General features: G+C 55.5%; 1 protein-coding gene across 1 annotated transcript; it reads right to left on the bottom strand.

Annotated features, from left to right (window-relative positions):
* Positions 1-39,061: 39,061 nt before the first annotated feature.
* Positions 39,062-62,517, bottom strand: TMEM132E (transmembrane protein 132E). Its single transcript, XM_086762975.1, has 9 exons — positions 62,433-62,517; positions 49,703-50,600; positions 48,880-49,020; positions 46,234-46,426; positions 45,880-46,023; positions 41,775-41,980; positions 40,904-41,183; positions 40,630-40,821; positions 39,062-40,090 (listed from the first exon to the last, which is right to left on the bottom strand). The coding sequence occupies exons 1-9, from the start codon at positions 62,503-62,505 to the stop codon at positions 39,062-39,064; spliced, it is 3,156 nt and encodes a 1,051-aa protein (XP_086619101.1). The 5' UTR covers positions 62,506-62,517.
* Positions 62,518-69,959: the final 7,442 nt, after the last annotated feature.

Genomic DNA, 69,959 nt, shown 5'->3' with positions numbered 1-69,959 from the left:
CACGCTTTCTGTTCCCCTGTTAACCATGGCCATTTTTCTTCTCTTCACCCTCGTTTCCTTTCTGCGGAGTTTTTCCAAGGAGGCAGCTGGGGGCAAGACCGTCGCTGAAGAGAGGCTGTGAATCTCAGATAACGGCCTTAGAAAATGTCCTGTGCTATTTTGTTCTCGTTTCTTTGTGCCACCTTGATATTTGTGCTAGGTTTTGGGGAGTTTTATCTCTTTTTCTCTTAATTCCCGTGACTGTTGGGCAGGTGTCTGCTCCCAGCTGTTTGCAGGACCCCCAAGAGCTGTTGCCTCAACATCAGCCGCTAATTCAGGGCCAATTATCCCTCCTTTCCCGCTGCGTTTCGCTGTGTCCTTTACAGAACTACATCTGCGGACGTGGGGCTTCGTTCCTTTTTCCTCCTTCCCAGTCGCTTTGCTTCCCACAGGCTCCTCCAAAACTCCCTTTGCTGCTTTTACTCACTGCTGGAAGTAATTTGAGGAGCACCAGCAAACCTGCGGTGAAGGTGTGCGGCTGCCATCCTCTCCCAAGACCTGCGTCGCATCCTGTTGATGCTCCTCCTCTTCTCTGGGAGCAGACCAGTTCTCCCAGTAGCTGGGGAGTTGCTGGAGGGATCCCGGCGTGTGACTCTCCTGCGTACAGGAATAATTTGCAATTACCCAGAGCCCAGGCTGCCTGCCCAGCCCGGCCGGCATCCAAGCAATCAATTCCCATTCAGCGCGGTGGCCTCCCTTCCCGCTCTCACAAACAATGACAAATGGAGCACCGCATCGACTTGGATGGAGCAGCAAGCGTCGGCAGGAGGAATAATTACCCATTTGCCAGATGAGATAAGATGCGTGGTCTTCCTGCGCCGCTTTCCCGGGAGCTGGGCAGCTCATGGTGGTTCAGTGCAGAGGCAGGGAGAGGGTCCTCACCGCAGCTGCAGAGCAGATCCTGGTGGAGATGGATTGGCGAGCAACGCTCTGGGCGTCCCCAAGGCTGGCACGTCTCCAGTGTGGCCGGGGAAAGGCTCCCCAGGCAGCAGTGGGCACAAAGTAGCATTGCTGGGGTCCAGATAGTGGCTGCGCTCTCTCTTCTGCTTCCAGCAGTGGGATGAGCTTCTACAAAGCTCTCCAGGTGTTGGCCGTGGACCAGGTGGGCCTGAGGTCTTCTCCATGGTCTCTGTGGGGGAAGAGCCACATCTGCAGCAGGTTTTGCACCATCCATGGTTTTGCACCTTCTCCATGTGAATTCACGCTCAGAGCCTGTCTCTCCTGGAGTTAAAATTGACTCCCTGGCTCGCTTTGACCAAGGCACAGAAGAGCTCCTTGCCATGGATGAGGAGGTGGGACGATGAGCTCTCCAAACTGGGGTTACTCCAGCAGAGAAAATGTCCCCATGCTGGTCCCAGCCCCTTCCCCAATTGCTGGAAGAGAGATAAACTGCTTCAGGAAAATCCTGTCTGTGCCAAGAGCTGGAATGATGCCTGCATGTCGCTACAGCTTTCCTCTTTTCTTCCTTTAATTAAAAAGAAAATGTCTCCCTCCGAAGTCATTAATTACTAATGACACAATTAGAACCAGTAAAGAGGGATAGGAAGAATAAGATGAAAAAGGAAAATAAAGGGAAAAAATGGCAAAACAAAAGCAGAACAAAAAAAAAACCCCTCTGGCAATTAGAGACTTTTGAAGCTTGAGAGAAGTTAAGGAAATAATTACTTGATTTAAACTTTATTCTCATTCCTGCTGGGCCCACACAGGGTGGGCAGTGTGTGGATGGAAACCACCTTTCCAGTGCCCTCCCTTCCGTCAGAGGAAGGAGACAAGTCTCTCTGTCTCATGTAGTCTGATTTTCCTGCTTGGAGGCAGACCCCGAGGCTGCGTTTCACATGGGCTCCTTTTCTGCACTCTGCCAACTTTCTGGGCAAGAAACCTGGATTTAGCACCGTAATTTCCCATAGCCACATTCTTCCACATCCACCTTGCCAGCACGGCCATCTCTTGTGGCCTCACCCCTGCTTCTGTCTCTCCAGCCATCTCATCTCACCAGACAAGAAATCACAGCTCCTCCCTCCTGCCCTGTCCCCTACTCTGCTGGCAACCAGGGATGGGGCAGAGCTGCGAGCTGAGGACAAGCAGGGACAACTCTCCATATCCAAGTTTAAAGCTCCTTGGCTTTGAAAGGCCGGCTTAAACTGCTTGAAGACTCTCTGAAAAATAGATGAAGGGTGTGGGAAGAGGGAAGCCCAGCAGAGCTGCTGGCTGCCTGCTGAGTGCTTATTATTTCTGTCAGCTGAGCGTTTTAACTCGATAATCTCGGATTGAAATGGGTTTTGGGAGGGGAAGGAACAGCGGGAGGCGAGGCAACTGCTCCCACGGGAGTCTGGATTAGGCAAAGAGTGAGTTTCAGCCTTTCTTCTGATTGTGAAAAGCAATCTCTGACCTGGAGGTGGGACGGGGCCACAGCCCTGGGTTTGGCAGAGGAACAAGTGAAGCAGGTCACCTCGTGATGGGTCTCCAGGCTCCCCACCCTCTTCTCCATCCTGGCCATCCCTGATCCTCAGGAGGTGAAAGTACCCAAAGCCGGGCTTTGTTTCCACTAGTAGGCATGAGGACCATGGCAGTGCTGTTCCTCTGGGGCCTGTGAGGGATGATGGAATTTCTGTAGGTTCTGTGCTAAATCCACTGGCAGTGGTGGTTTAAGCTGTGTCCCAGGGGAGGCTTTTCTGCTTGCTAGGGCCTCTGGCAAACAGGCCTGTGTGGTCTCAAAGGTGGTTGTTTTTCCTGATGGATACACGAGACGGTGTGACCCCACTCCTCCATGCACAGTGAGAGACTGTCCTGACACCAGGCCAGTTTTTCTGTTCCCGTTTCAGTGCCGAGCAGTTTCTAGGCAGGACATGCTGGAAAACATCCCGGAGGGAGGACTGGGACACGTTCACCTTGCCTACAACTCTGACCTCTTAGCAAGAGGAACATGGAGGGGGAGATGGATCCCACCCACACGCTGTGTCTCTGTCTCACCACCTCTCGCACACTGAGACTTCACCGCCCCAACGCCCAAGTGATGGGCTGCCTGGTGATGAAGGAGGAAGGGTCATCCTTGCTGTTCTCCAGGTGACCTATCTTGCAGGCCACAAAACTGGTGGGCAACCATACTGTCTCTCATCAAGAGGCTGCAAAGGTGTCACGCTGGTCTTGCTCCAGTTTGCAGCAGTCTTAGGGCAAAGCCAAGCCCTTTTCTCCATGCAACGTGGCCCTCAGACAGCAAACCTTAAATATTTGGTCAGCATTTGTTGTGGAGGTGCCAGTGAAGGTCTCTGTGCCCAGCCAAAGGCCGGCTGCTCTTCTACTAGGATATGCTCTCATCCCCAATTCTCACTGACATTCTTCTTCTGGCTCTATAAGGGGTGTGCAAAAAAAAAAAAAGCAGGAAAAGATGAAAAATGGGAAGGAAAATCCGAGTTCTTATTGACTGCTTGGTCCCTCCAGAGGCCATGGCAAGCAGGGATGGGGAGGGAGAAGAGCTACTAATACATCGTTTTTGTCTTCAAGCAATTATGTGAAAATGAGTTAATCACGGGGTCACAGAAGCCATAACCATTAATTAATCCCCAGCATGAGGCGAAAAGATGAATTTCCTGCAGTAAACAAACGTGAGTAACAGCGTGGCAAGGAACCAACCTCCTGCTGGATTATCACAGCTCGCACCGGCAGCTCGGCCACGGCTCCGTGGAACAGTCGCTTGCATCCCTGCCAAGGCCGGACCCTTGAGGGTGAAAGCTTTCCTGCCCAGTCGCTGCCTTAGGGTGGTCAGGAGTGGGGGAGCAGGGGAACTGCCACCAATACAGATGTTCGGTCACTCCTGCAAATGGCAGAAGGCAAGGGTAGGAAACTGGACAGGCAATGAAGCGGAATGCGGGAGGGGGGCGAATCCTTGCTGTCCCTAATCCAGGTGGCGTAAGCTTGGCTGTAAACCGATGGAACTCTCCGCTGGATCATCTCAGCAGCTTCCAGATGGGAAAAGCCATGAAGGTGTCACCTGCGGCCGGTGGGTCTCTGCCCTCCCACGCCACCCCGACGGAGCGCGTTGCTCCTGCGCTGTTATGGGAGGTGGGAAAGAGGGCACGGAGGGATGGATGGGAGGATCTGCCTTATCTATTTCATACCTATTTTCACATTATTGCCATTTTAATAGCTATCTGCTCTTGTATTATGAACCATTTTAGAAAGAACCTGTTAAATTCCAGATACAGATAGATCCAGCACATCTCCTTGAAAACTGGCCTTTTTTCTTTTTTTCTTCTTTTTTTTTTTTTTTTTTTTGGTACTTCTCCTCATCTCCCCACGTGAAGCAGTTAGTCACTGGCCCTTTTGGAAAAGGTAGGAAACCCTCTGAAAATTCATCTTGTAGCAAACTCTCCCTCAAAACTCAAACCACCCCAGTTCAATAAAAATTGTGATTTGCTTTAGGCTGTGCAAGTTGGCTGCGTGCACACGATTAAATTAGTTTAAACCCAGCCTCTATTTATTTAGCTAAATGGAATAGGAGTAATGCTAAAACCAAACTGAAATCATCCCAATTCCTCCTGGGCTGTCAGAGATTGTTCAGGGCAGGGATGAAACTCTCCGCGCTGTGTCTCACCACCTCTCCACTTTGCTTTTCTTTATTAAGCCCCAGCTCTCCCCAGCGTTGTGGTCTGCTCATCCCAAGAGAGACAGACCCTCAAAGCCTGATGGTGAGTAGACCCACGGCATCGTGACGGCAATTCCAATAAAGCAATTGAAGGAAACTGGGAAGGATGTTCCCTTCCAGAGCACTGGAAAGGCTTCGCGTGCACTGGGATCTTTACCCAAACCTTGCAGGGTAGCACCAGCTGCTGGAGATGCTCCTCTTTGGGATGTTGCACTCAAACGTGGTTTCTGGTCCAGGTGACATCCAACTGCTGCCCCGTCCCAGGCTGGATCACCAGGACAAGGTCTGATTCTGGTCCCTGGTACCCATGGCCACTTCTTGCTGCAGACCCTCCGGCTTTGTTCTCCTTTTATCCTCGCCTCCTCTCTTTGGGTTGGTGGAGGAGGAAAGCTATGCTCAGCTGATTTGTGGTATTTGGCTGGTGTCAACCCAAAAGAGCAGTTCTTTTGGAGTGTGGGGTGTCTGGGAATATGTGAAAGGAAAAAAAAAAATCATAGAATCACAGACTGGTTTGGGTGGGAATGGATCGTTAAAGCCCACCCAGCCCAACCCCCCTGCAAGGAGCAGGGACATCTCCAACCACATCAGGTTGCTCAGAGCCCCGTCCAACCTGGCCTGGAATGTTCCCAGGGATGGGGCATCCACCACCTCTCTGGGCGACTATCAAACCATCAAACCAGCAAAATACATCACTGCAGATCAGTGGGAAGCATTTTTTTTACACACACTCCTCCCCAGTGAACACATTTTAGGGCCTATCTATTTTTTTTTCCTTTAAAATCAGACTATTCTTTTTTTTTTTTTAAATCCATTAAAAAGAAGTCAAAACATTTCACTTAAAAATGATCCAAAGGGAGCTGAGTGTCCTGAAGTGAAATATCTTATTTTGAAAGAATCAGAATGAAATATTTCAGCTCCTTCCAGACACGTTTCTGGGAGTCTCCAGCCAGACCTGCTCACCCAAGCTGAGCTCCCCTGGTTGTCCATTTGCTGGGCATCCACCAGTTAATGCCGTTCAATACTGGGATAAGCGACTCTGCCGTTGACACAAGGGTTTGCGCTGATTTAACTGTCCCTGTTTAAATCGTTGCTGCTGTTGTGGCCTCCTGAATGAGCTGTGCAGGAACAAACGTGAAGCCCGTACGACGAGGCCTGGCTGTTGGCAGAGCCCAAGACCCAAGGTGCACACTCAAACCCCGCTGGTGTTCGCATTCAGAGCGAAAATTAACTCCAGACACCGACAGACATAAGATCAGGGAGCCCATTACAGCATACATCAAACCTTGTGCTCAATCAGACATTTCCAAGAGGCAGGGGCATTCTGCTGAAATTTCTCATCTCGTTTATTTGATAACTGACCTTTACGGAATTTGCCAAACCTCGCCTGGCCCGAGTATCACTTGGCCGTGTTTATCCTCCCGCAGCCGGCTCCCTTGTCCTAACGATCAGTCTCTTCACAGCCGCGCTAACCTTTGACAAGAGCACTTCACGAGCCTTATTAACTGCTGGGAAGTTGTATGACGGCCCTGTGAGTAAACGGAGCCATCGGAATGAGAAACCTCCCTGGGAAACGGTGTTTTGCATAAGAGCCGGCTGTGGCGATGGCTCCGATGGGTAGAGCTGGGCTGGAAGGAGCAGGGGAGGGTGGCCGGGCTGGGGAAGGCGCTGCTGGCCAGTGGATTTTTGGTGACTCACGTGCAGGGGGTTAAATGAACCTCAGGCCAGGTGAAATCACATCCCAAACCCCATCAGCCCAAGCAGAGAGCAAAGGCTGGTGGTGCCACAGGGAACAAAACAGCTCCTTCGCTTGGGTGAGGGGTGAGGACAGGGATGCTAAAGTGGATGTATGGGGATGTCTCTCCCCCAGGACTGTTGGGAAGATGCGTGGGGTAATTCTGGGGAGCGATGGATGTCCACCTCAGAGCTCATGGGAAGGTCTGCACACCCCATTCTGCTCCGAGCACGCCTGGGAATCAGCCCTGGTTCACCCGTGCTGAGACCCCAGCAAGAGCCCAAAAACCCACAGAGGCTCAAGGATGGCTCCAGGTCTGCTGGAGCACCCGGGAGGAGCAGGGTGGTGAAGTCCTCAGGCCACGGGGACACGGTGAGGCTGTCGGGCAAGAGGGGATCAACCAAACAAGGTGCCAGTCCCGCACTGAGCAATAATCCCCTGCTGAAAGGCGGGCAACATCCATGGCTGTGTCTGGGGAAAAGGCTGGGATGTACAAACAGTGCCGGCAGGAGAGCAGAAGGGAAGCCAGACAGCTCCCAGCTTTAAAAGGAAGAGAGAGAGAAAATGAGCCTTTGCAATATCCTCACCCATTTACACACATAAAACTTTCTAAATGCTAAGCCAAATAAAGTCGTCTTATCGGCGTATTACCACTTAAGGCTCTTTCAAGCAGATTTAGAATGAATTAGTGCTTTTTTTAACTACAAATAGGAGCAAAGTGAAATTTCTTACTCCATCACCGCACGCGGTTCCTGCCTTAACCCTTGGAGGGGAGAGCAGCTGCCCAGGGTGGGCGAGGACCATGCTGGGTCCCGGCTCGGCCAAGGGCTCCTGGTACCCAGGTCTGGTGTGGAAGCCACTGCGTCCCATGGACGCTGGAGCTGCTGGGCCACATTTGTTAAGGTGAATCAGCCACTTGGTCGGGACGGTGCGGCTGCTGTGCCCATCGCTGCCCGTGCCCAGGGGCAGCGTGGTCCCTCCAGCTGCGTCTCAGGGGGTGACCTGGGGACTCGGAGCAGATCCAGGTCCTGCTGTCCTCCTTTGCCACCCGAGCAGGGATTGGGACACAGCGCTGATGAGCACAGTCAGCACACACCGGTGTCGTTCTTTGCATGAAGACGAAGAGTTGTGATTAACTCAAACGTGGTGCCTCTCTCCTGGTCACAGCCTGGACAAGAGGAATGAGGGAGCTGGGCACAGGCAGCAGCAGTAAGTGGCTGGGAGGTGGTGGCGTGATGCATCCCCTCTCCTCATTCTCTTGCCACAGTGATAATTAGCAGCTCCATGCACACGGGCACGGGTGGCTTGGTTGCCATGTATTTATGGGTGTTTTGTGTCCTCTCTGGTTTGGGAACTCAAGGGCTCAAGCTTGGGTCTGACCTCCGGAAAGCCAGAGCACGTGGGCTGTGCCTGCACAGGATTGATGCGGTCGGGTGTCCCAGTGACACCCCCACTGACTCCTCAGATGATCCCTGAGGCAGAGCCAGGGGCTTTCCCAGTCCCGGTCGTACCAGTCGTGCTCCCACGTAGGGAGAAAATCCCAGGGCTGAATCAGGCCCCTCCAGAGGAGCCACCCAGCCCCATCTGCCTGCAGCGGGGCCAGCTTGCCCGCCAGACAGCTTTCTGGCCACGCTCCTCCTGCGCACAGGGCCCCCGCCATCCATCAGAGATACACCACTTGTTAGCAATTAGTTACCTGACTTAATTGCTCTCCAGTCCTCTGGTCTCGGTCAGGCTGTTCTGCTGTTTCAGGAACGCTAATGTTTTACAAAGCTTTTCATTTTTTTTTTTTTTTTTTGCAAGGAGTGGGGGAAACAGCCGTTGGAGGCTTCATGGCTGAAATTATTTATAGAGATTAATGGCTGTGGCTTTTGGTTGCCTCCAGGAACAGAGTCACCATATGCTAGCACTTCTCAGCAAGATACACATTCTCCACGCGCGCGCACACCTACGCACGGCTCTGCTCCTCACGCAGGCGGTTTGGGGTGGTTGGTGAGGGCCCGGTGTGGCTGAGCGAGGAGGTGGGGGGCACGGGGCCTCCAGGGGTGACCCCACCACATGAGGAAGCCTCCGAGAAGAAAGGGGCTCCCACCAGGCTGCTCCAACTGCTGTGGCTTCCTGGGGACATGACTCTACCCTGGTCCAGGCTGGTAGGACCAGTACCTGCTCCAGGGATGCTCTTACATCTCACCCTGTCTGCCAGGGCCAGATTGTAGGAGGGGTGACTGAGTCCCTGGTGTTGGTCCAGCCACCCTTCCTTCCCCCTCTGCCCCACCTGGCAGTCCTGTGAGGCTTGGGAATGTCACTTTCTTACCGTGAGTGATGTGGGATGGTGGTGTGGAAGGAGAAGACACCAAGATGGTACTCCTGTTGGAGGCCAGCCCTCTTCAGGCTGGCTCTAGTTTCTGTAGGATGTTGGCACCCAGGATATATGAGGCCCAGAAGGGCTGGGAAATGGCACAACTGGTGGCCATTAACTGCCAGCAGTTCAGCACACATCTAACGATGCCGCCCAAACCATTGCTGCTGGTGGTGGAGATGATTTGGGCTGTTTGCGACGGTGAAGATCTGAAGCCAAACCCACCCCTGAAAGATTCAACTTCAAGAGGGACATCACTGGTGCCCTTCCAGTGTCCTGCTATTAATAAGGAGTCATTAGCAGAGCAGCTGTTGGAAAGCACCTCCTGGGACCCAGCGTGCAAGAGCCATATGGTGCAGGAGGGATGGGTGGAAGAACGATGTCAGAAGCCTGTTGGCGTCTGCCAAGCTGGGGCGATCTGGGAGGCATCTTCTGCCACATGCCATGTGACAAATGCTGCTAGGAGCAAGGCTGACATCTCCATTTACTCCTTTTCATTGCATAGCTCTTGGAAATCTTCATGCATTGGGTTGGGGCCATGAGTCTCTCCCACGTGCGTGCGTTTTAGTGTCTCATGGAGCCAGTAGGAAATTTGCCATGAAGCATGCAGGGAGGAAAGATTGCTTTGATTTGGGATTTTCAGGTTGCTCGTTTGCACTCTCAAGCAGACTCCAGTTCCCCATGCTGACTGAAAGGAGAATTTTCCCCTTGGTGAGGAATCAGCTTCTTCCCGATTCCTTTTCAGTACCTGCCAGGATGAGAGGAAAAATCAAAATATGCCAGATCTCCAGCTGGGTTTGAAAGACCCTCTTTGGCCCTTCGCAACCCACTCTGCAGTCTGTTAACACCAACTCCAGTATCTTACTCTTATTATTTTTGAGAGCTCCTGGGTCATCTTACAAAATTTAGAAGCTGGCCAGGTCTCTTTTTTTTTTTTTTTTTTTTTAAAAAAAAAAAAAAAAGCTTACTTCTTCCCAAGGCAAAAGCAGATTCTTCGAGCGTGTCCTTTTCACACAAGGCAAATGGAGCTCGCTTTGAAAAAAACCACAAAGGCAGGAGTGAATTCCACAGCCCTTGGTCCCAGCCTTCCTCAGCTGCACTGAAGCAGATTAAAAGCAGTTTTCAAGTCCTCGTTCGCAACAGTCCAACGGTGGGAAAGTACGAGGGCTGGGTTTAGATTCAGGAAAGGGCGTGTGGCTTCTGTTCCTCTTCAGCCTCTGTTTAAATGAGCGAAGCACTGGACGTGAGCTACTGCTGGTGGAAGTCCATCAGAAATAAGAAAGCAGCAATGGCAGGAGACCGGTTGGAAGCCTTTTTGTGCCTGTCAGATGTAGATCGGGGTGTCTTAGCATCACCTTCATCTCGTTGTCCTTTCCTATGGCCCCTCACAGCATCATGCCCATCTCCAGTGCTTGGAGAGCATGAGCCGTTCTCCATCCAGAGCCTTAGCTCTGAGCTGGGACACGACTGTTGTAACTGTCCCAAACCACCCAGTGACACACGAGCTCACAGGAAAAACAAACTCCAAAAGAAATTTTGTGCAATACAATAATCTTCTTTTCCTGCTCCTAATTACAGCCACAAATTTGGCTTTTATTGGTGAGTTTGGGGAGGCTTTCTGTGGAGAAGGTGTGAATGTAGACCTTTACTTGCCTCCCACTTCCATCCCTATTTTTCTGACTTTAAAAAAAAAAAAGTCTAGTCTCCATGAAAACCTCATCCTACCTAACGACATCGCATTGCTGCTAACGAGAGAATTCAGCTATTGTCATTTTGCCCTGGGACGGCTTCCCTGGGCTCAATGTGACATCGCAGGCGAGGAGCAGAGAGGCTCACGGGAAATGAGAGGTGTGCGGAGGATGGAGAGAAGACTAAATTAAGCAAACATCCAACTCTGCTCAGTCCCTCCCCAGCAGCTTGGACCATCTCGGGGGCGGCAGTGCTCTCCCACTGGTGCTTCAAGGTGGGGCTGGACCTGCCTTCTCCAGAGCTGGTGTTCCAAGGAGATGCGGTCTCTGAGATAACATCATTAGGCACATCCCTTGAGTGTGCAAACGAAGGGTGTAATCAGGTGCATCAATCATTATTGCAACCCAAAGAGACTTGGGCTGTGGCTGGCTGTCTCCCTCCATAGGCATGGGACGTAGCTTTGTTCAGATTCCCAAACAGCCCAAACTCTGGAGGTCACTTAGCGTCTGGGCAATGGGTCCGGCTCCCAGACTCTCTGGGTGACCTTGTGCCTTGTCCTAATGCTCCAGATGGTCTGCACCCAGGCTCTGCAGTGTCCCAGCTCCCAGTTCCCTTTGAGATGGCTACCAGCAAAGGTCTCAGCTGCTCTCTGCTCTCCCACCCCAAGCCAGCTCCAGCCCCACCACAGCCCCGGGAGAGTGTGCTCCAGGGGACTCTCGCCACCTCACAGTGACCCTTTCTCCATCGATCACCATCACATTTCCTGCTCCCCTTTTCACCCCTCCCCACATCTGAGCCATCAAAACAATTTCTCTGCACTTTCTTTGCAGCCCTGGAAGGCAAAATGTATTAAAACCCATGACTGTACATCTGAACTGTTGTGTTTCTTGCTCTTGTTTGAGGAAAAAGGGCTGGAGCTGGTAATTGTGATGAGTAAGGAGCAGTGAAAGAACCAAGTTAATAAATATGAGCAGAAAGAGGATCTAAGGGAGGTGATGGATCAAGGCTTTGCCTTGTTTGACTGCTCACACAAACTCTCCGACACTTACTGTGTGCCATGGCATTGCAGGAGTTGTGACTTTATTGCCCAAACCTCTGGCAGAGCCAGCTTTTCTTGGAAAAAAAATCCTTTTTGCACAGCTCAGAGAGAAAACAGTAGATATACATCACTGTAACCTACTGCTTTTTTTTCCCATCTCCGGTACATTATTTCTTCTGAAAAGTCGTCATTTTTCCACTTGATCCACCAAGCTCTTTGTACGGTATTACGAGGTGATGGCACATCCAAGCCCCATTTACAACATCACTTCTGACAGCATGGGTAGTGGAGCTCCGTGTTTAGGAAGCTTTCCGTAGCTGAAAGCCTGTTCTGGTTGGATGGCTTCTGTCAACAGAAACCGGTTATCTTGGTCTTTCACAATCGTATCTTCCAAGGCACGTCTAGCATGTGAACACGCAAGACCTTTACCTGGGATGAGGTGATGCACCTCTTGCCTTGAACAAAACCCAAGCCAAGAACTGGCTGACCCTCTGTTTTGCCTGCACAGGTGGTGTGGCTGAAATGGCAAAGACCATCCACCCATCCCGGTGCATGGAGCAGGCCGAGTTCTCCATCTGTGTCTGTTCAAGACCAATTGAGAAGGTTGGGCAGGCAAGATTTCGATTTCTGACTCTATAGCCCACTGAGTTTTCCCCCCAAAGCACCACACTGAAGCTGCTACCTGTAGCCATGTGCCAGAAGCCAGCCCTCTTTATGGTCAACTGCCCAAGTTTAGGTAGAAAGCACCTTTGAATGTCAACCCTTCAGCTCAGCATCTCCATCTCTTGTGCTGAGACAGGGCTCTCCCCTTGACACACAAAGACTCTTCCACACCAACCCTAATATTACATCCTCTGATCAGTCACTCACAATGCCAACTTTTTTCTTGTCGAGTCCCTTAATGTTTGCTTTTTAGCCAGTATCTCCTGTTCGACTCGAACGTATAATTTTTAGCTCAGGGAGCAATGGCATTTGATACCAGACACCAATCTGTGCTTGCATGGCTCATGGCCAGCAGCTCTCTTGCTTGCCAAGGGCTGCATCTGCATCAAAGGAATCACACCCCCGGATGATGGCTTGGGATCCTCTTTGCTTCATGTAGTCTTGCACAGCATAGAGATCGGTGCTGGGAACAAGGTGTGATGGGAACAGTCGCCCACCCACCAGTTGTTCTGGGAGATGTGGTGGCCTTATTTTTCTCTTTGCATCAAACTTGTAGCTGCACATGGGCCCAGCTCAGACAACTGATAGACTCACAGCTTCATACCAGAGCTAATGCGAGCCCGGTACCTGACCTTCCTGAATAGCCCAGAAAATTTCCCCCTCAAAGTTTTTGCATTACTAGAGCGGATACAACCCAGGCTGTCTTTGCTGGGTCACCATTCATGTCTTCTCATGGTCCTAATTCTGTATCCTCACGTGACACAGAGGTGATCTCTTCCTCTGTACAGATCACTGAATGCCTGGGAGGCAGAGCTGGTGGGAGATCAACAGTTTTCTGCCCAACCACTCCCCCCCCCGCCATTGCTTTTTGCAGGAACGAGCCTCAGATCACCACCCCCCTGGACTTTGTGCCTGGTGCCATAGCAGAAGACCTGCCCTGACTGCCGGCAGACTGGGACCTCGGCAGGAACGTTGGGAGCCAGCTCAGCTGGGGAAGGCTGACCCTGGGCTCCTGTGGCTGAAATCAGAGTCTTCCTCTGCTTCTCCCCTCTGCGCATCCCTGGGGACCGTCTTGGCTTGGCTGGCCTTGGAAAAGGACTAGCAGAAATTGGCACAGAGCAGTGTCTTGCGACAGCCCAGGGCAAGGGAGTGAGCCCACCGCAGTGGGAGAGGGTGGGTGAAGCACTCGGGGGTGGACTCGGAAGCCTTTTTCCCTTTTCTTTGCCCTAAAACCCAGGCTGGGTCATCGCAAGATTTAGTAAAGATCCCAGTGACCTCCTCCACCTTTTTGGGTCACGGCTGGGCCTGAGGAGATAGGTGGTCACTGGAGCGGATGCTCTGGAGTTGGGGATATTTTTGTCTCATCTCCATTGGTTGGGAAGCCCTGCAGAAACCCATACCCTGATTTATTGCCCCACTGTCACTGCTTGTCTCCACTCCTCCAGGAGGAGACCAGAGGCTGAAGCCAGAGACCATCGGTTCCTCCGCGAGCGGGGCTTCGTTTTCCCAAAACCGAGGAGGGTTTCTCATCTCCCCAAGCCCAGTGCAAAGCCACAAGGTGCCATAACTTAAAGGAAAGAAAAAAAAAAGAACCAAATTGGTTGTTCAAATCACCACAATCTAGAAGAAATTTGGTCCTTTAAGTGTGAGGCTGGGTGGAGCCTCACCTGCAGCCCCCCAGGTGATGCAGGGGCAGAATCAGGCTCTCCTGGCTGGGAGCTCTCTATAAAAGGGGTCCCTGGGCTCTTAGGGAGGGTTTTGACTCCTGGGTGGTGGTGAGTACTTTTGGTACTGTGGTAGCAGAGACCTATTTTTGTCAGCCTTCTGGTGCTGTGAGGGGGACAGGCTTTTTTTGGGGATGCTGGTGATGCTTCGCTCTCATTTTGGATGAAGGGGGGGCTGCCAATTGCGTGACTCAGGGTGGTTTAAGGAGAAGTGCGATGAAAATACGCGGGTGCTAGCTCCCACCTCCTGTCTCTCCTGCTGCCAGGGTTCATGCAGCTGTTTCCTTTAGCTTAAAACTTGGTGCTAAAAATACTTCTGAAAACTCGGGGGTGCTAGCATCCCAAATTGCCTTGTTTTGAGCTTTTTTCTTGCTTTTTTATTTCCCTTGGTTGCTTTCTCCCTGTGCAAAGAGGCTGCCAGGTGCTTCCCTGCTCTGTAACAAGGGGTTTCCAGCAGCAGAGTTTGGAATGTGCTGCTTGCTCCCTGTGGGAGGTGTGGAGATGAGGATGGGGCTGGTGGGGAGAGTGGTGATGAGCAGAGCCCAGCTGAGTCAGAGCTGGGGATGTGACCCCTGGGAGCGGCCGGATTTACACCAGCCCCAGGCTGTTCTTGGTCTGGCGGAGAAATCCTCCTCTTCTCCCACCCTCTGCCTCCTCTCAGCTGGCCGTGACGCAGGAGCTGTCTTGTTCTTCAGCCTGGAGCTGCCCATGAGAGGACGTTTGCCCCGGGCAGCTGGGGCATCCCCTGTCCTGGTCCCTAAGGTGCGGATCCTGGAAGGTGGGGAGAGATGCTAGGGGGGTGGCACAATGCTCTCCTGCTGTATTTATCCTCTTCGCCGCTGAGCACGGTCAGAAGCTGAGTTTAGGGAAAAGCTGGAGCTTGGGTTGACCTGTTAGAGCAGTTTTGTTTCACTGGCCTGTACAGAGCAATAGGAAAGAGAAGTAGGATTGTGGTGGCCTCTCCTCTGTGTTGTCTGTGGGGGAAACTGAGGCAGCAGACAGATGCCCTGTGTGATTGCATGCATCACGTCTCTCAGGGTCCCAAATTTCCTGCTCCCTGTTGCTTCCCATCCTGAAAAGAGAAGATCCAGGTGGCTGTAATGCAGAGAAAAACCACCAGGAAAATCCACCCTGCCTGGCGATTTTGTTCTTTTTTACCCCTTGTTCTCCCCCATCTCTGGGGCCCTTCTCTGTGGCATGGTGGGCTCCGAGCTGCCCTCGGACAGCGCGTGGCTGCTGTTTCCGCTCCTCAGAGCAGCCCCGGCACTGATTGAAATGCTTTCTGGGTGCTGAAAGATCGAGGCGCTATCGGACTTTATCTGCAATCGCCCTCCAGGACACGGATCCCCAGCTGAGCAGAGAATTACTCTGAGCAACATTTCCTTTTGATATTCAATTTTAACTTCCCCTTCCTTAATTTAACTCCATCGTTCCTCCATTTTTCCCCCCGGGAAACGATATCATATCCTGATATCCAGGATGTGCTTTGCCATCTTTAAATTGGCTCTGCAATTAAAAGGTGAAGAGGATGCCATGCTCCAATTTGGCGTGATCTTTGTCAGCCTCTCTAGTTTCATCCCTCTTCTGTGCTTCCCCAAAGCCCCAGGTCCATGCTGGTGGCAGAATTAGGAGCTCCTGGTGCTGTGCCAGAGGAGGGCAGGATGTGTTCCCATGCACTGGTCCCAGTCCATCCCGCCTGGTCCCCAGCACTCGTTAATCCCTTAATGCGCTCTGCCACAGCACTGCTGCCACGCTCCCATTTCCCTGACTGTTTTTCTTCCCCCCAGAGCTATTTTTATGAGGCCTTTGTTACTTCCTAATTGTCCAAACCACTTTTCCACATTTCTCTTGATAAAGGCAGATTTTAAAAGCCGTTCAGCATCTCAGCCATTTCAGAGTCATCAGCTGCTTCATCCCTTTTATTGTTTAGCAAATGGCCTACTTTTGCGTGAACATTTTTATTCCCCCTCCACCCCGAGAGAGGGTTGCTTTTTTTCCCCCCTTTTTTTAACAGCTTTCTTCTACCTCTTAAATAATTCCTCTTACGTTGTCTGTTCCTGCCTTTATTTCATTATTTCACTCCCACCCATTCCTCTGCTGGGCCAATGTCGGCAGGCTCTGCCTCTCTCCCAGCGCTGGGACTTAACTTTATTTATTTTATTTCCTTTTCCTTGCAAACCTCTTGGGTTTAGGGGTTTGTTGCATTTATTGAAGAAGGGGAGGCACCAGTGCTGGGTTTCATCCACCCATGGCGATGAGCTGGGGAGCACAGGGGGTGGTTGGTGGCCATACAAAGCAGAGTTTGGGGTTTTTTTTACTTTTCCAGCCTTTCTTTTAGCCAAAAATGTCACATACCTACTATTCATGCACAGCTTCAGCCCTTCTCTGATGTTTTCTGAAGAAACTAGTTGTTGGAGGAAAATCCCAACCTCCCACCAGTTCTTTACTTGAGTAAAGGGGGAATTTGGCCCCAGAATGGAGCCTTCGGAGCTGCCTGGGGACTGCTGTTGATCTCAGCGTGTTATTTCCTAACAGAGGGAAGGAAATTGAAAGGAGACAAAAATGCATCACTGCAAAACAGTTTTGTTTCAAAAAAATTGAAATAAGGGGCATAACGGGAAAGAGAACTTTTAATCTTGGAGACGGGCAAACACTTTCCCTCCAGCTGATGCAGGTGAGATTGCAGGAGGCAGGTAGCAGATAGCACAATTTGTTACTGGTTTTAATTGCTTTTTAACACCTCAGCAGCCTGGTTTAGGTTATAAGGATACACAGACCCCAAAAAAAAAAAAAATAATAATCCCTCTGGGAGATGATGCTGAATCCCTCCCTGGGCCAGCTGAGCCCTGGACCGATGGTGTGTGGGGAACCTGCTTTGCTATAAACTTGACAGAAACATGAGCTCTTGCATTTGCTGTTTAAGACAATTTTTTTATAAGGGAAAAAAATGTCAGGAAGATTAAAGTTTATGTTTGAAGGAAGCCTTTGTATTAAACCTCCTGAGGATTCAAATTTGTGTTTCCATCACAAGGTTTGAGCAAAGTCCTCAGCTGCAGTAGCAACGTTCAGTTGGATTCCGGGTGTAACAAGTGATATTTTAAGATTAAAGTTATGTGCAGCGCATCCCTGTGCCTGCGCAGATCTAAGTAGAAATGGCAGGACAAGCACGTCAGTCCTCCAAGCACGCATAGACAGTCTCGGTGCTGGGGAAATGTAGGGCAGCACGTACTGCGATGCCCTTATGGGGGGAAGGATCCGGCTGGTGAGGACTGTGCATGCCCACGGGCTCCCAGTGTCTGGCTGAAGCTGCTTCTTCCTCCCAGTGCCACAGCCTTGAGCATGGGACAGGAAGCGAGCGACTGGGCCAGAAGGCTGCCAAGTAGCACAACCATGTAGTAGACACCAGAGAATCCACACAGGAGAGCAATGGTGCGATGTCCCAAATGGGGAAAAGCTTTCTCTGCCAGACTTGCCCCAGCAGACCCCAGAGTACCTGCTGCCAGCTGGGGTTTCCCAGCAAACGCTGACCAAGGCTTTTCCCCTGGGGACTGATCTTAATTGCCTGTAGATTCTCTGATGTCTAATGAGGAAAAACACTCACAACGTGTCCTTTTCCTCAGTGGGGCCATTAATTATGTTTTTCACTCCTCTGCCAGGCTGCAGATCCTCACTGAGCTTGTTGGAACATAATTCTCTCCAGATTCCTATTATTACTGTCAAATTTGGTTCAAATTGCCTCATAAGGTATAAAATAACAAGGGAAGGCGCGCCGGCTGTCTCAGGCACAGGGAGTGCAATTGCATAAACCTCTTCTCCTCAGGAAACCAGGCTTATGGAAAACAAAATACCCTTTTTTTTTTTAATTTCTCCAGAGCTCAGCCCATTCAGCCTGGCATCACAGAGACAGCAGGGTCGCAGCCGCCGCAGCAGCATCCAGGGACATGCCCTCCAGGGATGCTCGCCCGTGGCCTTGGAGCCTCAGAGCGCTGCCGAAAACCCCTCCCAGCAGAAGCCCATGATGAGTGACCTGCTCTTGAGTTGTGGGAAAAGCTCTTGAGCAAACCCAGCCCTGAATTTTTCATTGAGCTGGAAGCACATGGTGAGCGATGGGGTGGGAGATGCCTCTGCCTCAGGATTTCACAGTGGGGGATTAAATGGGTTTTTAGCTACAGGATAATTTCTTTTTCTTTTTTTCTTTTTTTTTTTTTGTCCCCCCCCCTCCGTATAACCTCTGTGGGGTGCAGAGCTCAGTGGTTTCAGGAACCAGGAGTAGCTCTGTTTTGAGGGCTCACACACCAGTCAATGGGGTATCTCCATCCCTTGCTGGGATGCACTGATCTCCTTGGCTTGTGTGCAGTCTGGCACTGGCCATCTGCAGCAAAACCAAGAAAAATTGCTTTATAAGATTAACCACAGGGGAATGGTGCCCATCCTTTATCACCCTCCCATCTCTGTAAGTGAGCACTGGGAAGGGTGGGAGCGGCCGGCCAGGGCCAGAGGAGGGATCCTGAGCGGCCGGATCCATCTCAACTCTCCAACTAGAATAAAAGATTAAATGTTTTCTCTCCCTTTTTAGCATACCTTATGCCTTATTTATGACTCTCATTGAAGGCAGGGAGCAAGTGCAGGGACGTGGGCAGAATAATGCACTGGCTAAAGGTAAGGGAGAGGAATTATGGGCAAGAAGAACTTCTGCTGCGATGCCAGAGCTGTGGTGGCAGGAGTGGTGCGGAAACAGGGACTTGCCCTAGGTGGGGAGCATCCAGGCTGCGGGTTGAAGCATGGCTCAGGAGTTATAATATAAAAGGCTTGAGGAGAAAACATGAATCTGGTGGTGGATGGGGGCTGTGAGCAGGGAGGTAGGACAGGACCCCGGGGGCAGAGCCCCACAGACAGAATGACCTTGGTCAGGCTGTGTCTGGGCACAAAAGCAGGAGCTGGAGCATCCTATCACGGCACCTCAATGGGAAGGTGAAGGATGAGGATCCACATGTGCTTACCTGCCTGGGAAGACACCTCATATGGGTTGCTTGGCCCCTGTGGAGGGACTGACAAAGCAACTGCAAGGAAAACTCTCTCTGAGCAGTTAGAGGCTTCACTTTTCTCAGCCTGTCCTCTGGGTTGCAAGGCTGGAGTGGAGTGAACAGAGAAGGGAAGCGGTTGGGATGCGGGTGCTGAGCTCCCCTCTGCTGCCTGAGGATCTGTCCCTGAGCCCTGTGCAGCTAGCCTGAAGTGCAGGAACCATTTCGGGGGAAAAAAAACAGAAATCTCTCTTCATTTCAGAGCACTTCACAGCTTGCGGAAGTTTTGTGCTGCTTCCCCCGGACAAGGAAAGGCGTGCGTGCAAACACGAGCCCTCACTTCCTCCGGTGTAAAGAATTTCCCTCTCCCAGGAAGGAAAGCAATGAAATTAAATCATCATCCTCCACGAAACACCAGAATGCCAAAAGCAGCCAAGATCCAACTCAAGAATAGATCATGGGGGTGTTAAGCAGGTTGGTGTCGCAGCGCGTGTGTGGCTGTAAGTGCAGGAAGGCATGGCGCTGTGGTTTTGTGTGAGAGTGGGTGCCCCTGGTAGCTGTGGGTGAGTGCTGGGCTCACCGTAAACCCAAGGTAAGGGACCACTCATCCCTTTAACGTGCCAAGAGGCTGCAAATCCAGACATGCTGGAAGCTGGGCTATGAAGGTGCTGCTCACACAGCTGCTCTGCACAGAAGCCTTGCAGGCTGAGCTGGATGCCTCTGAGCAGATGTTGCTCATCCCACTATACCAGCGCTCACCTGCCTCACAGATGTCCCTGCTTAATGAGCAGCTACTGCGTATTTTTTTTTCCTCTTTTGCCGTGAGTCATCTCGGGTCTGAGTGCTTCAAAAATATTCATGAACCGTGCAGCCCAGCACAAGTCGAAGGGTTTTGCTGTGCCATTGTGGCATTGGGAAGCTCTGGTCCAGTCATTGACTGGGAGGTGGGTTTGGGAGTCTTTTAATGTCCCTCTTAAACCCTGGATGAAGCAGCAGGGTTGATGCATGGTATATTCCTCATTTTTTCTCCAGCAAACTCCATCTTGGGGCTTTGGATGCTGCAGCCACAAGATTCACCTACCATGGTGGAGGATCCATGCAGGAGATGGTCTGAGAGCCCTCAAACTCGTTGCACGCAGGATGCTTCACTACCAACAGCTGGTCTTTTTCAGATGTGGGACTTTGGAAGCAAATGAGCATCCTACCTGTGACATCTCCACTGAGCCGTATTATTAGTTTTGGCGATTGAATAGAAAGCCGTTTGCAGGTGACAATACTGTACAAATAAGCAGGTACCAGAGCCGACATCATGAAAATAAGGCAGGGGAACAGAGCTCAGGCAGCATACATAATCCGTGGGGAAATAAGTGTGTGAATAATGAACGTGCACTGGAAAAATAAAATACATTATTGTGGTAAAGATAAGTCTATTAAAGTCTTGCTGCAGGCCTGCGCTGGGATGCATGACAGATTACAGGGTTCTCCGCCTCCGGGTGCAGCTCTCTGCTTGGCCACATGCCCCTGCCTGAGCATCCACCCAGCGTGGGCTCACCGGACACCCCCGGCCCACCTGAGACAGACGCCTCTGACCTTCCCGGCCCCTCTTCCTGCTCCCCGTAAGTGCCCTGCAATGGCTCGTAGCTGAGTTAAGGGAACGGCCCACTGGGATGGGAGTGGGGCGCAATCAGGAGTGCTGGACCCCAGACCCTCTCCCCCACTGCTGCAGGGTTCAGTCCCCAGGCACGGGTGGGATTTCTGTTTAATCCACCCATGCTCAAACTCCCAGCATGGGGACAGTTTTGCATCAGGGTTGCTTTGGAAGGGGAAAAGCTTTCTGCTTCCCAAATCCAGAGTCACCGCTCAGCTCAGCTACAGGAGGCGATGGGACTGCCAAAACTCAGTCATCACCCAGTCATCTCCACCAGACAATCCCCCTTTTTTTATATCTCCTAGTGCCACCTGTTGCACCTTCATCCAGAGCTGAGCTGCCCTGAGATGCCTGGAGTGCAGTGAGGGCTTGAGGGTCTTGAGGGGGCTTCATCCCTTCATCATCTTCCTCTGCACCCACTTGGGCAGGGAGCCCCCGGGGCGGATGCTCATGACCTGCGGGATGCCCACAGCCATCTCCTGTGCTGCCTTGTGTCAAGCCCTTCTTGCAGACACCCCAGTATGACAAACTTTTCCTGCCCCAGCAGCCTCACAGGTGCTGGCAAGGGGCAGGACATATCCATCTGTCCCTGCCCAAATGTGAGCATCATTTTTGCTGCTCTGAAGGATGAAGGCAACCCTTCACTCACCATCTGGGCTCTCATCGAGCTCCAAAACCACCCAAGCTGAGCAGGTGGGGTGTCCTAGGTAGCAAAAGCTGTATCTCAACTCCATCAACCCCAAAGCAGCGGCAGCTGAGGGCATGGTGTGCCTGGACCTTGTGGGTGGTGCGTGCTGGCAGGGCTGGCTTCACACCTCAGGGTTGGGCCAGCAGCTGGCTTGGTCCTGCAGCGAGCTGAGCCCAGCTTTGCAGCCCAGACTGGCTGCCCTAATTTAAAAACACCCAAATTAATTGGTGTGTTGCTTTTCCGGCTCTGAGAAAAGCCCGTGTCATTCTGCGCTGACCTGAAATGATTTGTCAGCGGTCAGTTCAGCTGTGGTGGAGGATGGTGTCTACATCCATTAGGGCTTTTCCTTCTGATCTGAGCTTGGTTTCCCTGTTTCTTTTCCCAAAGAAAATGAGTTTTTGTTCATGCTTCTCCTTCAGCAGGAAGAAATTTCCAAAGGAGCAGTCTCTTTGAATCAAAATATTTCCCTTCTGAATGAGGCGGTGCAGTTTGGGGAGAATTTGCCTGTTTTTTTGAACTCCTGAGTGCAACTTGGGTGAAGCGGGGTGTGGGGCCACCCCTGCGTGGGACCCTGGGGCAGCTGGTGGCTGTGGGCTTTGAGGAAGGTGTGTTTCTCTGTCTTGATATCCCAAGCGCAAGAACTGATTTTTTTTTTAAATGCAAACACCTTCTGTAGCCGGTGGAGACCTGAGGATCCATCATCTCACCTTGTCCAGACCCAGGCAGGATGTCAGCACCGAAACCAATGCAAGGAGCACCCAAACCTGGAGCTTTGTAGTTGCTTTGGTCTTGGAAAACTATTTCAGGTCTTGGTTCATGCTGATCTCCTGATGAACTTGGCCCCCTCATAAGCCCCACAGCTCCATCACCGTGATCACGGCCTCAGGAGGGACGAGGGGCAGCACTGACCACCAAAGCTCCCCAAGTTGATTTTTCACCATGTGCGTGTGCTGGCTGGCAAGGGAAGTTCTGCTTTTGTAGGCATTTCCTGAAAATTAGGGGATAAAAAAAAAAAGCAACCCAGGGTGATGGGGGAACAAGTATGAATTATACATGGAGAACTTCACAGGAAAGACAGAAAGTGTAAGGATTTACTGGAGGGAGTGGAAAGGTGCCCTTGATACCTTCAGCTTTGAAGATGGGATTGGAGACTTTAAGGTTTGTAGATGGGTTCAGTTAGCTTTGGCTCTTTTTTTAATCCATAGGGGTTTTTTTCTTCTTTCAGTAGGATATTTTTAACCGGGGTTCTTTTTTTCCAAAAAGGTGGCAGTTGGAACCTTCTCTTTTTTTCTTTAAATCCTTTTGGAGGAAGATGACAGGAAGGTGATGCCTGCAGCTGGGGCAGCTCTGACATGAAGGATGCTGCTCGGATGGGTGGGTGTTTCTGTAGCTCCTGAAGAGCCCATCAGTGGAAAAACTGGGCTCAAAGGCTGGATGCGGGAAGGTAAGGAGAGATTTCCAAACAGAAAACCCCATCCGTCTGCCCCCGCCTACAGAGCTGTTTATCTAACCACGATTTTCTACTTCCATTTCCTCCTCCCCAGCCCATAGTTGAAAAAAAAAAAATGCCTAAATCTGAATGCCTAAAACCTAGAGAAGTGGCTTTGGGGTCTTTTTCCCCTACACTTTTGTCTGGAGCCATGACAGCTCGGGCTATGGCTGCGTGTTCATCACAGCAAACAGGGCAGCCAGAGTTGGGAGGCTCTTTGTGTCCTCAGCGAAGGCTCAGTGCTGGGCTTTAATGGGGAGACTGGGAGGACCACGGCCCCGGTGCTCCAGCAAGGGGCTGCAGCTAAGCTGGTTTGCTGCAATCGATAAATTCCTACAAGCGCGCATTGAGGAGCAGCCAAAAGCAGCTCGCGGAAATCCTGGCCCTGCCTCGGCTGCTGGGGCCGCTGCTCAGGAAGGGGGAGATGCTGCGGAGCGCGCGTCTGCTTTGATGATGAAAGGTAGGAATAGAGAAATTTCTGCTGTCATGGGAAAGGGAGATCTTTCAAGCTGGGCTGCCCACCCCCACAAAAGCACTGTGTCCCCATCTCCATATGTGCTTCCTAGCCTCCTCCGGACAAACACCCATTCCCCTGTCCATCCAGCTGCTCTCCTTTTGAACGGGGCTGGTGAGCAGGGCACAGAGCAATGCTGAGCAGAGGTGAGATCCCAGTCTGATCCTGGGGCTGTCACTGTCCCCGCAGCATTTGGTGTTGGGAAAGAGCGTGTTTATCACTCTGTTGAAAGAGAGATCTGCTTTGGGGTGGTCAGTAACCTTCAGCAAAGGGCAAGATAGCCCTTCTCGGCATGTCAGCACTGCTGAGCATCCTTTCCTCACTCAGATCTGTATGGAAGTACCTCAGGGATGTCATTTTAAAGCAGCCTGGGGCATCGCAGCCGATCGCAGCACCGGATGCTGGTGCCATGCAGGGGGAAGCCCAGGTTTGCTCCGTCCCAGGGTGATGCTCGTGGTCTCCATGGCAGCTTGCCCTGCTCCTCTGTGAGGTGGAGTCCTCCGGGGAAGGCACTGGGAAGGCTTCTGCAGTGGTGAGGAAGCACCAGTCCCAGTTTGGTGGTTGAAGGAGTTTGATGCACATTGTGGAATTTGGGGAATTGCAGGGAGAGAGGCTGGAGGAGGAAACGGCAGCTAGGAATATTGGGGGTAAGACAACATCAATAACAAAAAGAGAGCAAGAAGGAAATCAGCCAGGGCTGCCCGCTAGCTCGGTAATTTAACATTCACTTTGAAAACCTATTCCCCTTCAGGGGAAACACGTGCCTACCCCGCCGGCAGTCGACCCCGGCGCGCTGCTCGGCGAGAGGCAGCGTCGTGCTCCCCGGAGGAGATGTTTGGGCAGGGATGGAAGGGATTCCAAGAGCTGCCTCTGTGTTTACAGCAAAGCAGAGTTTTGCAGTGCCGAATCGCTCGGGGAGAAGATGTGGGCCGGCAATTCCCGCTGCTGCAGCCCCATTGCACCTTGCCAAACGGGGTGCGTGTCCGCGGGCTGCCCGGGGTTTTGTGCTGGGAGCGCGGGCAGGGTTTCGGCTTGGGGTGGTCAGGGGGAAGGTGCTGCAGCGAGTCCCCAGGCGAGGACCAACCTTGGTGCGGGAATCCAGGCACATCTCCCTGGGAAGAGCTTCAAAGGCTCTCCCTCGTTAAATACCTCTCCTCCTTGTAGCCTCTACTTTGCATTTTCATTTTTCGAACACCTCATAATCACACTAATTAATACATTCTGGAACAATGCTTCCTGACTTCCATCAAATTTAAATCAGCATTTATTAGCATATTGCCATGTCTTTGTTGTTTGTTAAAGTCCGGCATAACCTTGCACTGTGTTACAAAGCCAGGAGCTGTTTCAGAAACGAGCTGGAGAGCAGCGAGCTGCCATCGGGATGCCTGATTTTCCTCCCGGATCACTAGGGCCCGTTTGGGTACCACAGCAGCATCTCCCTAGCACTGTGCCCACAGTGAAATTCAGCTCCAGCCAGCCAGTTTGCAGTCTGTGTTTGCCTCCCAGGCATTTAGGCAAATCCTGAAATGACAGCGGTGAGGCCAGCAGGGTCTTATGCATCTGGTTGACCCCACCAGCTCTCCCTGGGGATGCTTTGCGTTGTCTCCCCAGTGTGAGTGGGTGATGGTGTTGTCCCACCCAGGTGCCAGGTTCAGGCTACCTTTCCCCAGCCGCTTCCTTTGCCCTCGAAGAAATTTTCTCCTCCTCTCTTCTTCCTTTCCTTTCCCTTGTGCCAGCATGAGTGATGGAGCAAGCTGGGGATGGGATGGGCACTCAGGTGGCTTTTACTCCCCAAGCCCATTGGAGCATGGACAAAAGTGGTGCAGACACCCCCTCGCCTTGTCCCTGTGAAGGCCCAGGGAGAAGAAGGGTCTCTGGAGGGGGCAGGACCCTGACAGGCTCTGCCCTGGGGATGGGGTTCCGCGTGCGAGTCCATTGACTGTGGGATGTGAGGCTGCATCCCGCTCCTCCGCCCACCATTTCTTGCAGGGGGAATGTAGATGTTTAATCCATTTGACAGCCAGATTTCTGTGGCCAGGAGGCGAGAAGGGTTGGAGGCTTTACGACACAAATCACTCAAGATTTTGGCCTTTAAGTTTGGGGTCAAAAGCCCCCTGTCCTGTCTGCTCCCTACCGTCCCCAGCAAGCACAGAGGAGGTGAAACGGGGGTAATTGAAGAGGCTTCAGGATCTTTTTGGCACATTTACTCATGTCCCCTGGGGAAATTCCCACTGCAGAGCAAAGCCAGCCCTCCCTCCCCTCCCCGCGCTCTCTCTTTCCTGCTCCCAGCCATGGCCGCCGCCGCAGCCGCCGTGATCGATTCTTGGTGTCAGCGCCAGCCCCTGCGCGCTGGGGCAGGTCAGGCATCCGTGCCCCCAGCGCTGGCCGGGGTGCGGAGTAAAAGTCAACCAGATAACCATCACAGCCATTAATCATAATTAGAGGTGCCAAGGCGAGTCGGAGCAAATACGCCCGATCTCATCTCAGCTGTCAAATTGAGGACCCGCGGGGCTGAGCCCCTCCGTGCCCCAAGTCGGGCTGGGGGGATGTGATGTAGTGGTGTAGTCCCCTGGGAAGGGGCAGGGACGCTGGAAATTAATGGGGAGGAGGTGTGAAGTCTTTTCTTGTTAAAATAAAAAAAAAAAAAAAAAGGATAACACATATATTTGAGCCATGCCCTTGCTGGGACAGCCGCTGTCTCCCACCACCTCCCTTCACAACCTGATGCAGAAAGCCCTGAAGGGGCCAGAAGACAGCACAGGTTACAGCATCGCACCAAGATTAACACCATCGCTATTATTTTCCAAGCAATGGTTGTTTGCACGGAAAAATCTCAGAGACTTTTGCCTCCGGCTAACGCATTCCCCCATCGCTGCACTTCTCCTGAAAAAAGTCCCCAAAATATTTGTGGGGCTTTTTTCCAGCTGTCTGGCCGGTTAGAAGGGCAAAAAATGATCAAACTCTGTTGGCTGCTGGGTGCAGGATCTCTCTGCTGCTGCTTTGGCTGTATCAGCTTGGAAAATGTATCCTTCAATTAGTTTAAGCCCCTAGGCTTGATGTAATTTTACCACTGCTTTCTCTCTAAGGTGCTTTTACGGCTGCTATCTCTGAGTATTTACAGATGGGGAGAGCAGCAAAGTGAGAAGAGACTTTGCTCAGTTTGTCCCCGACCCCGGTGGCAGCACGAGGGTTGGCAGACGGGGCCTTTCCCCTCATGATCCGGAGAGACCCTCGGTGGGACGTGCCCTGCTCAGTGTCACAGGTAAGAAGCTTGTCCTAACACCGGTAAAACCTCCAGCCTCGGCAGGAATCAAGGCGTTTGCTGGTCCTTAAATCCTCCCCGCCTGGATCTTTCTTTGGGGTGGGAATTGAGTTTGCTGTGGGTGCAGCATCTCAGAAGGATGCTCTCTGATTCCACTACCCCTTCTGTCCCTCTGCTCCCCTCTTTAAGGTCCAGCATCAGGTTCCTGGGGGGGAAAAAACATCCTGGAGGTGAGGGAAACTGCAAACTGGGCTGAGATGCTTTACGAGGAGACGTGTGTGCCCACTGCGATCGCCACATGCTGCTGCCCCATGAAAACCACAGAGCTGAAGGCTTTCTGATGGCAGTTTATAACCGAGTTAGATTTTTGCCTCCATCTCTGTTCATAAAAAATTATTCTTGGATGGGTCTCTGAAGCTTATGCTGTCACCAGTGCTACATTACGTTTTTAAATAAAGCAATCAATAAATCAAGTGCAGAATAAGCGACAGAGCTAGGCGTATGCTTAATCTGGAGTCAGCCAGACAAAAGGACCTGCTTAAAATTAAGCATGCGCTTAACTGCTCATCGGGGTGGGCCGAGTTTGCCAAATCCAGCCCTGCAGAGAGCTTTTTAAATATAGCTAATTGCAGATTGTGTGTAATGGGCAAGTTCTCGCCTCTGAAATAACCAACAATTACTTATTAGGGCCATTCATTAGCAGCGGCATAACAGCGCCGATGGTGCTCCGTGGCGGTGCCTGCTCCGGCTGTATCGGAAAGGTCGGTGGTGTTTTGCTCGCTATGTATAATACCTGGTCTGTGTTTCAGACACCTCGTTTACAGCCAGGCTGAGCCATCTCCCATGGAGTGTGGCGGGCTGGGACCCACGCAGCAGCCAGAAGCCCACGGGGGACCGGAGCAGGGTGGGTGGAAGTGATGGGACCCCTCGCCGTGAGCGTCGCTGGCCCGTGGCTCTCCTCGCTTACCCTGCACCCTGCTAACGAGGGGGTTTCTGCACTATTTCTGCTTACCTGCTGCTTCTCTCCAAGTGCAGTTCACGCATGGAGGGGATCGCCGCTGTCCCCGCTCTGCGTGCACCCTGGCAGACACAGCGTGATCCTCCTCCACTCCTGAACTAAGCAGGTCGGTAACTGCGGCAGCATCCCACGTCTGAGGGCAGTGTCCTGGCGCTGGCTGGGGTGCTCAGGCGGGAAGGATGAAGCAGAGCCAAAGCATCGCACGCGAGGCTGCGCTGACAGCCTCAGCCTTGGCTCCTGGGGACCAGCATCCCCACTTGCTTTTAACCTGAACCAGCTCATCCCAGAGCCAAGGGCCTTGAACTCCATCCAGCTTCTCTCTCTCTGGGTGAAACCCATCCCAAACCCACCCCCATGCTCTCACAAGACTCTAAATGCCCTTTATAACCTACTTTTTATCCCACCCTGCAGCTAATTGGAGTTCATTTACCTACACAGTCCCAGAACTACCATGACCTTCTCCAGAGCCTGCCATGGGTTTTGGCGTGCGGCAACCAACTCTTCCTCTTCCAGTTATTTTTCAATAGCCCTGTATGGATTGAAATGCTCCAGATTCGGGTGGCAGAGGTAGGAAATGACCCCAGGGAGCAGCAGAAAACTTGTCCTGTGATTTTGTAGGTCTCCTTTCATCCACCCCTGAAAGGCACAAGGGATGCCCACCAAACTGATGTGTTTTCTGCCAGGTGGGACATTGTGAGCAGCACCACATGTACAAAACCCATCTGTCCACCCCTCCATCCATCTCTCCATCCCTTGCATCGCTGTCTGTTTGGCCTGTGCTGAGGCAGGGCCGCTTTGTGCCTTGACCATTCAGAAGAAGGTATGGTTGTTAATGCAGTAAATGAAATTCATTAATCAAGTCGGAGAGAAAAACCTGAAGGGAAGAGCGTTCATTCATCTGCTTACTGACATTCCTAATGGTGCTTTCGTGTGCCTGCATCTTCATTTCTGTCTCGCCTTGCAGACACGCACGCAGAAATTTCAGGAGTTGGAAATTCCAGCAAAAGAAAGACAAAAATCCCCCATCGCCACCTCCCCTCACATCCTCCAAACTGGGGAGGTTGCTAAGTGACAGCATTTCTGCTCACACGAACACGCTGCGAGAACCTGAGAGCTTAAAAGCAAGAAAATGGCTATTTAAGGAGATGATAACTCATGTTCTTCGGTAGCGACCAACAAGCTGTTTGTTCTGAGAGGAGCGGGGATATTTTCACCCAGAAATTAAATTTGGAGGGGGTGAGTCATGGTTTTGGTGGGAACTTGGCCTTGTCTACACCTTTTCTGCAAACACGTGCTGGGACGTGAACCATGTGGCATGCACACATGGAGGGGTTTTACCCCAATTCGTGGCCATGGAGCCCAATGGGGGGTCCACACACCCGTGCCTCAGTTTCCCTGCCGCACGCAGGAAAGGTTGGGAGCTTGCTGTAGGGACATCGTGTGCTGAGTCTGGCAGCCCAGTGCCGTGGATCCTGTCCCATGAAGCTGAAGAGCTGGTCCCAGTTTTATTTGCAGCACCCGAGACAAAGGAGCAAGGGGAGCTCGCTCGGACCTTTTACAAGCTCGCCCCTCACTTGGTTTTATCCGGGCAGATTTCCAAGAGGCTCAGCTGGATCCTGCCTCCTGTATCCCACCACCAACGGCTCTGGTGCCCATCACCGGTGGCAGAGCCTGAACGCAATCAGCTCGGCTGCTTCCCTGCTCCTCGCCGCCAACTGCTTCCATTTTTTTTTTTTTTTTTTTTTTTTTTATTCTGCTGTTGTGGGGATTGCTATTCTGTGATCCCATTTAAAATCATTGATTTACCACGGAGTCCTCAATAAGCAATTTGGAGCGGTTGAAGCTGTTATCTTCCTATAGATCACACAGTGCTGGGAGTAGGGTGAAAGGGGGAAGGAGAGGAAAAATAAGAAAGAAAAATGACTGGAGCTCCCCACAGTCAGCCTGGATGCCAGCTCCGGGATTTCTCCTCTCTCTACCAAGGAGGAAGGTTTGTAGCTGGGAATGCCACCACCCCATGGCACACCTCTGCCACATGCTACAGAAAAACACCTTTTTTTTGGAAATACTGAGGTTTTTAGGGTGGGAAGGAAAAAGAAATCGCAACCTGATTACAGGGAAAATTTGCCATTTCTGCATCAGTGAACTGTGAAACAAAACGTTCCCTGGCCACACTAGGCAAATAGCAACCGGCAGGGCCATCGAGGAGGAGGAGGATGAAGCGTCCCAGCACCGCGGGCTGGGGGCTGTAGTTTTTAGTAATAGGTTCCCGGTAACTTCATAAGACCCCAGAAGGGAGCTCAGGTCTTCAGCTTCAGAGAAGCCCCAGCCCCAAAAGCAGAAGGAGGGCAGGTTTTATGACACCTGTGTCTTTTCAACCACAGCCATTAGCTGGAAATGAAATCAGAAGAGCCCAGGGAAGCTGCTCCAGAGAGGCTTCGCTTCCACGCTAATGGATGGAGAGCTCTCTCCTCATCACAACCCGCCATGCAAAGCCTCAATACGAAATCAGGTAATAGAGAGAGGACCTGGCAAATGCGTGCGCTGCGGTGATTTAAAACATATTGTGAAGGTTTTGAGTGCGGGGAGAAAATAAATTGTTTATAAAGCAGCTACCCAAGAGCTACAGTAAAGATGGCTTTAAAAACACACTAATGAATTTATTCAATTGTTTTCAAGAGGGTTTGGGAGCAGAGACGTGCAGGAGGGTGCTTGTCCCTGCAAACCCTTCATCTAGGCAAGGCGATGCCACAGCTGCGGTGGGACCAGGAGTGATGTTTCTTGGTGAAATGGCGCTGAACTGGTCGCTGCTGCTCCCAGAAAGCTCTGGCTGGTCTCTCTCACAGCTCCGATGCTTTCCAAGCCCATAACTTCTGCTTAGCCTGGCTGAAATGGAGATGACCTATGATGCTCATCATGCGGGCTCATACTCACCCAGGCAAACGCTGGCCAGTCTGGGTGGCCGCCCCAGGCAGTGTCCCCTGTGATCCCAGCCAGCCGAGAGGACTGGGGGCCAGCCAACACTCAGCAAAGTACCTGAAGGGAATATTTCAGAAAAAAAAAAAATAAGCTTGCAAATTATAAAGCTCCCCAAAGGCTCTGTTTTCTGGGGGGAAGAGGAAGAATTTAAAGGCAATGTCATTACGTGATGAGCCAGGGTAGGCGGCTTTTCCCCGCTGCCTCTCCATCCCTCCAAGCCAGGCTGAGAGACCGAATCCTTGAAATCTCCCCTAGATGGGATCATTTCCATTCCCGAGGGCTTCGTTCTGGCTTCGGGGATGCTCCTCCATCCTATTTCTGCCAAGCACCCTGCTCCTGCACCCCCCCAGCTCCCCTCCAGCTGTCGTGGGAGGCATTTTGGCATCTCTAGCTGCTGGTGGAGCTGAGCCAAGGGCAATCCTCCCAGAGACCTCCACACACTCCATATCTCCTTCTCAGCTGTGCCAACAACAGATTTATTTGGGGTTTTTCTTCTTCCCAGTTCTGGAGCGGTTCAGAAAAAAAAAAAAAAAAAAATCACTTTCCAAGAGACATCATCTGTGCTCCTGCTCTATTCCAGTCAAAATCAAAAGGGCTTGGGTTGATTTCCAGCTTTTTAAGGCAAAAAAGAAATAAATGCAATCAAAGGACGTGTCAGGGGGGAAGAAACTTCGGATCAAAAGATTGAAGCGGCTTATTGCAAGCCAAGAAAACATGTCAAAAGGAAATATTTTTATTTTTGAATGTGTTTTTCCTGTCCTTTTTCTCCCAGAGTGTCTTGGTCTTTCAACCACGAGCAATGAGGCGAAGCAGGGACAAATCCGAGGATCTCAGAGCAAACTCCTGGGATGAAACACGTCCGTTGCTCCTGAAACAGCCAAGGGGATGCTTTGCCCCCAGCCCCAAGCAGCATCCCTGCCACCAGCCGGGCCTACCAATTTATCTAACCCTGCGAGATCTGGCCTGTGAAGCTGAAACCATGCAGTGGGCTGGGAGTGCTACTGAAAATCCTCACCGGAGCTGGTGATTTGGCTGGGGCAGGCTCAACCTCAAGCTCCTGCGCTCAGTCTGGGACACCCGAGGTGACACCACTGTGGTCCCTGATGGCCCCCATCTCCTTCCCTCTCCGTGGAGCATTTGCTTGAGCAGCTTTGGGCTCCATGCACCACCAGACCGGTTTTGCACATCCCTTTGTCCATTTGGAAGCAGTCACCCTTTGGGTTTTGAACATCACTGAGGTGAGCAGCAACCGATCAGGAGAGACAAGGAGCCCTTCTCATGCTGGAGAAGGACTTACCAAGCCGCTGGGACCAAGGACCAGGTGTCTGTCCCACCATCACCTTTACCTGCACTTGCATATTGGGTTTTTTAATAATTTTTTTTTCTTTTTTCCCTTGCTTATTTATCTGGCAGTGTTTGCTGAGCCTAATCCCGAGAAGCAGCAGTGTTCAGCAGGTCCCTGTAGGCATCTGGGGTGCGGAGAGGTAGTTTAGGGGAATGCATTGATTCACCGTGGTGCTGCCTCTGCTTTTAGATGTTTCTGAGCCTCCTGGTTGGTGTCCAGAGTGGCCAGGAGGAATTAGGATCAGCAATACAAGAGGAATGAGTGGGGACAGGGGGAAGAGGCACGACCCTTAGTAGCCACTAGAGAATCCACAGTGGGACTCAGACTCGCTCATGGACCTTGCAGGGGTGATGATGGGTGCAGATGTGCTGGATCCGTCTGGGTGCTGACTCCCAGCTCGTGTCATGTCTCCCCAGCTCCCCAGAGGACTCCGGCTCCATACACCAGTGGTTGGATTCCAAGATTTAAAAACTTTTTTTATTTTTTCCCCTTTCCACTACAGCTACGACTCGGAGCATCCTCTTTGTTCGCTAAGTAACCCCAGGGCCGTTCCATAGCAGCCGCCAGCACGGCGTGAGCAGCAATTATTCCTCGTTCCCTTTAATGGCGTGTGCGGGAGAGCTGGGAAAGGCGGCATCTCCACGCACGCCTCCCACAGCCCTCAGCCGGGGCGATGTTTATTAATCTGCGCAGCGGGGTCCTGCCATGCAGAGTGCATTTCACTGTTGAATCAGAAAGCGACGGGCTCCCAAGAACAAGCAATATTATTTACACAGCATTGATCGGCGCAGAGATTTTTGCTGGCTCAGCAGTTTGAACCCCTGGTTTTCATCAGCCGAGTACTTAACCCCTGGCTAATTGGATTTGCCGCAGCCGCTGCGATCCGCGCTGCCTCCAGTTATTCTTCGCGTGGCCCTGGCTGGCCACTGGCCGCTTTCGATGGGGATGGAGAGCTGAAAGACCTCAAGTCACCGTAAGGTCGAGGCAGAGGTGAAAGCATCCTGGGGTGCTGGGACATCAGCTCCCTGGTAAATCCAGGGAGGAAGACAGAGAGGGTGTGAAAATTGGCTGTGATTAATTACTCAGCAGTGAATTAGTAATTAATTAATTAGTTAGGCTGCACCTGAGGCTGCAGCCCTGAGCCTGTACAGTCACAGGCCACCCAACAGGGGAAGGACGCGGTAGTGTCACGGCGTGGATGGATGAAGCCATTTCCCAGGGAAGCTTTGAGGGACCATGGCGCTGTATCCTGTCCTCGTCGTGAGAAGAGTTGCTGTTCCATCACCAGTTTGGTCTTCCCAATTGCATCCCAGTTTAAGCCATTTTTCCCTCAAGGCTGAGCTGGTTTCTCCCACTACAGAGGTCTCCATCCTGCAGAGCAACTCCTTCTTCAGATTCCCAATGAAGAACCAGAGCGACAACCAAAAAAAGCCATAAACCAGCCAATTTTCAAAGAATGTGGATTTTTTTTTCCTGGATGGCCAAAAGTGTGTGTTTTTCCTGGACTAGCACCAAAAAACACCCAGTGTTTTGGCCCCAGAGGTGCAGAGATCCCACGTGCTCAGCTGTCCCTCAAAAGCCAAATATTTGGGAGGTGCTTTCTGCCACGACAGGCAGCCACCCACGGGGAAGACGAAGAGACCCAGCCACGCAGCGGCTCTCACAGCCCTGTTTTCAGTCGTGGCCAAGAGAAACCTAACGCAGCGCCTCAACAGACGGGTAATTGGGTGCCGTTCGCTGAGCCGTGTCACGGGGGTCAGACAAGATGCGCTTCCGTGACCTTTAAATCCACCAGCTAACGAAATTGGGGGCCTTTCTTTGGCCACGATGCTGAGACCGCCAGCAGCATCTGCTGCCTGTCCTGGGTCACCTCGCCGAGGCTGTCCCGGGCATGATCCCACCGGCGGGGCGGGAGGGAGCCGCGGGAAATTATTCCTCTGGTGCTGAGTCAGGGAAGTGAAAATGAACTTTTTGCCTTACGGGAAGCGGCGAAGCTTATTTAAAATGCAGTGGTGGTTAAAAGGGATCTGCCTCTCCTAATGCCATCTTTATAATGTCCTTATCGTGGCGCTTGAATGAAAGCCCGGAGCAGGTTTGGGGGAGCAGCCGTGGCCACTCTCCGTGCCAAATGTGGGGCCCGGTGCTGCAGGACGAGCGGTGGTGGAGCATCCATCGCTGCCCATGCGGCTCCATCTGTGAGCGCGATCCTCCCCATCACCCCAGATTTTACTTTTGGGGAATTTCTGGACAGGCAGCAATGGCACGACATCAGCCGCGGCAGAACATCTCGTGGCTGCTCACCGACAGCCTCGCCGAGGCAGCCAGTGGCTCGGGGCCACAGGTAGCTGGGGAAACTGAGGCACACCTGGAAAACCACCCCCCCTTTCCCAGGGATTCACAAAACTTCTTGTGGCCTGGGTCCTGCCGTGCTTCGAAGGTCTAGGGACCCAGCTATTGATTCACTGAGGCTGTTGTCCAAGGGTTTGGAAAACAGCTCTGGATTTGGGAATTTATGAGAAGCTAATGGAAATTCCTGGAAAAGGCAGAGAAACTCCGGAAAGGCTTCAGATTTCCTGGCAAGCAGAGGGGAATCCTGGAGAGCAGCAAAAGTTCTCATGGAGCTCTGAAAACCTTCTAAATGGGCTCTGGTCCCACCGTCCCTGGAAAGTGCCAGGGAATTCCTAGAAAACATGGGGAAATTCATAGCAGGGTCCTAAAACCTTGCGGAGAGTCCCTGATGCTCCCAAGTGTTTTGGGGATCTACAACATGCTCTTCATCCAGGGCTGACAGCTGGGGGGCTGGCTCCATCTTCCTTGCTCGTGGGAATATTTTGGCAGCACAGAGGGACGCACAGTTGGGAGAAGAGGAACAGCATAGAGCAGGAGCCCCAGAAAGTGTGGGACCCGATGGGGTTTGCTATTCCTGCTCCGTTCTCAGCTCTGGCTCCTTTGGGGAAGAGAGCATCCCTCCTCTTTCCCCAGGGAGGGATCTTCCCGGAGCCAGGCAAGAAAAAAAAAAAGGCGCCAAGAGCACCCAGAAATAATGGTGTGATTACCAAAGTCATGATTCCGGCTGCTGCGCAAATCCTGCCCGGTTAATGTCACCAGCACACAGATCCTGCCTTAATTAAACTTGTCTGGCCAGTGGGTGTGGAGAAGCTCTTCTTTATCACTTGTATTCCTGGAAAATAAATCTCTCCTGCTGTCGAGATCCCTCCATCCCCCTGGCCGGGATGTGGGGCAGCTCCGCACACAGGACCGCAGAGGGTGGAGGCGGCAGCGTGGGGTGAGAGCGGGGATGGAGAAGCAGTCAGGTTCTCCGCAGCCCCTTGGGGTTTTGTGGTCGCTGGCCGAAAAGTCCTGTCACGGGCACGGAGCCGCGTGTGGAGGGGATGTGGCTGGAGGTATCTCAAGGGGAGAGTGACAGGGTGGGGCTGGGGAAATGGGGTCCTGATGGGTCTTGCTGGTGGAGAGAAAACCCAAGGCATGAGAAACGGTGAGGAAGATGATGGGGGAGGATGGACGGAGGAGAAGGAGGTGGGGGGGAGACTCAGACATGGCTGGGGCTGACTCTGGCTGAGGAAAATCCCTGGTTTTCACCCTCCCTGCTCTCTCTGTTCCTTGAAGACTCTGGCTGCTTTATGAGGTCTGATTTTGTTTTTTTTTAACAGCATATCATTTTTTTAAGGGGAATATTAGGTTCTTGGGACGGTGGCAAGGGTGGGGGGGGTCGGGGCGAGCATCCGTCAGGGTGCAGGGCGCCTGTCCCCAGCTCTGCCTGCTCCTCACAGGTGGTTGTGCAGCTCCGCAACCCCGCATTAAAATGCAAATTTGTCCGTGTCTGCTGGGAGCAGATAGCAAACTGCTAAACAGGAAAGAGGCAGCGGAGAATAAACAGAGGGCAGCGGGAATAGAGGCTTCCTTTTAATTATTTTTTCCTCTTTCTTTTTCCTTCAGTGAGGTTTGGTGGGGGTTTGTTTAGCGGGCACTGGAGCAGTAAGGGAGGAAGGTGCGGGTTTGGGACGGGCTGGGGCGCCGGTGGCCGGTGGCCTGTCCCAGCAGGTGCCACCAGCCCCCAGTGCCAGGGTGGTCTGCACCCTAAATCCACCATCTCCACCTGCTCCCTTGGGTCTTTATTTTTTTTATATTCCACATCCCAATTGATCATTCCTGGTGGGGAAAAAATACAATTGCAGGAGTAGGAGTGAGGAGGACCAGCTGGGGGAGCGAGCAGGCGATGTCGGATGCCAGCAGACCCTTCACCTTTACCCCAGCATTTCGCCCGCTGCCTCCCGATGTGTTTACTGCAGGGCTTCAAGGTCATCAGGAGCCCAAATTAATTTTTGGTGAGCTGCTTTCCTGGTGCTTTGGGGAGGATTTTGGGGGCTGGCATGGTGAGTGATGCTCAGGGGCCGGGGGGGGGGGGGGAGTGTGTTTACAGGTGTCTGCATGTGCATACGCGCATACGCGCCCTCACACCTGAGCAAAGCCCTTTGCCTCAAGCCGTAAGGACACACATACATACTTTTATATATATTTATATAAAATATATAAATATATATAGAAAACATATATGCACACATATATATGTATATATATACATATGTATAAAGTATAAATGTATACATATGGATGAACTGTAAATATATACATATTTATCTACCAATAAATAAATAAATAAATAAATTTTTATATATAGCTATACAACAGGTTTTGCTCTTCATTGCAAAGCTAAGCTGCCCTATGCAGGTCTCTCGCCCTCCCTCCTGCCCCTCGCCCAGCACTGCACCATTCCCCACCCCCCGACCCAGCTGTGGGGGGGCAGCGATGCTGGTGGGGCGAAGCAGCTGGATGGAGGTGACGGGGTGGGGAGATCACTCCTAGGACTCGGGTTTGGCATGAGAGCATCACCAGCCCCCCCCCCGCCAACAGCTCGGGCTCCTTCGGTCCATGGTCGCTGCCTTCCCAAGGGCTGTTGGAGATCCCAGCCGGATCTCTCAGCCAAAATGGGAAGCGATGGGCTGGAAAACCGCCACCGATGCTGGGTGTGAAACCTTGGGCCAGGCTACAGCCCCCGAGAGCAGGGAGGAGGCAGTGGGCAAGTGGCCAGTGCTGCTCACGGGGCTGGTTGAGAGCAGCCAGAAGAGGGGCAAAACCTGGCGTGGGGACACCCCAGCCCTGACCCCTGCGGGTCTGTGTCCCCCCGCGCAGCCTTCCACCTCCGCAGCCCCCGCCCACGCTCATGGACCAGGAGTAAGGCACTGCCGTGTCTTATTACAATTATAAATTTTTATTATACACTTTTCTTACCTTTCCCCCTCCTTTTCTTCCTTTTTTTTTTTTTTTTTTTAAACCAAATATTCATATATGTTAATTTCACAAGGCGGTTTGGCAGTTCCAAGCAGGGCAATCAGCTGTATTAATTTTACTGCTTGGAGCCGCTATCAGCTCAGCAGCTCGTTCAGCCGGTCCTGGGTCCTTTAGATAACGGGGCGCAGTAAAACCTGACTGCGCTGGCTGCCTGGCCTTTGAGCACATCTCAATTCCCCCGTATCGATGTATATGTTTCTATAAAATCAGCTATCAGGTAAGTTTTAAGGCCCCAAGGGGGAGAAATTGTCATAGCCCAGAACGGATAAAGTCTTTAAAGAGGCTTTCGAAACGCCGCACACCTCCACGGGCTGCCGCTCGCCTGCCAGGGAAACTGAGGCACGGGGGCCAGCGAGGGTGGGGCTGCAGAGTTGCCCGGTCCCTGACCGCCGATCTTCGATCAGGCTGCCCAAGACGGGAGGATTTTGGAAGGGGGAGTCCCAAATCCACAGCTTTGGCCCCCTCAAAGCAAGCTTAGGTGAGGCTCCAAGCTGAGCCGTGCTCCCAGGAGCTTGCCAGTGTGTACGTTCCCACCTCGCACCCACCACCTGTGACCCCCCTCCCCCCCCCCCCAAACCACTGGGAGCACCCCCACCATGGCAGAGATATGGCCCATCACAGTGCTGCAACGCCTTTTGGTTTCGGCTTTTTGTTTCATTGTTTTTTTCTTTTCTAGTCTTTTATTTAAGAAAAAAAAAAAAAAAAGAAGAAAAAAAAAAAAAAAAAAAAAAAGAAAGGAGACACAGTGGTGGGTAACTTCCGATCCAGAAATAATCCGCTGCCAGCCTCCAGCTCCCCTCTCCACCAGGTGATGTTGGGGTGGGGGGGGTCTCCATCCCCACACGCTCGGCGCCCACAGGTACCAGTGCACAGCCCAGGACCCCCAGCCCTGGTACCCGGGTGGTCCTGGCTGAGGATGCTCTGTGCTGGGCTGGGAGATGGGGTGCCCCTGGGCTGCGGGGGGCCAGAGGGGCTGGGAGCTGCCACCAGTGCAAGGTGACCGAGGAGGCATTGGGTTATGGCAGTCAGAAGGCACCACAGAGGCTGAGCCTGGCTCCGGGCATCCCTGCTGGGCTGGCACTGGTGGAACTGGGGCTGGCTTGGTTGTGGGTGTCCCTACCCAGACTTGGCCCGCCTTGGGCAATGGGAAGCCCCCACCCCACCTCCCCGTCCTGGAGCCACATCCTGGCAATGGGTGGGGAGGGGGGGGAACACAAACCAGGGCTGGCTGGGATGGGGTCTCAGCACCAGCCCCACAGCTGGGAACGCCCCCCCCCCAACACCCCAGCAGCCGTGGGACAGCAAATCCCTGAACCAGTACTCACCTCCAGAATTGTGCAACCAAGTGCGGCAAAGGCAGGGAGGGGGTTGCCGTCAGGAAGCCCCCACCCACCACCTCCTCACGGGGCTCCTTGGGGGGGGGGGCCCAGGACATCTCCCCTCTTCCACCCCCTGCAGAGCAGGACCCATGGCATCGTCCTGCCCCATTCACCCTTGGACATGCACACCGAGGTTTTGACCCCATCCCTCTCCTGCCCCCCAGCTCACCTCCCTTGCTGCCCCCTCACTGTGGGTCAGCAGGCTGGGGGGGGCTGCATGTGCGCTGATGCCTCCCCTGGGAAAACCAGAAAAGGGCAAGAAAAGAAAAGGGCCGCGGGGGGGGGCCTTCCAAGGGGGTGAGGAGGACGTGAGATACGTGGAAGAGGGAACGCACAAGAGAGAGAGCCAAATTTGGGTCTCCAGCCCCGGGAAAGCAGCCGGCGTGGTGTGGCGTGGCGTGGCACGGCGTGGCGTGGCATGGCAGCCCCCTCCCTCCCGCCCCATCCCCTCTGCCCCTGCGTTAAGCGATCTCTTTGATTCTGCGGATGTAGTTGTGAAGCTCTTCGGGGTCTTGCAGCCCCATGTCCTGGCAGACCCACTCCAAGTCCTCCTCATCGGCAATGGGGATGGAGTTGTAGGCCAGCTCGTCAGAGGGCAGCGTGGCAAAGGTAGTGAACTTCACCCGCTTCCGTTTGGAGGTGGGTGAGTTGAGTGGGTCCTCACTCTGGTCCCGCGTGGAGCCCCCCGAGGAACCGTCCCCGCGGCCATGGACCTGGCTCTGCACGCTGGTCTGCGAGCTCCCGCTGCTGTGGTGGTCCCCGTGGCAGCAGGTCTGGACATTTTCCAGGGGGTTCCCGGGGCTCTCGGGCTGGGGGGAGAGGTCATTGTGAGCCCGCAAGGGCTGCCCGTTGCCCAAGAAGACCCAGTGGTGGGAATGGTCCATGTTGGTCTGGCCTTCAGGTGGGATGCGTTTGTGCCGGTATTTCAGCACAAAGACAATGCAGTTGATGAGGAAGACCAAGATGGCCAGACAGAAGACGCCCAGGAGGGCGTACATGCCTATCTCCAGGTCCGTCAGCCCCCTGGTCACCTGGACGAAGCCGGTGGGGATGGTGGGGAAGTCCTCGGTGGGATGAGATGCACTGGACATCCTACTGTCCTCGCTCGGCTCCATTTTCCTCTCCACCTCTGCCCGCAGGGTGGTGCTTGCCCCCGTCTCCGCCAGCCCCGGCTTGCTGGGCACGTGATCGTAGTCATAGGTTGGGTCCTCCTCGGACCCAAAGTGGACCCGCACGGTGGCAAGGGCTGTGAAGAGCACACTCTTGCGCTTGGTCTTCTGGCAGCTCTCGCAGATGACCAGCTCAGCCCGCAGCAGCTCCCCCGCGCCCTCACTCTCTGCCACCACCAAGGGGAATGCCCGGTCCTGAGTCACTGAGACCACCTTCTCGTCCAGGCTGGTCACCACCAGGTTGTAGTCCTTGGGGTCGTAGAGGGAGAGGGGGGCCGTGGTGCCGTCACTGTAGGAAATCCACAGGCTCAGGAGCGCTTCCTGTGGGACCAACACAGGCACCAGTTGCCCAGCACGATGCCAGTCCCACCTGCACCCATCTGCCCACGCCTCCATCCATCCCTCGTCCTTTGCATCCTTCTCTCCATCCACTTCACCCTTTATCCCTCCATCATCCATCTCGTTCCTTCCAACCATCCACCTAGTTTTTCCCTTTTGCTTGTTCTTCCCTGAATTTTCCCCATACTTGCCCCAGCTCATCCCAAATCCCAGCCCCAGAGGTGCCAGATGTGGCTACCAGAGCTGGGCTGGGAACTGCACAGGATTTCTTCCAGACCCCTTTGTTCCCATGGTTGTGTCCTGTCACCAGGCTGGGCAGGGTTGGTTCACAGGTCTGCGTGAAGGTTTCTGGGGTGCTCTGGGGCTCCACCATGGTGTCTGGAGGACAGAAGGTGCTGTGGGGGCCTGGGATGACTGTGGGCAGGATTTGGGAGGGGAGGTTTGCAGATGGAGCCCTCACCCCACCCCAAGTTCCCCACTGGACCCCCCCCAAGCCCGAATGCACCCCCTTGGCCCCTCACCTGCTTAAAGAAACTGAGGGTCTGCTGCACGGACGTCCGGGCAATGATGGTGTGGCTATTGCCAGGGCTGGGGTGGAGGGACAGCGAGAGGCTGGAGACCACCTGGGCCTTCAGGTCTGTGATGCTGACCTTCTCCTCTGCCACTGTCACCAGCGTCTCGCCCAGCACTGCCTCCATGAGCGGGGACACAACCTGCAGGGTACGAGGGTGCCCATCACCGCCTGCCACCCCCAGGCAAGCTGGCAGAGGTGGGGAAAGGCGGACGAGGGGGTACCTTGAAGAGCGTGGTGCCCGGCTCCCTCCCGGCCAGCGTGAAGCTGTCCACCATGTGGGCCACCCGCGGGTCGTCCACGCGCATGAAGTCACTGACCAGATCGGTGACCTCCACCAGCCAGTCGGGCCCCAGCATGGTGACCACCTGCCCTGTGCCCTCTGCCGCCGTGGTGTGGAACTGGGTGAAGACCTGCAGCGTGGCGTGCTGGTACTGCAGGGCACAGCCCCGGCTCTGCTTCCGCTCCTCTTCATCCTCCTCATGCTCGCTGTCCCGCACCGACCTGCGGGATGGGGCAATGGGTGGGCAGTGCTACCAAGCTCCCCACTGCTGCAGCTCTTCAGCCCCACAGGAAAGGAGAAGGGTGGGCAGGCAGGGAGAAATGCAAGGTCACCAAAAAGATGGTGGCTGCTGGCCAAAAGATGCCTGTGGCCCATGAGGTCCCTGAGGGCTTTGACAGCACGTGGTAACAGGGTCACCAGCATCTCTGCCCCCTAACGAGCTGAGGGAGCAAGATATCTCAGGTTGGGATGGACACCTGGAGGTCTCTAAACCTCAAAGCAGGGATAACTTTGGAGCTTGGCTGCTCCTGGCCTCACCCATGAAAGTTCTGACTATTGCAAGGATGGATGCTCCCCACCAGCTCCAGCATTTGACCAAGCTCGTTGTGAAATTTCCCTCCCTCCACACAAACATGCAACCTGTGTTCTCTCACCTTTTCACTGAGGACCCCTGAGATGACTCTGGCTCCATCATCTTTAAAACCTCCTCATTAAGCAGCTGAACAAGGCAATTAGACCACCACCACCACCTTCACCTTGCCTTCTCCAGGCTGGAGAGACCCCCCAAATCACGGTGACTCCGCAGCACCCACCTCCTGTCCAGCAGGATGGGAACCCTCCAGCCCTTCACTTGGCTCAACCGGGTGTCCGAGAGCTCGATGTGCAGCGGCAGTTTGGGCACCCACACCGTCATCTCCAGCGGGGCGGAAAGGTGCTCGTAGGTGAAGGTGACCCGGGCACTCATGGAGCCCCGCGACTCCTTCCCACTGACGAAGACATAGTCGCAGCTGCTGGAGACCTGGGGGAGAAGAGAGGATGGGGGGGTTGCAATGGCCCTGCAAACACACCAGAGATCCTGGCAGGAGGCTGCCCGGAGGATGGGAAGTGCCAGAGGAGCGGAATTTCACCCGGCATGTATCCTGTTAAAGGTGGCCTCAGGAGTAGGGATGCTCTTTCCTCCCTGAGATCCCTGCTCAGAGGTGCGGACCCGCATACCCCGTGTACATAATGCGAATTGCCCCCTGACCCAGGTCCTCTTCCCAGCCCTTGCCCACTCCCACCTCCACCAGGTACGTCCATTTAGTGCCTCAGGTTCCCTTTGGCCTCCGCCCTAAGTTGTACCCGTTTCCCGTGCCCAAGCTAGAGGCACGCGTGGGTGCTTCACAGAGGTTCCAAGTTGCTCATCCTGGACATTCGCCCCAAAATCTCCTCCACTCACGCCCAGAGGGCGCAGGCAGCAAGCGTGGACCAGCCGCGTGCCCGTGCACAGGTACCCACCGGTGCCTCATCCCCATCCCTCCCCCCAGCCCCTGAAAGAGCTTCTCAGAGTCCGTCTGAATCCTCATGCTCATCTTCCTGCTCGCTCTCTTTCTCTTTTAATTCCCATTTATGCAAATGCCATTAGTTAAATTTGCTATAAATCAAACACATCCTGCGGGGGCCACTTATTACCAACCGACCCGAGCCAATTAAGGAGCGAAGAGGATGCCATCGCAGCATCGCCTGTGGTTTGGCTTAGGCCATCCCAGCCAACAGCACCTTCTCCTTCCCAGCAAGGGTGGGAGAAGACACCTAGGCCAAGAGGACTCCAACCTCTCATCTGCAGTGGCCCCACGGCCCAGCCCTGACCCCCTTTTCCCCCGCATCCCTTCAGGAATCGCATCCGAGTTGTTTGCTGCTGAGGAAACATAAAGCCCATTTGCTCAGCCAGCAGTGCAGTCACTCTTTCAGATGCACCAAGCATCTCAACAGCGCAGAAGGGCTTATTTCCAACAAGCTGCTCTCCCACGTGGATTCTCTGATGGCTGATAAGGGGTTGAGTCCATGATGCACGGTAGCTGACAGCATCACTGTCTCTCTCCCCATCTTTGGGCACCTGTGGTCATTCAGCTGCAGGAACTTTGTATTTCCGAGCCCACGAGCAGGACCTGACCTCTACAAGATCTCCGCGTTTCACTGCGGGAGCCCACCACAAGCCACCCATGGTCCCCAGGGCCGGTGGAGGAGGCAGAGCCCTGGGCTCCTTGGGAAGCGCCGGCTCCCCGGGGAAGGGGCGGGAAGTGCAAGGCAGGAGGATTTGTTCCATTTCTTCCCATCAGAGATACCAGCTCAGCACATCTGAAAAGCCAATCTCATCTCTGGCGGGGCGGTGGCTGAATAAAGATGAGCTCCCGGGCGAATCCCCCAGCAGCGGAGCGCTCTGGGTGCCGTGCCATTTATCACAATAAATATGACGGGCTGCTGCTTGCATTACCGTCCTTAATAAATCCCCCCGGCATCTTCTTCTGAGGACCACTTGCTTTACAACTGGGGGGGCTGAAACTACAACAACAGAAAATCCCAGCTCATCAGGCCTGTCCCGATGATGGAGTGACTGCAGATTAGCTTTTAAATGAAGTGCGCGCTTGTTCGGAGCAACTTCCCGGATTTGCAGCAAGGCGTCGGGAAGCGAGCGGCTGAGGTCTGCCCAGGCTCTGAGCCAAGGCACCGCTGGCTCTGCTTCTGTGGCCAGGAGCTCCCCCCTCGGCATGGCCTCAAGCCTGGGATTCAAGAGGACATGTTTTCTCCAAGACCCTCAGGAGTGCCAAGGGCCACCACAGCCGGTGACACCCCGTGTTGGCCAGCCAGGTGACCCGGCAGCGGCTGTGGGCGACCGGAGTCCCGGAGGCTCAGGCCCACTGAGCTGACTTGCTCCTGGTGGGCTTCTAAGGAAGGTTGATGTAGTGGGTGAGGTTGAGCATCTCCTGCTGAGCATCGCTGGCGGCAGAGGTGACGCTTCCACTCCTTGCATCTCACTCAACACATACGCAGCCCCAAAGGCCGCACGCAGGCAGGGAAGGGGGATTATTTCCACACTACCTCGGACGATGAGGTCCTTCTCATGGGCTGGGCATGGGCAGTCACCCCGCATCACCGCAGAAGGGGATGAAGGCGACAACTCCCACCCATGCTCTCCTTCATGGGTGGCCCTGGCGCTTTCACAGCCGTAACTCCAGCAGGTGCAGGACATCTTCCCTCCACGTTACACACAAGAGCAATCACCACCAAGCCACAGGCAGCACGGGGAGAAGCAGCTCCCCAGCCCTGCTTCACGTTAAATTATTTACAGTAACAGACAGCGCATCCCAGTATGTACGCTTTGATTTATGTAACAGGTTTCCAGCCCTGACACTGTAATCATACTCCCCAATCTCAGCAGGTAACCGAGAGCTCCCTCAGAAACGCAGCTCCGGCACAAACAAAATAACTCAGCGAGAAATTGCACCGGGCGCTGAGCGGCGAGCGGGATGCGAGCCGGGGCCGGAGGGATGCTCCATGCATTATTCATCCCGGCTTGTGTGCATGTGTCTGCTCCCCCCCAGGTCTGGGGACAGCGTGTAAATAGATTTATGAGTAGAACAGCAGCACGTTAAACAGTTTTAAGTGTCTCGGAGTCCATCCTGAAGCTTGTTATTGCTCCACTGTTTTATCACACTGCGGAGGACCGGTCTCCATAAATCAGACCCGGTGCTGTAAATCGCCCAGATCAGGAGTTTGAGTCAAGAACTTGGGCAAACACTTTGTGACACCAGCTGTCACCCACCCGCACACCCACGGACCGCTGGCGAGAGGGAGTCCCAGCACAGCCGGGGCATGGGTCAGCGGGGCCAGGGCTCTGCCCGTCACCCCTGCCTGGGCTGGGAGGGTAGCCGGCCATGCCACCCGGCGCGGGGGACAAGGGAGAGCCCAGACCCCCAGCGTGGCTCCCTGCATGCAGGGACAGGAGCGGGTGGTGTCTGGGAGAAGATAATGATGCCTAGGGCTGGGTGGGTGAGTGGAAACAGGTTGCCCAGAGAGGTGGTGGATGCCCCATCCCTGGAAACATTCCAGGCCAGGTTGGACGGGGCTCTGAGCAACCTGATCTGGTTGGAGATGTCCCTGCTTCTTGCAGGGGGGTTGGGCTGGGTGGGCTTGAAAGGTCCCTTCCAACCCAAGCCATTCCATGATTCTATGATTCTGTGAAATGGTGATAGAATAATACAGGCAGGTGGGCAGAGGGATACGTACAGCGACAGTAAAATGCATATAGATGGATGGGTCTGGTGATGGAAAAATCATGGCTGAATGTGAGGACCAACTGCTGCTTTGGCAGCTGGGGTGGATGGGTGGGCAATCGCTGCTGCGACAGCGAGCCTTTTGCACTTGCCTTACCAGCATCTCTGCCGTGCAGCCCATCCTGCTCCTGTCCCTCAGCCCCTGTTCTCCCTCCATCGTCCCCAACTGCCTGGCTTGTCTCCCCACGCCTCGCTGGGGCCAGTCCTCAGCCCAGCTTCCCATCCGAATGGGAGATAAATGTCCCCCGAAGGCAGGAGTGAAGCTGCGGATGGGAATGTGCAGCTTACACTGCGAGGTGACAATATTTCACCTTATCAGCACTAAGTACCCTGATAACCCGTAGTTATTGCTGCTGCCTGGTGCCAGCCTGCGCCATGCCGGAGCATCCGCCGCCTCTCCAGGGACAGTGACAAAGCGCCTTGTCCTGCTCCCAGCAGATCTCAGGGAGAGGCACATGTAGACCAAAGCCACTGAGGGGATGATGCTTGGGATGGAGCAGGTTTGTGCGGCACAGCCACCAGCCCCAGCTCATCCAGCTGCAGCCCATGCTGCTCTTGGGTTCAGGACCCCCAGAATCCACGAGAGCCCTCTCCCTGCACCCACCTTGATGATGTCTTCGTTGTTGGACTTGCACTCAACCATAGCCGAGACGTCCACGACGACGCCGCTCAGCTCAATGGCGATGACCTTCACAGGGATGGCCACCGTCCGCCCTGTCAGGATGGCCGTGTTGATGATTTCTGTGTCCTGGGGACGAGACACAAAGGGGAGCATCACGTTAGAGGGCAGCCTGTCCCTGATCCCAGCTGGTCCCTCTCCCACTCCAGCCCTGCGTGGGTGGGAGGTATGGATGTAGAGATGCTACGGGGTAGATGAGCTGGTGGAACCTAACCCATCCCCAACATCAAACCAGGTCAGTTAAGCAGGGGGCAGGGACATGACCCCAAACCTACTCACCATGGCCAGAGGCACGATGGCCCGGATGTCCCTCTGGATGACTGTCAGCTCCGTCACCACCTTCTCCAGGTCGGGTGGGGGGTTGCGGCCCCGGTAGTCAATGTGCCACATGATGCGGCGCGTCACCGACTGGCTGGTGAAGTTCTCCATCTCGAAATCCAGCTGCATGATCTCGGAGGAGGAGTCCCCATCCCTGGGCAGGGGGACAGGAGGGGGACACAGTGAGCTGGGTGCCTTGGGTCCCACAGAAGCCCCAGGATCAACACCAGGCATTCCCCTCCAGTGATGCAGAGCATCCCCAGCAGGGCAGCGCGCTTGGGGACGGCAAATAAATCCCTACACAGGAGCCCAGCCCAGGCTGTTCCAGCTGTTGATTTTACAAGATTGCATGGGGAAACTGAGGCACGGGAGGAAGCAGTTCAACCACAAACAGCAGATGGGACAATACTGAGCTGGGATATGGGGCAGGGCTGTCCTTCAGCCTGCACCGGCAGCCGTGGGGACGCACGGGGCGGATGGGCAGGGGGACGTAGAGAGGACGGGCAGGGGATAACGGCCCCAAGACCGTCAGCTCATCTGAAGCCCAGGCATTGAATGCCACTGCTGAGGGCAGCGGGACCCAGAGCTAACGGACAGTGAGCAAACTCTGGGGTATCCCTGAGGTGGGATGGGATGGAGAGGCTGCGCTGCCAAACCCAGCACACGGTGCCAGGCTGAGGGGACGGGGACACTCAGCAGCTGGTGGCCCTTGTCCCCTGCATCACGGTTTGGACATGGTGACAGCAGCAGCGTAAGTCACTCTTCCACCCCATCCCCATGAGCAAACCTTCCCAGACGTGATCCTGCCCTCCCATCTCTGTCCAACCTGCAAAACCCTTGGAGGGAACTCAGGGTTCAACCTCACCCCCCCCAAGTCAAACTTCTGGAATGCTCCTCCACAGCGCAGCATCCCCAGGGGACACCCCAGAGCCCCTGCAACCCGCAGAACTGGCAAAAGCCCTCCCAGAGCAGGAGGAGGGAGGGTGGGTGAGGAAAGGTGTAATCCCTGCGGAAGGGGCAGCCGGGATCAGCCCCGCTCCCATCGCACCACATAGCAGCCATGGAGAAGGTCCCATCTGGGGATGCAGGATATGGTCAGGTTTCTCTCTGATGAACATCTCATGAGTGACAGGGAGCAGAGGAAGGGGAGAGCGAGAAGCCAGGGCTGCTCCAGGCCATGGCAAGCCCTGCTCCCGTGGCAGGGTGCTGGGACTCCTCGCCACGGGGTGTCCCCAGGCGTCCCAGGAGCCAGCCACCATCTTCTGCCCTCCCCGAGCATCATCTGCGCTCAGCCACAGCAGAGACAAGAGCCAGGCAGCCAAGATCAGGGGAATAATTTAGGATGCGGTTGCTGGGGTGCAAAACACTGAAAATTGGCCGTTATCACCCCAAAGCTCAGGGTCCTTGTCCCCTCCCTGCACAGCCAGCACCGCAAGGAGCCCCCAGAGCCCCGGCGAAGTTGACTCCTCTGCCTGTACAGCCTGGAGGGCAACACGGCTTTGAGTCATTCATACTTCCCATTCCGTTAATATTTGATGGAGTTGTTTGTCTAAAAGGTGATTGTAATCACTTTAAATTCATCCTCCGTCTCTAACCTTTCCAGGCTGATTCGAAGCCGCGGCAGGCGAGGAGAGGGGGAAGGGGGAGAGGGGAGGATCTCGCTGTCAGCAGGTCTGGCAGCGCGCAGGGGTGCTGGGGCGGTCGTGCAGAGGACGGGGGGGCCTCATGACACTGCGACGTCAGCCGCGGGGCTGCGGGCTCAGGTGCTGCGGTTGTGTTTTCTAGCTGGAAGCAATGCCGCGGGATAAAGGAAAACCCACCCAGAGCCCTGACCCGAGCCTTTCCCAGAGCCCCAGGAACGGGCACGGTCCTTGCGTTGAGCGGGGCAGAACTGGCTCTGCCTGTGCCAGGTGCTGCCGGGGCTCACGCGCCCCATCTGACGCTCACCCATCACCTTGGGGACCAGGCGGGACTGGGGACTGCTCCCCTTCCTTCCTGGAGGAGACGTCAGGATATTCTGCAAAGAGCTGCTGTCTCTCACGATACTAAAACTTTTTAATAAATTGAAATACTTCCACTCCAAACTGGGGGATGCTCCATGGCTTCACAGCCCCAGAATTCAGTCCACCAGCCTGCTCAGAGCCAGGGATGCAGCGCTGACTAACGAGCGCATCGCTTGAGCCCCAGCTTGGTCATCTGTGTTAACCACGGAGCAGATCCCACCTGAACACACCACCTCGCAGCTGTCTGCCCGACCACAAACTTGCCCATCTCAGACCACGAAACCCACCTTCACCTGCCCTTCAGCCAGCTGAGGTGAAAAACCACACACAAAATTAAGCCCCTTCCAAAGTTGGTGTGGGACGTACCCCAACCTCAGCTAGACTGAGTTTGACTCCAGAATTGCTCATCCTGTTCTGGTGCCTCCAAGTCCCATGGTCCAGGCTGTGCACTGCCGTGCCTCAGTTTCCTCTGCCAGCACACACGTGGCACCGCAGCCAACCAGGCACCCAAAGGGAGAGCTGCTCTGGGCCAAACCCCAGCAATTTCCTCAACCCTCCCACTCAACTCAGTTCTGGGCGGGGCGAAGAGGGGGGCATCCCTTACCTTGGCCCGGCACCATCCACCTTGGCCACGTCAACGGTGGCGGTGGAGTGCTTGCCGCCCGTCAGAAGCTCCGAGCTCACCAGCCACTGCCCGCTCCTTGACTTGGTGCTCAGCAAGTTGATGCCTTTCTTGGCCTTCACCCTGCGGAAAGCAACGGTCAGGGCCAGACTCTTGCCCCCGGGCAGCCCTGGACCCCCCTGGGCACCCTGCCAGAGCGGGCAGGGGGATTTTTTGCCCCCAATCCCTCCTGGCTGTCAGAAACATCATCCGGGCTGGCACAGGGACACTTGGAAATGTCCTTTAAAGAGATGTGGCCAGGGCTTGTCCCCCCATCCTTAGGGACAAGCAGGAAGGCGCGTCGCCCCACACACCTCCCTGTACCAAGGTGCTCAGCACCTCCTGCTCCAGGGCTCTGGGGCAGGGCAGGGGGCACACGGGGAGCCCCGCTCACTCTGCAGCAGCCCCACGGCCTCGTCATGTCTTGTCCCCAAAGTGGCCATGAACAAACCCACACCTGCTGCTGGGGCCCCTATCCCAGTGCAACCGGGAGGGCGAAGGCTGCAGTCCGCAGTGGCGATTCAGAGGTGGAAACTCTAGGTGGACAACCTTTCCCTTCCCTCCGACGAGCTTCCACCACAAAGCCCCAGAAAACCACGCGCCGGCTGCTCCTGTGACCTCCCTCGCCTTCCCAAAGCCCTGCCAGGCCCGCTCCAGCAGGTCCCATAAACACAACACACCCTCCTCATCCTCTCCTCCCTTCCAGCCCATGGCTGCCTTCGCACAACCCAGCCGAAACAACCGCTCTCTCGAAAGGTGACCTTACCTGAGCGTGAAGTGCTCCACCGTGGAGTTGGACATCAGGTAGAGCAGGATGCTCAGCACCTCACCCGGCTTAAGGGGCTTGTCGGGCAGGCGGATGAAGATGTTGCCGTCCAGCCGATGCTCCTGCATGGGCTGCCCGGGGCTGGGCTGCAGGAGGCTGACGCTGCCGATGCGCAGCAGCGGGTGCTGCGTGGGACCCTCAGTCCTGGCCCCCCCGACCCCGCGGCGGGGGACCGTCTCCCCAAGGCACTGGCCGGCCCCATCAGGGGCGTGCAGAGTGTAGTACAGCTCGGCTTGCTGGCTCTCGCCCGGCAACTCCAGGCTCTCGGGGCTCTTCCGCCGGCCCAGCGGCACGGCCGGGGGGCCAAACCAGGCACGGGGCAGCTCTGCCTGCACCAGGCACGTGGCCAGGCTGCCCCGCAGGCGACACGAGCTCTTGATCTCACGGGTGTCGCGGAAAGCGTGGAGCCGCACGCAGGGTAGCCGGTCGGTGACGTCGAAGTCATCCCAATCCCGGCCAGCTACGTAGAAGAGCACTTGGACCACGGGCTGGTTGGCCACCAGCCGGGGCTGGATGATGAAGGCGCGCACCTTCCAGTTGACGGTGAGGCGGTCGGGGACCTCCAGGGTGCTGGAGGGCTGCAGCTGCTCCTTGGGCAGCACCAACCCTGTGCTGAAGGGCCCCAGGGTGACGTTGAGGACGGGCAGCTCCTTGGTCTGGAAGACGACGAAGGGCTCGGCACGTTGCAGAGGGGCACTGCCATTGCCCACCGGGCTGGGTCCCACCTCCTTGAGGAAGAAGGCCAAGCGGGTGTTGGACAGGCGGTAGCTCACAGGCAGTGTGATGGCACCGGGGGGCTGTGTGGGCTCGGGGCTGGGGGCTGGACCCTTGGCGTGGGCTGCAAAGGAGATGGAGAGCATGGGTTAATGTGGGGCATCCTCCTCCAGAACATCTCCTGAGCCCCAGAGCAAGGAGAGCAGACCCAGGTGGGAGCGGTCCAGCCCCTCGCAAGGGTTGCAAGAGCCTGGCTGGGTTTCTGTCCCGCAAACCAAAAACGCAGAAGAACTCCCCGGGACCCCGGGCATCATTGTGCTTCCCAGCAGGTGGCTCCAGCCTCACCAAACCCACCCTTGGCGTGGGATGGCGTGTTCAGCGAGGAGGGATGCTCAGGGGCTGCCCAAGGCTGGGCTGGGGTGTGCTGAAGCCGTATCCAACCTCGGAATTGCCCCCGAGGAGCCCGAAGCACCAGTCACCCACCCTGGCACCCACATCAAGGCACCAGCTGAAACAGCACGGACCCACTCGTAGAAACAGGGCATAACTGGTACAGCCCTGCTTCCAAACGCACGGGATGCTGAGCTTCTCCAGAGGATCGTTACCAAAAATTAAGCAGGTCCAGGCTCACCAAGTACCTATGATCAAGGCTTTCCTCCTGCTTTTAGCTCCCAGATCCCTCAGGGAAGGCGGCTAAATCACCCCAGACCTGCTCCGTCCCCATGGGCTGCCTGTCAGGGTGGTGTCACAGCCAGTCTGTCACGCATCACCCACCCCGGGGTGCCACCCATGCAGTGCTGTCCCCATCTGCCAAAGTTGGCCCAGCCTCAGTTTTTCCAGGCGTGGACGCGGCCGCGTGGAAAAGTGATGAAGGTGATGCTGGTGCCGCTTGTGCGAACCCCACCAGCGCCCAGGTGCGATGGCCCTGAGGAAAACCCTTTTGTCCTTCTTTTTGACCATTTTGCCTTAAAAAAAAAAAAAAAACAAATATCACACAGGCTCCGAGCCCCTCCGAGGGAGTCGGCTACCCCGCTGCTGCAGCCGGCAAGCGAGGAGAAAACCCGTGAAAACCTTCCTGCTACAGCAGATGCTGGGAAAGGCGGCCGGTGCGGAGCCAGGCTGACGGCACGCGCTGCGCTGGCGGCTGCGGGAGCCTGGAAGACATCTCAAGGTCTTTGCATCCACCAGCGGCTGCCAGCGATTCCCAGGAGGCCTGGGTCCCCCCCGCCGCCCTCCTCGGCTCTCCGCCAGCCCCCCACAGCCCCCGTTCTCGGCGCTGATTGCGACCGTTCCCAAGCGGCTCCCAAGCAGTGGAGTCCAAATTACCCGTGTCAAGCGACAGCGAGAGGCGCGGATGTGATGGCTCGGCTCCCGGGAACAGCTCGGCTCCATCCCTGGCGGGGCTTTGGAGCGTGCCGGGACCCCGGGGCTTTCCCCAGCCGGGAGCACGGCCTTGGCCAGACCCCCGGGGCTGAAGCAAGACCCCACAGCCCACCCGAGGAACGCTCTGCTGCGGGGCACGGGCGAGTTAAGCAGCTTAAAGGGCTCATAAAAGGATTAGCGCTCGATACGGGGACGGGCAGCATCCACAGCTATGCCACCCAGGACCAAACCTGTCCAAGGGCCAGGCAAGAGAATTCCCCAGAGCCGGGCGGATGCCTGAGACACGCTGCCAGCATCACCAGCGAGGCTACCACACCGGCACAGCTCTGGTGCCTGCCACTCTAACTCCACTCGTTGGCTGCTGAGCCCATCCCGCTCCGTTTTCCCAGCTCTCAGAGAGCCAGGAGCTGCAGGAGAGGTGCTGAGCCCCAGAAAGCACCCACGGGTGCCCCTCTGCTCAGAAATAACCACCAGCGAGAGTGGTTATTATCCCTTAAAAATCTCTGGGGTTTGGGGAAGGATCAGGTCATTCCATGAAGAAAACCCACCCAAAACCCACCCGACTCAACGCCCAGCATGGCCCCAAGCGAAACCCACCCATGGGATGGTGCAAAACGCCTGGTGTCACCACCAGTCCCTTGGGTGAGAGGACGGGAGAGCCCCTGAGCCACCCTCTGTGCCACCGAGCCCGCACCCACCCGCTGCCACCCGCCACACTGGGAGGGCAAAAGCAGCCGGTTTGTTGTCTCCTATTTGCCACCCAGCCCCAGAGACCCCCAGCCTGACCCCGCAGCGACTGGCTCCTTCCTCCTTGCCGTGGGGATTCTCTGATGACAGATACGGAGTACGCCAAGGGGGCAAGGAAAGCCCCTCTCCCCAGATAGAGGAGATGTGCTGGGGACCCTGCCCAGCTCCGATCAGCCGCCGCGGCGATGGGCAGCTCGGTTCAGCCAAGCCCTGCTGTGGCGGGGACACCCGGGATGGTCCCAGCACCCAGCCCACGCACAGACCCCCACCCTGTCCAGGCTGGATGGGGAAGGGGAGCGGGGATGAGCTGGGATGGAGGTGAACGCCGATGGTCAGGATGAGTTCAGTGCAGGGTTGCCGGCACCCGGAGAAGCTATTTCCTTCCACAGACAAAATGCATTTAAACGATGCTGTAATCCGTCGCTGCGAGGGAGACAGGACCGGCACTTCTGTTCCTTGGCCATAAACTAATCCAGCCGGGAGAGGGTCTGACCCAGCCGCGTTCGGCCTGGGGTGGGTGCCAGGAGGGTGTATCCCAGCCCAGCCATGGAATAAGAGAGGGTGAGGAGGGAAGGAGAAGGGAGGAAGGAGATGCATGGCTGTACAGATGCACGCCTGCTAGCCAGGTGGCAAAGGAGAAAGGGTGGATAAGGATAGATGAACCAGCAAAGAGAACGGAGGATGGATGGATGGGTGGAAGGAGACAGGCAGGTCAGAAGTGGCTGGACAGCAAGAGAATAGCTCCAGGAAGGGGGAGAAGAGGCAACGGATGGAAGGATGGATGGAGAGCACAACAGCTTAGGAGATGGAAGGAAGGAAGGAAGGATAGGTGGAAGGAGGGATGGACAGCAAAACAGCCCAGGAGATGGAAGGAAGACGGATGGAAGGAGAAAGGATGGATGGAAGGATGGACAGACAAGTCAAAGCGCTCAGGAGACTCCAGTCCCCAGTCCCTGCCCTGGTGCCCAGCAGCCCCCAGGAGGGAAGGTGGCTCTCATGCCCCTTCTCCCAGCTGGGTTTGGGGGGACGGAAGGGTTAAAGGTCTGGTCGCTGGCTGTGCTCTGCGGCCCGCTGCAGTTAGGTTAACGGGATTTGCAGCGCCTGACCTGCATTCCTGGGTTTATTAGGCTGGCGCAGAGGGGACCATATGGTCCTTCCGCCCTCGCAGCTCAGCACCGCAAGCGAAAAAGCAGATCTCCGTGTCTGGCTGGGCTCCGACCAGCCCAGGGGCTGCCTGGATCCCCTGGGGCTGAGGAGCCACCCCAGATCCACAGAGGGATGGGATGGGACTCCCATGCGTCCCTTCCTTCCCACCTCATCGCAACCCACAGGGAGCTGGGCTGACCTACAACCCACGGTAGGGAGAGGGGAGGAAAAGAGGGAGATGGAAATGCACAACTGCTGGCGATCCCTTCACTGACCCCCCACATCTGCCTGGCCAGATGTGCCCCACGCCGGCCACAGCCACGCCAACAGATGGGCTGAGCCGCTTCCCCGGCCCGTGAGGGCACATGGGGACAATGGTGGCACCCTCCAGCCCTGCCTTAAAAATCAAGAAGCCCCCAGACCAAAAGTCCCTGCCCGTCCTCCCCTCAGCGAGGGCCCCACCACGGGGTTTTGGTCACCACCAGCCTGGAGGTGCTGGGGTCAGACAGAAGGACGGATCCACGCCAAAAGACTGGGCAGACTGGATGTAGCTATGGCTGGTGGGCATGCTGGCTCCTTTGCCTCCCCTTCCTGTCCCGGACCCCCAGCAACAGCAAACGGGTCACAGCGGGAGCGCAGCTCAGCCCAGCCATCCTGCACCCTCAGCCTCCTCAGCCCCTGCTCCCACCCGCCGTCCCGAGGCCGAAGAGCCTCCTCCTCCTCCTCCTCTTCCTTTTATCCAGCATCAATAGCATGCCCTGAGCTCCAGCTTAGCCCCAGCTGTCTGCCGTAGGGATCGCTTTAGCCACGCTCTGCGGGGGGATCTTTATCCCAGCTTATCCCATGGGATGCAGCGAGGGGCTCCCAGCACGTATATCCCCACTTAACAGGGGAAGAGAGCACAGGAAAAGCACTGGAGAAGAGGGAGGGGAGATTTGAGGTCATGCCAGGAGGGTTAAAACCTCTCGTGATGTTAACGGGTGGCACTGGGGACCAAACACAGCTCCGGTGGAGATGCCAAAATACTGGTGATGCGAGACACCAGCCCTGGCTGCCCGGTCGCCTGTCAGGCCACTGTGACACACCATAGCCCGTGCCAGCCCATTGCGGCTGGGCTTCCGTGGTGGTCCCACCTTGGAGCAAGCTGGGAAAGTCATCCATAAAGCAATTATTTGAGCTGACACAATGATAAAGCCCTCACTAAATGCACGGGAGGGGTAGCCAGGGGAGCGGCAGGGAGCTGCGTTATCGGCCCTAGCAGAGGGCTTCGCACTAGCTTCAAGCCCGGCTCAGGCTCCTTCAGAGAGGTTTTGGTGGTTGCCGGTCACTGGGATGTAGCCACCAGCCTAGCCACAGGATGAAAAGGTCCCTGGGATGTCATCAGTGGTCCAAGACCCCGGCCCTGGGGCCTGGGACCCCGCATACCGCAGCAGCCCAGGGCACAGCTATCATCTCCAGTTCTCTGCAAATGCAAGCAGGGGATGATGGCGCTTCTCTCAGGCACAGGGCTGCCGGCACCACCAGCGATGCTGGGACTGCCAGTGCTCCCATTCTCCCTGAATCCAGCCCCATATCAGGGTGACAAGGTGATGATCCTACCCCTAAATCAGGGAGGTGAGGGCAGGACATGCCACTGACTCAGTTTCCCCACATGGATCAGCATCCGGATGAGACAACGGGGGGATGGGTCCGCCAAAGCTGCCAAGAGGCAGGGGACCACAGCAAAACCCCACAGCCCCTGAGTAGGGGAAGCTCTGGCTGTTCCCCACCAGGACACCAGCACGGATGTCCCAATTGCCGTTTCATTTCAAGCCACCATGAAGTCACCCTGCTTCCCTGAGCATCCCACAGGTCCCCAGCCGAGGCTTCAGAGCCCCAAAATCCAGTGGTCCAGATTTTGCCCCCACAGCCATCAGGGACAAGAGCAAAGGGGAAACACAGGTGGCAATGACCCCAAATGTCATGGATGTCCCACATCTGGAGGTCCTACATCTGGATGTCCCAACAGCTGGATGCTCCAGCTAGAGGTAGCCCTGGCTCCCAGGGAAGGGCCAGACTCCATCTCCCCACCGTCCGGGGAATAGGCATCGCACCCACCCCTTTGCCTCCTCGCCCCACAGCTCCAGTCCCCGCCATGTTACACTCCCACCCAAGTGGGGTCAGCACCTCCAAACACCCTAAAAAAACAACAAAAAGGGGAAACTGAGGTCTCCACACCTTCACCTCCACCCAAAACTCAGCCCCAACATGAGCTCCGCTCCGCTCTGCGCTTCAACGCAGCTGGGGAAAAAAAAACACCCAGTAATAAAACACAAGACAAAATTAGAAAACACAAGCAGGCCCCTCGTGGAAACCTCTGAAATGCTTCCCAGCAGCCGAAGCCTTGAAAATTGTTTTTGGCGACATAAAAGACAACAAGCTCTCCCTGTCCTCCAACGCACCGAGAGCCTCCATCTCCAGTCCTCGCTAATTGGAACTCAATTAAGTGAATAATTGTTACAAATGTAAAATTACCTTCCCCTGACGCATGGCAATGAGATGCCCCGGCTGCGGCCACGGGGAAAGGAGAGACAGGGGGACATGGGGACCCTCCTGGCCCCCAGCTCTGCCCGCGGCCACAGCGGTGGTGGGGCTGGGAAGCCCCATGGTACCAAGGACCACAATGCTCAGCCCAGGAGGTTATACTGGTCCAGGCTTCCCAAAACCAGTCTGGGGTAGGAACTAAGTGGGTGCTGGCCAGGAAAAGTGAATCTAGTCTTCCTATGAGCAGAAATGCTGGCTCTGCGTGGATTCTCTAGTGCCTAATATAGGGTTGTGCTTATGCCTGGCGCACACTGCTATATTCTCCTTTCTTTTCGGTTCCTGAGACTTCTCCCCCTCCAAAAGGCCCAGCCTGGCTTCATCGACAGAAGCAGTAAAATAAGAACTGCTAGTGGGACTCAGCCCCACGCCAGCACGCAGCCTGTTCTTCGGGGCCAGCAGCACTAAGCAAAAGGAAACCATCCCAGCGCCACACCAGGCTGTGGTGCTGAAGTCTGCATTTCCCCTAGGAAATTATTAAAAGGGGGGGGGGGGGGGGGGGGGAAAGCAAGGAATCTAAAGGAATAAATAAATATGGCCTAAATGGGATGCACCGTGCAGAGGCACAGCTGCCATAAATTCCTGGAGCAGGCAAGGCTTTTACGCAGCAGCTACTTTAGAGCAATTTCCACAAATCACGGCGAGGGACAGGCCAGGGGACAGGAGGAGAGGGCCTTTACAGAGGAGGAAGAAAAATGAAGTAATGAATTAAAAAGGGGATAAAAAATAGAGGACGCGGAAGTGCCTGACCATGAGTGTCCGCAGGGATGGCTGGGAGCTCCGAACGGCAGCAGCGAGGGATAACAGCAGCAGCCCCTGAGCCCCCGGCACGCGCTGTGGTGGGTCCTGGGCTGGGTCCCCCGCCACACCGGGAGCTGGGAGCAGCCCCCCCAGCAGCAGGCAGGCACAGATGGTTTCCCCAAATAACCCACCCCGGGGAGCCAGAAGTGCGAGGACAGGCAGCAGGGCAGAGCCCTGGAGCTCTCAGCAGCTCCTCGGGGAGAAGCCCCTGGCCAGCATCACAGCGTTGGGGCGGAAGCGATGCAACGACACCTCCAAAGCCGTGTGTCCTGCTCGGATCCCCCCTGTCCCCTCTGCATCCCCTCCCTCCATGGCCAGGAGCGAGAACAGCCCCCCCAGCACCTTCCAAATCTGAACACCAAATATGCCCCCCGTGCTGTGTGCCCCCCTCCGCTGCCACTGCCAGCCCAGGCTGTGCCGAGTGACACGTTTCAGACTGATTAGATGACACGTTTCAGACTGATTAGACGTCGATTAATTCCCCCCCCCCCACCAGTGACGCGCATCAGGCTGCGTTGGGAGCTGGAGCAGGATTCAATTCCAGAGGCTCCCAAGGAGCGCGAGGAGCCACCGATAAACCCGGTCCAACCCTGACAGCCCCGAAAGCAGGGCCAGGGCCAGGCATTGGGCTGGGGACTTCACCAGCTCAGAACTTTGCCACCCAGCGAAGCAGCCACACCATCAAACACGCAGGGCTCAGATACATCCCCTTCCTTCTTTAATTTCCCTGGTACCCGGAGACGAGCGCATCCAGCAGTCACGCCGAGCTGGCAGCAGCGGGTACTGCGTTTTCAATCTTGCTTATCTTCAAGAGGGAAAACACAGCTTTTCCTTAAAAAAATTCCAAACTAAAAATGAATTCATTCTCAACTTTTGCCAGTCTTGCGGAAGAGCCGTGGCAGAACCTGCCCCGTTAACTCTTGCAGAGGCCAGGGGGTGACAGCCCCTTGGAGCGAGGGTGAGGCCGCCCTGGCAGCACCCGCTCAGGCTGTTAGCAGAGCTATTGACAAATCAAGGACAGCAAATATGTCCAAGCAGCGATGGGAAAACGCAACGCTCGCCAGCAGGAGACGGCAGCTCCATCAGAAGATTGCGGATTGCCTTGATTGCGGCATCCTCCTGGGAGGCAGGACCAGCGAGCAAGGGGCTCAGCAGGGGAGCAGCAACAGGTTGGCCAACAGCTTAGAAAAAACCCCAAGGGACCGGTTCCCAGGAGAGCCACATCCCGAAGAGCAGCCTCTGCACCCCAAACCTGAGACGTTTTGGGAAGAGGTGACAGCCCATAAATCCCCTGACCCAGCTGGTGCCTCCCCTAGGGTGGGAAACCCTGGGTCACCATCAAATCTGGCTGGTGGACCCTGTGTCTCCCAATTTTCAGGGGAGCAGTGAGCTCCAACCTCCTCTCCCCTTGGCGAGGAGCACCAAGACCTGCTTCACTTCGCACCGTTGAACCATTTCAGTTTCTGGCGTCGCACACAGACAAACTCCCCAGGAGGGATCCCACCCCCAAAGGCATCACCGGGGTCCCCAGTCTCATCACTGCGCATCCCACCCCAGAAGCATCCTACCTCCCTCCTTCCCTCCCTCCCCAGGGGGCTGCTCGTTAGCAGAGTCATGTATTTAATAATAAAAGACTCTGATTAGATTAGCAAGAGTGACCTTTTCCAGATGGATGGGATGCTCGTATGGCGGCAGCGACGGGCGCCACACAAGAGGGGAACGCGCGGGCAGCTTGCCGATTCCTCCGCACGCCCATTGCGGGCTGTTTCGACCAGGCAATTGCAGGAGCCGAAAAAAAAATGAGGTTATGCTGTGTAAGCACCCTTTCCCTCACCCATCATCTCCAAGGATGAGGCCACGGCGCGCTGCCCACCTTCATGTTAGAGCCTGGGGGGCTATGGGAGGGGACGGAACTGGGTTGCACTGGTGCGGCATCGGGGATGCTCTGCAGAGACCCGGCTGGATGGGTTTTTCTTTTCCTCTTCGTTTTAGGATGCAGAGACTGGGTGAGGAAGGACCTCAGCAGCCAGTCATGGTGGGGTGAGTTTAATAGCAGCACTTAAAAAAATCCAAAATAGCCAGGTTTTGCTGAGCAATGCTCAACCAGGGGTGTTGCTGCTGCCCGATGCCCTGCCTCGGTTTCCCCCAGCGACGCAGCAGGGCTGAGTGCAAGGTTCAATATCATGCACACACACGAAACAACCGTTCTGGCCAAGGGTATCGAGGCACCTAATGCACCTCGAAATCCCCAGAGCCAAACCCTGCGACGGATGCCCACCAAAATCATTGCTCGGAGGGTTTAATTGCTCCATCGTGCTGCCGACAGCATCCTTCGTCTTTTTCCTTTCCTCGACAACACCGAGAGGACAAAAGGGGTAGAAAAGAAGGCAATTTCCTGGTGGGGTGTCCAACTTTGCACCCCCACATCCGAGCACAAGCATCCTACTGAGATTTAAGATATTGGGGTTGGGGAGAGATGGAGTGGGCCCTGGGGTCACACAAGGACACCCTTGGGTGCCCTTGCGTGACCCGTTTTTCTGTGGCACCGAAGGTAAAACTTGTGCGAGGTTTAACCTCAGGGGCCAGGTCCTGTCCTCCCACCTGCCTGCCAGGGTGAGGAAAGATCCAATTGCCCCTTCTCTGCTCCTGGCTGGAGCTAAGAATGTTTGGCCACTCCGACTCCATCAGCCTGGCTGGGATGGGGGCTGTTAAACAAGCAAACACCGGGCGCACGTTCCTGGTTCCCAGTTCAGGCGTTAAACGAGCAAACAGCGGGTGTACATTCCCAGTACAGCGAGTTATTGCACATCTCCACCTGCTGGTCTGAAAACCCCCGAGCTGGGAGACGCTCCAAGCAGAAACGGGGATGGTCTGTATCCCCCTGCACAGGGGTTGGGGTGTGCTGGCCGGAGTCCCTCACCAGGGATGGAGCCATGGAAGCATCGTGCTTCACCCCCAGCCAAACGCCTGGGACTTGCCCATGGTGGGAACAACCAGTGGGAGATACGGGGAACCACCACTGGGAGATGAGCAGCATGGGCCCATCCCCACTGGCAGCGTGGGGCTGTAGGATACAATGCAGGACCCCAATCCCACCTTGCATGCCAGGACAGATGCTGAAAAACCCCAGCACCTCTGGAGGAGTCTGGGGGAGGGGAAACTGAGGCACGCTGCAGGGATGAGGCTCAGCAGGCAGCAGAGAGAAGACGCAGGAGTCCAGGTTCAACCCCACAGCCAGCACAAGTTATTTTGCAAACCGGTGGGTAAATGGCCCCCGTGCTGTATCCCAAAAGGGCCCTTGCACCTTCGCAACATGGCTGTGCCGAGCACACACCACCAGAATCCCGCACCGCACCATGGCCCTGGGGTCCATCCATCCGTCCATCCCATGAGCCCTGGGACCATCCATACTGGAGGTGCAAAAAAAAAAAAAAAAACAAAAACAAAAAACCCTTCCTGGAAGCAGCTGATCCGGGGCTGGCAGCTCCCAGAGTGCAGCAGGGGCAAGGCTGGCACTGAGGGTTGCTCTTAATAGAAAAGAAGGAAAAAGGGAATAAAAAAGCCCGAACAGGAGAGCAGGGCGCTGCCTCACCAATGGCTGACCCCTGCAGCCAGCCTGAGAAAGGCTGGGAGATTTAGGAGCTCTCTGCCTCTTTGTCCAGCTCCCTCCAAGACCTTGATTTGTCCAGGAAAGGCCAAAACAGCAGTGAGGGCAGCTGCACATCCTGAAAAGAGCCGAAAAACTCCTGGCAGAGGTTTCTCTCCCCGTCGGCACAGGCATCTTCCCACAGCAGCACGGCGAGCCCCGGCCCTGCGTCCGGCACAAGCCACCCTCGCCCGCTTCACGCTGGCATCGCCGCCCTGGGGACCCCTCATCCATCGCATCCCCAGCCCAGGGGCCAGATCCTGCCCTGGGATAAATCAGAGGCCCAACACACAGGGCTGTCAGTGTCCCAGCAGAAACAGGGGAAGGGGCTCAGCACCCCAGGAAACACCCAGTCTCAGGGTGCAGGGGGGCAGCATCTGCCACCCCAGAAGATGCTACGCAAAGCTGCGGTGCTCACCAGCCTGCAGCATCTCTGCTCCTGTGTTGGGGCCAGAGCTTTTTTAGGGGGGGAAACCCCCTGTCAGCTCCCCACCATGCTCCCAACGTCCCCCCTCCTCCTTATTTCACCACATTAAGCGAGCAGCTCCTCGAAGAGCCTTTGGAGGCTGCAGACACCCCAGAAAGCCCTGCCTGAGCCCCAAAAGTGCCTTGGCCACGGGCTGCTGGTGCGAAACGGAGCTGGGTACCGTCCAGAGACCCCTTCCCCTCCTGTGGTGGGGGGGGTCTCGTTTGAGCAGGGCTGCGTAGCCCCCAGTCTGCAGGATATGCTGAGCCTACAGGCAGAGGCTGGCTGGCAGAAGGGGTCCAGGTAGGTCCCCCCCAAACTGCAAGCAGCCCCCCGCTTTCCGCTCGGCCAAGCCAGCTGCCAGGGAAAGCCCCTTCGGCATCTGTGGGGCTTGGCCTTAGGCAGAAACCATCTGAAAAAAAGCATCCAGAGAAACCACCCCCGGCTGCACTACCCAACTTCGGCCTCGCTCGCCAAAAAAAAAAAAAGCCCCCCCAAGCAGCAGGTGTCGGTGTCCCCAGAGCTGTCACCGGGATGTCACCGCTGTCATTCGGATGCAACTCAGGGCAAGTGAGCGCAGGCACTGGGGGCCCCCCACCCTCCCCAGGCATCAAAACCCCTGAAAGGGGATCAGAAGGAAAATAGAGAGATGGCAAGGGCTGCACCCCCCATCCCCGCACCCCAAAATGGTGCCACCCTGGCAGCGCTCGCCCCGTAACTCCGGGCAGTGCCCGAGCGCGGGTCTGGGGGATAAGCGAGTGGATAATAGCGGATAAAGCCCCTGATCCTCCGGCTAAAGCAGCTCTGCATTAAAGAGACAAGGAGGGGGGGCTGGGGGGGGGAAGAAGCCCCCTCACCCCATCTGCCCCCTCCGCTACCCCACTCGGGTAAACAGCCCGCTGTCAGCGCTCACAAACACAAGCTGGCGTTTTATTAAGCCGGGAATAAACTCTAATCTCGACCCATTTCACTGGGGGTGGGGACACAGAGGACCGGGGGAGGGGGAGGCTGCGGGAGGGTGGGGGTCCCACCCGGACACAGTGGGGCTGCCCCTGGGGAGGGGCAGATGGGGCTGGGGAGGGGGAGATGGGTGCAAATTCCCCCCCTCCCCGTGATGGAGACGCACATGTAACATATACATATAACATATATGTCCCCCCCGCCCCCCCCGCGCCGGCAGCACTTACCGGGGAGCAGCAAGGAGCAGAGGCAGCAGAGCAGCGCGGCCGGGCCGGGCTGCATCTTCTCCGGGGAGGCCATTGCAAGGTGGGGGGCAGCCAAAAAGACGAGGTGGGGGGGCGGGGGGGATGAGCCACCCCCGTGGGAAAAAAAAAAAAAATCCAAACCAAGCAGCGAAGAAACGACAGAAATCCCCTAAATCCAACCACGTGCGAGGCGAGAGAAGCAGCCAACGGTGGAATTGGGGGGGGTGGGGGTGGGGAGCCGGCTCAAGTTGGGGGGGGTCAGCTTTGCCCCCCCCAGCTCATCGAGTAGAGCATCCCATCTCCGGCCCCCCACCCCTCCCCACTCCGCACCCCAAATCTGCCGCAACCCCCCCCCCCCACACTCCCAGTGCCTGCAGGGCGAGCGGGGGAGCGCCCAGCCGGCGGGGGCGGGTCCCCCTCCTCTTCCTCCTCCTCTTCCTCCTCAGAAGCCGGGATGGGGGGAGAAGAGCACGTGTAACCCCCCTCCCGGAAAAAAAAAAAAAAAAGAAAGAAAGAAAAAGAAAATAAAAGCTGTGCGGATGAAGAATGATGCTGCAGGGCTAGCAGGTCGCCAGCCCCTCCGTGCACAAGAATAAAAATAAGATCTCCAAGAGCGGTTCTTCCAAAAATTAAAAAAAAAAAAAAAAGAATTAAAGCGCTACCCGCTGGAAAAAAAAATAAAAAACAACCGTAACAAAAATACACAACGCAGAGCAGGCGGGTGAATAATTAATCCCAGGCAGATGCAATCAATCGGCGGCAGGAGCAGCTCGGCGGCGGAGTCCCCGCATCCGAAGGCAAAGTTTGGGGGGAGTGGGGCCGAGGGGGGGCTCGGGGCTCACCCGCTGCTTCCCTGCGGGGTCTGGAAGCGCGGGGACCCGGCCATCAGCACGCAATGAAGGGGGGTCCCCGCCTCCTCTGCCCCCCCCCCGGCATTAAAGAGGGGGGGTGCACCCCCTCCTGCTGGCAAATAAAATTAAAGAGCGGGTGCCTCGGGAGTTTGGGGGGTTCTGCCCCTCGCTCCTCTGCACCCCTTCCACCCCACCCCGCGCTGCGCGCTCCCGTGGCCGCTCGCCCGGCCCGAGCCGCATCGGGGTCCGGAGGAGGGCGGCAGGGGGAGGTGCCTTCCTCCTCCTCCTCCTCCTCCTCCTCCTCCTCTTTTCGGGCGAGGAGGTGGGAGCCGAGCGGAACCCCACTCCCCGCCGGTGCGGTGCGATGCAGCCTCCACCCCTCCGCTTCCCGACCCCCCCCCCCCCAACCCCAGCACCCCGGCTGGTCCTGCCCTCCCCTGTCACGGCTGCAATGCAAGGGGATAATAATTTTTAAAATGGGGTTTGGGGACCCCCCCCCCACACCCGGGGAGGGGGTAGGGGGGAGGAGAGAGGTGTGAGCACCGGAGGCACGTGCCTCGTCACCCCCGGGATGGAGGGAACCAGCTGGGTTTGCTTGCTTCTCTCCATCCCGGGGGGGGGGGGGTTTGGGCCCCTTCCCTATCCCCGCCGTGGATGGGGTGTCCCCTGCCCCCCCGGCCCCCTCTGCTAGTGCCACCCGGGGCGGTCAGCCTTGTCCCCCCGCTCCCTGCAGCACTGCGCACGCAGGCAGGTCCCAGCTGCAGCCCCCACACATGGCCGCAGGTGGCTGGGGCCCCCCCTCTCCCCCACTGGGGATGGGGGACCAGCCACCGCCTCGCCTCAGTCCCTCGTGGGCCGCCTGGTCCCCTCTACATCACACACGCAGGGACCCTCTTCCACATGACCCAAAGATGCTCATAGCATGGCTGGGGAGGGATTCCCCTCATGGCATCTTGCTGCTGCCAGTACGGAGCCACTGGTTTGGGTTTTGGGGAGCACTGCTGCCTTCGCACCTCAGGACTCCCCTCAATTGCACAGTGCCTGGCGAGGATGCTGGCATTTGGGGACCAAGCCCCCATGGCAGCCGTTCCCTGTGTGGTTCACGTCTCCTCTCCCCGCACACAACACCACACGCGATGCAGCCGCCCCAACCCAAGGGTGGGTTTCCTGCCTCCACCACCCCCATGAGCACCACGGGCGCCTTCGCCCTCCCTCCCTGCTGCCGTAGATTTCCCCATCTCCCTTCACCAGGAAATATTGGCCGGCGCGTTCCTCCTGGCAGCCTCATTTACAGTGGAAGTGCATAAGACATCTCCATTAATGCCAAAATAATTCACAGCAATTAATGGCATTGACCTTGAGCGGTGACAGAAGCTGAAGATGCCCCCAAGAAGCAGCAGCCTGGCAGCGCCGACGGGGGAGGACAGCCTCCGGGCTGAGCCCCAGCGTACCCCCAGTACCTTTGGGTGCTGCTGGGAGATCTTCACAAACGAAGCCAGGGGACAGCAGAGGGACCAAGGTGAAGAAAAGGATGGAGATGGGGTTTGCCCTGAGACGTACCACCCGGAGCCCAGTGGGAAGGGCAGAGCATCATTTTCGGCGACCAAAAAAGGCCCAGCTGCTGCCCCACGCCACCGCCCAGGCGACTTGTTTTCATAAAAATCCCGTGATTTATAAGCCAATCTCCTGATTACTTTGGAGAGGGGGGGGCTGACTCACGGGCCTGCATCCCCGGGGATGGTGAAGTGGCAGACAGAGAAAAGCGGTGGCCGGGCTGTGATTCATCCCTCCCCAACCTGCCTGGAGGGCGACGGGGCAGAGCCTCAGTTTCCCCACTCCAAAATGGGCCCTGGGGCCGAGGAACTGGGGATGACGAGGAGATCATGCTGTATCCCGCTCCGTCACAGGAGCCTTTTCCTGCTGATGGATGAGGGCTTTTAACGCAGGGTGTTTGGGTGCCATCCCTCCCGCCTTCCCACGGCGCCTCTGGCAGGTTCTTGGCACTGCCGCTGGGATATTTTTCAACCAGTACAGAAATAAGTATTTTTACCCCAGTTGCATTTTATTTATGGCCCCAGCTTTGGCAGGCAGAGGGGCTGGGGTGGGCAAGGGCAGGCGGCTGTGATCTCTCTTTCCTGAGCAAGGACCGAAGTTGGCGTGCTGGTGGGGTTGCCGCTTGTACCAGGGAGATGCCGGAGATAAATCTTGTTATTTCAGCAGGAGCCAAGGCAGGGAAGGTCAAAACGCAGTGCCAGCACGGAGTCCCATCTATCTTCACAAAACCCACCTGAGCATCTCCTGCTCTGTCAGACATATGATATGCTGGAAAGCCCAAAGGCAGATTTCCCAACGAGTTACCCCCAAAAAACACTGAGGGATGTCCAGGCAGGGCTGGGTCTGGCTTCCCACATCACCCCCAGGCAGCCTGGGGACATTGGCTGGCACTGATGATCTCCCACCACCTCACCCCGGTGGCATCGCTTCATTCTCGACGGCACTGCAAGAGCCCCTTCAGCCCCTGCACTGGGAAGGACTTTGGGGTGCAAACCCTATGGGCTGGGGGCACTTTGGGCCATCAACCTCTGTGTGGATAAATCCTGGCTGCAGGAACAAATTCCAAGCGTTTGTGCCAGGTCGGGCAGAAAGCATCCGGCGTGCTGGGACAGCCTGGCCTCTCCCCGGTAATCCCTGGCCTGCATTTCACCTGCCTGTAATCCCAGAGCAGCACTAATCGCTGGGATAACAGTGCCCGGGAGGTGCTAATCGCTGAATCCAGCCCTAATCCCTGTGGGAGCTGCTGCGGAGGTGTTGCGGCGGAGCCCGGACGCCGAGGCAGGAGGGCAGAGGGGCCGCTGTGAAGGGCCCTGGGTGATGGGCAAGGGGTTCCAGGGGGACGCACCTTTCCCTTTGCGCGGGGAAACTGAGGCACCCGCAGGGCCGATGGCCCCCAAGGCACATCCTAGCTTTCCCCCACTCCGCTGGTAACACAAGGTCATTAAAGGCGGCGGGGAGGGCTCACGGGGCGCGACCCCTTGTCACCTCAGATGCAGGAAAAGACACGCACCGAACCTCACCTTTTTGAGGAGGCTTTAAACAAAAAGCCAAGATCCAGGGCCGGGGGAACACCCTGAGCTGCTATTTTTCATGCCGTGACCTCAAGGACCCTCCGAAGAAGATAGATCACCTACAAACCAGACAGAATTTAAAAAAAAAAGCCCTGGGAACGCCTCAGGACAGTGAACCCTCAGCCCAAGCCTCCAGTTTTCCCATTATTTTCCAATAACGCAGGCAAGGAAGTCCCTCACCCTCAAGAAGCTCGCTCCGACAGCGGCTGCCTTGTTAGCGGCACGCCCCGGCCCGACAGCGGGTTCTGCGCAGGAGTCGAACGGCTGATCCTGGAACATGATTAAAAATATACATCAACTCCCTCCCCTTCAAAGCAGCGCCCGAAATACATTTATACCGTCCGCCTTTCCTTATATAGTTCTGATAATGACATAAATATAGAAATCCCGTAATTGCCATAAATTAATTTTATATTATTATTTCTAAGGCAAGGGGGAAAAAAAAGCTTTTTATTGTAATTAATGGTCCGGCTGGTTTTCCTGCGGGGTTTGTGGCTCATTACATGGGTCCATGGCTCTGTCCTGCTCTTCCTCCCTGACTCTGCCCACTGTCCCCATCACTGGTCCCCAGGGCCACCCCATGGGTCTCCTTTCTCCCGGGGTGATGCCAGCAGAGGAAAACGGGTGGGAGAAGCAAGAAACGGGCTGAGATATTTCGCCACCGAGATGCTGCAGGCCCTGAGCACACCCCATGGTACCCACACCCAGCAAATTGTTTTGACTTTCGGGTGCCCCAAAGAGTGTAACGGCGCATTAGCTATTGAATGCAATATTTATAATATTAAAATGAATATTTTAATAGCGTATAAAAGCAACGGAAGGGTGAATGAAAGCAGTAGCACCAAGCCCTTTCCTTCCTGCAAGATAAAAATGTTTCATTTCAGTTTTACTGTTTGGATTCATCTTTGCCTCAACTTTTACATTCTATTAAAATATTCATTTTGGGCTATATCATAGGCCTTTAATATTTTATCTGATATAACAAGTCAACATTATCAAAGTTGTTGGGGCTCAGCATGGGGAGAATGAGGTGGCCCCATGAGTAGGAAACCCTGCAGACTCAGCGGTTCAGAGGAGAACATCTCAATAGACCAGTAGTGATTTTTTCCTTCTTTCCTTCCAAAAATGTTTACCCCATGGGGAAATTGCTCCATTTCCATTTTTTGCTGTATTTCTGAGGAACGGAAAAAAAAGGCAAATGCCAAAGCTTGGGTTTCCCTTGAAAGGGCAATGGTGTAAATCCCGGCGGGCGGGTGCTGGGCTGTGCTCCACACGCACGTGAGAGCATCCACCACGTGCCGAAACACCCCGTATTAAAACGGAGCATCCCGGCATCCTCGCAGAAAATTGATGAACACCACGTTTCTCCGGCGCCGGGGATTCAAGGCACCTAATTACAGCAGCTCGTTAGGAGGGGGCGGTTATCTTGGCAGCCAGGGAGGCCAGTGTTTCTTTTCTTGCCTTGCTATTTCCTATATTATTTTTTTTTTCCCCAAAAATAAACCCCCCCGTGGAGATTCGGGGGAGGATTTAGCCACTTGGATGAGTTCAGAAGCAGCTCCTCCGAAATCAGCAGCGGGCTGGCAGCAGCGCTGAGGCCACGAGCAGCCGGTGGTGGGTGCTGTCAGATGCAGGGAGCAGCACGGTGAGGACCAGCCCGTGCTGGTGTTATTTTGGAGGGGGGAGAGGGGATTTGCAGCACCTAAATCAAACACCAAGCCCTTGAGGCGAGCGAGGCATCAGCAGACACTGGGAAACCAAAGGCAGGAGGTTCAGCCTTAAGCAGAAAGCCCATTTTGCATCCCGACCTCTGGATGTTGGCGACGGCGATGGCCAGAGCCCCTGCGGTGCCTGGGGGTGAAGGAGGGCTGACGGGAAAACTCAGCACATGGGTGGGTTCAATGCCCAGAAGACAGAGCCTATAGCCCTTACAGATACACACGGGCAGGAGGCAGGGCGGGTGTCTGCAAGCCCCTGCCTGCAAAGGGACCCAGTAACTTCTCGGAGAAGTTACTACCTTCCACCCAGTCCTCAGCAACACTTATACATACCTATGTATAAAAAAAACACATGAAAAATAAATGCAGCATCCCTTCTTTTCCAGCATTTGTCCCCATGCTGTGCTGTTCAGGACCTCGCAGGGGTGCAGGAGAGCACGTGGTGGCCGTGTCTCCAGGATGGGTCCCCACCAGCATCCTGACGCTCTTGCGGGGGGGACACCCCGCCGCCCCGACACGCCTTTCCATCCCCGTCTCCCTCCCCCTTCCCTGCCTCTCCGGCCAAGACAGAAAGACAGACAGGGAAAAGCACTTAAGAGGAGAAGAAAAGCCCATTTGCTTTGGTTTCCCAGTCGCCCCTCTGCTTGGCTCAGCTCAGGCAGTTTGATTTTCCGGAGGCTTTTAGGCCTCCCCTGGTCCCTAATCAGATAAGGGGCCGCGGGGCGGGGGAGGACTGGGGGCTCTGCAGCCCTTAATGGTGCTGCAGGGATGAGCTCACCACGAGGCAAAGCCTTCCCACAGCCCCGGCGTGGCCGTGGTGTCCCCTCCATCACACCAAACAGCTCCTGGCCGAGCTCCCCTGGGTGCTCAGAGCCCGCTCAGCCCCATGGCCGGATCTGAGTCGGTTTCTCCCCCCACCTCCATCTCCCCAGCTGGGATGCTCTGGGCTCTAGCCAGCCCCCGGGGGCAGTTCGTGAGCAACGGAGAGGTTGGGTTGGAGTCAGCTGGGTTTGCAGGGTGACGGGTAGGGTATGGGAACGTCCTGGACAGCCCCAAATCTGGCAAGATGTACTCATTGGTGTGTACTGACCTGCGGGTCCTCAAGCATCCTGCCAGCCTGCAGCTCCCTCCTGGGGCTGTCCTCAGGGTGGGTTCAGCTGGGAATTGCATGGAAAAGGCCGCTTGGCCAGTTTCCCCATTCCCAGGGTGTTCAGCCCTGCACCCACCGCATCCCCAGACTCCCCCCTTGCCAGGTCCAGCCGCCCCAGCAACCCCTTCCACAGAAGCACATCCACCCAAGGCCAGCTGATGAACACTCCCAGCTGCCCAAAATGGGTCCTGGAGGGATGGGGCGAAGACTGGCACTGTGTGATTATCCCGGTAATGGGTTTTCACTGTAAGTTGGGGAGAAGAAGGCAGAAAACTGATTAAAATGCACACACATTTCAGATGCAGAGTGGGAGAAACGCAGCAAGAGCAATTTCTGCAATGGTCCAGCCCCGACATCGAAGCTGTGTGTGCCCCATGGAGGTGCTGCTGCAGGAATGGAAAGAAAAAAGGGCCCTTCAGAGAGGGCAGGGGGCAGGGGGACCTGCCTGTCTGGTGGGGGGCTGTCCCCCAGGCACGGGCTCGGTAAGTGCCGGGCTGACTGCTGGCGTAAGCTTGACAGCCTGGCAGTGGCTGAGCAGGATGAGATCCCACCAGCCCTCCAAGGCTGGGATACCTACCAGGGGAGCGTGAACACAGGCAGTTCAGATGAGAGCAAGGGTCCATCTAACTCTGAATCAGGCCCCTGTGTACCCTCTCTCTGTCCCT

Source organism: Chlamydotis macqueenii, chromosome 19, assembly GCF_036417535.1.
Source record: "Chlamydotis macqueenii isolate bChlMac1 chromosome 19, bChlMac1.mat, whole genome shotgun sequence".
Classification (NCBI taxonomy): domain Eukaryota; kingdom Metazoa; phylum Chordata; class Aves; order Otidiformes; family Otididae; genus Chlamydotis; species Chlamydotis macqueenii.
This window is presented reverse-complemented; position numbering and strand designations above follow the sequence as displayed.

Coding starts and splice junctions, on each gene's coding strand:
- TMEM132E (XM_086762975.1), bottom strand. CDS start 62,505: ATGGCCTCCCCGGAGAAGATGCAGCCCGGCCCGGCCGCGCTGCTCTGC. Junction 50,601..62,432: donor CTGCTCCTTGCTGCTCCCCG/GTAAGTGCTGCC, acceptor TCTCCTTTGCAG/CCCACGCCAAGGGTCCAGCC. Junction 41,184..41,774: donor CCCATCCTGCTGGACAGGAG/GTGGGTGCTGCG, acceptor CCCATCCCGCAG/GTCGGTGCGGGACAGCGAGC.